Source organism: Pagrus major, chromosome 7 (genome assembly GCF_040436345.1).
Source record: "Pagrus major chromosome 7, Pma_NU_1.0".
In the NCBI taxonomy this organism is placed as follows: Eukaryota; Metazoa; Chordata; class Actinopteri; order Spariformes; family Sparidae; genus Pagrus; species Pagrus major.
In genome coordinates this window covers 29852806-29922650 of record NC_133221.1, presented here as the reverse complement: position 1 = coordinate 29922650, position 69845 = coordinate 29852806, and the positions used below count along the sequence as shown (strand labels likewise).

Here is a 69845-nt window from a genome sequence, read left to right as displayed (position 1 = left end):
CTTAGTGAAGGTTACAGAATACATGTGACAGGATTACATAATTTGGATACAAAAAGGTGTAGAAAAAAAGAAGTAATTAGATTACAGATACACTCAGTAAAAAGAAATGATACTAGTCTGTAACCATGCACATGTGGTGTGTGTACATTTGTGTAAAATCAAGTTTACATGAAAAAAATTCATAATATTAAAACCAATGTCTGAAATGTCAAATTACATCATTACTCTTTGCACCTGTGTGCCCCTGGGCATGTTGGTCTTAAAGCGAGGTGTGGTCAGGTGCGCTGATGGTGGATGGCTATCTTGAGGCAGCAGAAAGTGACTGCGCTACAGACCAACAAAAGGCTGGTCTGAAGTCAAAGGCACAGTCTGTTTCCTGATATTTAAAGGATGCATTAGATGCTCCTACACAGGCGGGTTCACACCATCCATACACTCTGATTTGATGATTTGACAGGCTGCTTTCAGTTATTTTAAACATTTTCATGAATGCAGTAATATCACTGTAACAAATATTGTGGCGCAGTTAAACATAAATCATAATTAATCATATAAATCAGCAAAACTAAAAGCTGTAACTCTCCAAAGGAAACAAGTTTTAAACAATCAATTAAGTTTATCAGCTGTTCCTCGTGCACAAATGCGCATGGTAATGTAGAGATACACAAATGTTTTCTGCTGCTGGAGGTAATGTCATTAATATTTTCCTCTTTAAGGACGTATTTCACGTTTGTTATTGATCAGAATGATCTTTTTATGACCCGTCCCGTCTGATCCACGGACTGAGATCTGCACACAGAGGGATGCAGCAGCACTTCTCCTCCTCCTCAGTTAACTATCAGTGTATTTTTTCATATGCAGTCAAACAGAGTTGTTGATGGGACAGATGATTGTGAAACGTATAGGGTCCAGCAGCTGAGGATCACACCCCTGTCTCTCAGTGAAGACGAGTGCCACTGTTTAATATGTGCAGGTTCTGGTGCACCTGGCTTTAAAAGAGAATGGGAGACAACACTCAGATTGGTTTGATTTATGTTCCGCCCGAAACACACACATGACTAATCAGAGTCATGACTCTAGACTTTAGATCAGAGTCTAAATCCCACCTCTGGGCACCGCTGTGTACTCAGATTATCCACTGTTTAACTAGCAAAGTGGACTTGGACAAGCCCTAAACGCACTAGCATGCTGCGCTTTAGACCGAGTGCTATAGACATCTAAATAGGGCCCTTAATGTTTTTAACCATTAGTGAGGTGGATGTTACCTTTCTTGAATCCAGCTGTAGTTATTACCATTAATTTTGTTTTCTTCTATGAACAGCACTGTGGCTTCCCCTCAATACTGCTCAAAGCAGACCTTAAAACAGCCTATGCAACATGTTATATATAGAAATGTTAAATAATGTAATGTATGTTAATTTATTTGCAGGAGAAAAAAAATCTCTTTAGTCTGCTTAAGTGAACTGTCTCAGTTCCATCCTCCATACATTGATCCAGAGTGACACATCACAAATCATGTCTCTATCATTTTTTCTATCTTTGAAAAGCAACTATCACCAGCATGGTGCTGAAGGGAGAGCAGATATTTACCTTTCTGTGTCCTGACTTCCCCTTAATTCTATGAGAATCTTCTAAAAAAACTTCTGCAGGCTTTAAAAAACAGTATGTATGTACATTATGTGTGTATGTGGCAGGCTCACTAACGTAATGTTGGCTGGCTGAGAAGCATGCATGATGCAAGAGTACTGAGATACTCCACACTGACTGAGAAAAACAAGCTGCTGCAGCAGGTACATCAAGCCCACAGTACTCCAGTGCTTTAAATGAAGAATGAAACTGCACACAAGACAGAGTTTGGCTAGTGACTCAATTCATAAATTACAATTAGGGCTCTAAAAATAACACTTTACTTCTATTCATTAATCAAAGAAAAACATAATGCATCAAAAAGAGTAAGGCATTCATCAATTGCTTGACTGGTACATCACTGAACACACACCTGTCAACAGAAGCTTTGTAAACATGACTGAAGCAGATGACACAACGTAGTTTGTCCGAGTGAATAGAAAATTTACATTTACAGCCCAAATTACAATATGATGCTCTTTAAAACACAAATGACCATTCTATAGGTAGAAATATGTAAAAGAGATTTAAGATTAATTCACAATCTAACCACATAGGTGACTAAGATAAATGCCAATAACAATAAACAGCTCAAACTGGTGTGATTGAGAGGAGGAGTGTATGAGCGGGGCTGTATAGGAGAGGGGAATAATGAGGGCTAGAGATGAAAAGGTAGCATGTGGTGCCTAGAGACCAACTTCATCTGTTTACCTGCTTCCTTTGATGAGGTCTCTTGTCTCACTGGAGGACGGGGTTTGTCTGAGCTGAATGTGGGCTGAGTGGATGAGTGGCCCGCGGGAGTTGTTGATGGACCACCGACCTCTTAAGCTTGTATATACATATTTTTTAAACATTTTAAAAAACATGAAAATCTAAAAGAATAAAAATGTTAAATATCAAAATGTGTGTGTAGAGCGGCCCCGAAAAATACTGTCTGCCTAGTGTGATCTCTCCATTTAATCTGGTCCTGCCCATGTGCATAGGAAGGCATAATACAAAACTAAATATATCAATTTATATGTAAGTCTCCAAAATCCCTTAGAGCATAAATTAACCATAAACTGCTAATATTAAGTGGTTAGTTTACCATAAAATTAATGTGTAAACCCCCAAAATGCTAAGATGCATTCTCTAAAAGGTATGTTCCCAAATATTGCACATATACTGGATGTCAGGCCTGGACTTAAAGGAGGACTCAGATGCAGAGGGTTATGCAGATCAAGCAGGTTTTATTTCTATGAATTGCTTCACGGCTCTTAAGAAACGAGTGATAAACAAACCGGCTATCAACTCTAACTTCTCTGGGTAAATGACAGGGAGAACAAAACAAAAAAATAACAGAAAATCACTCCGAAGAGGAAACAAAAAAGCTGAATAAACTAATCTACTCTATCGAGGATTCTTAGCTATGAAATCTTAAACAACATAAAGCGCTCCACACAAGGGAGGTTCAGGGATTACAAAACTTAGTCTACTCTATTTCTAGGAAACAAAAAATAAAAACTATGAACAAAAAACCACTCCAACAGAGGGAAAAGAAAAAGGCTATAAATCAAGACTATCTTAATACTGCTTTGGAAAAAACTACAACTCAAAATCACTCTTCTTAAGAGGAGGAAAGTAAAACAAGAATACCAACTTAGAATCTGTAGAAGAACACTTGACGTAGACATGGAACATGGGAGCTGGAGACACACGAACGAACATGATACTCTGGCACAAGACAACATGCAGACGCAGACTTTAAGCACAAGAGGATAATTGGGGACCAGGTGAAAACAATCAGGGATCAGGGGAGACGTCAGACCGGTGACACAAGAGGAAGGGCAAGTGACCTGAAACGAGAGGAGAGTTACTTTTCAAAATAAAACATGAAATTCACAAGACAAAATTCCCCAGACGAGACACCCCTCACCGCGGTGTGACACTGGATACATATGTATACATTTCTATTTCTCCACTGTGACATTATTAAGTGTGTCTCTTGCATGTCTACAACGCATGCAAGATGGTGCCAGCAAGATGGTGCCAGCACGGGGTGTGACGACCCCTGAGCTGGCCCCTCCCTCCTGGGGTCATCAGCTAGATTCAGCTCTCCTGTTCTGGCTGCCAGAGTCTATAAGCTGCTGGCCGTCAGCCCTTCATTTTCATCCTTCCTTACAGCTGGCATCCACCCGCCTTTGTGTTGTGGTTGCCTTATTTGTTTTGACCTTTGTTTAATAAATCATTTTATTTATGGACTCCCTCCTTGTCATAAACCTTGAGTCAGTTTGTGACAGGGGTGCATTGGAGCCACTTGGACCTGGCACACTGTCCCCCTCTGCCACCTCCTCACCTTCAATCACACCAATGACTGATAGCCAGAATCTGAAGGTGAACAAATGAATATGTATTAAATAATAAATCACTGTTAAAACCTCCCTGTGACTCAAATACCTTTTGTGTGAAACCAAATGTGAAATGTTTAGTTTTGGTGCACTGCACACAAAGCCTTGTGTTGTTTGCCTCACTTCAGCCATGTCTGTGTGTCCCTCACTCTCAGTTACACACCAGTAACTGATACTTCCCAGACAATTGAGGCAATTGCTCATCTATGGGAGAGAGGTCAGCTGTCGACCAGCCCCCACCAGTCGCAGTCATGTTCTGTCTATTAGATCTGCTTTTTGCGGTGACTCTGAGGTCTGACCACTTCTTGTTCACCTCTGACATGATTCAGCAGCATCGACGGCTGCTACCATATGTTGCCACTCCACAAATGTGCTTTTGTTTGTACGGCCAGGGCCATGGCTCCCAAATAAAACTCTTATCCTAGCCTCAATCTCCCCCACAAGTGTCTTTATTTCACAATCTGAGAAATGTCACTTCCTGCCTCTGCACTCCGCTATTTTTGCACAGACTAAGCCGATTATCATGGACATCTAAACACGTATCTATTCATTGCGGGCGTCTCTTTAACCTTTTCTGGTTAATTGTGGGAGTGAACTAGGTGGTGTCTTGGCGGCGTCCAAGTTGATTTGGGATTTATGAAAGGAAATTGAGCACTGGCAGGCGTACGGCAGGTTTTATCAATCAGAATATTTTTTGGCGTACGTACACAAAGATTTTGTGTGAATTCTCCAGAGTTTTACGAACGAGTCCCCTGGTTTCATGACCATATACATTTGACATGTTTTCTGTAAAATATTGGCTTTTTAAATGATGTGCCTTTGTTAATTATTTAGCCACTATAATAAAGGCATTTTAATATTTCCACCATCGTTCTTCTTGTACTGTATTTGGAGTGCCTGGATTGCCGCCCTGATTTTAAAGCTAAATAGCAGGGGATACAGTAGGTTAAACCATGCTGTCCTATGGGCCTAACAGGAATGAATCAAACTGGGCCTAATCTTTGATATCTTTTTACGTCTTCCATCAAATTTTGATCACAAATGAGATAAAGAGGAGCATTTGGCAGGAAATGGGAGATATAATGAACAACGGATGGAAGTGAAAAGGTTCAGAAGGACACATGGAGAGGGAAAGCTAAACTCTGCCAGGAATGCTGCCCGTCACACCACGCTCCATCTCAGCTTCTCTAATCTTATTACTGTCAGACGGAGAAGGGGATTAAGATTTTATCCTCTTGCCAAATCAAGGATGTCTGCTTGATGTTAAAATTTGCCATTTACTGTACTCCCTGCAGCGAAAGTTCATTCTTTAGCTTTTATCTCCTATCAAACGTGCTGAGCTCCACTGCTCTGAAGAATGCCTGCACTTGTTTCTGCAGTGAGCCAATGAGCCATATATATTACACTCCATACATATATTACAACACAAGTTAGAAAAGAACAACCACACTTGTGTCTTTATGTTGAAATGTATGTGTCTCTGTGGACTCATGTCATTTCATATTTGACATATTATAATGACAGCTAGTTAAAAAAAACTGCTGTTAGCACTTCATGGATTGGATTGACTACGATGTTTAACTATTTATAAGATGCTGTTGCCACACAGTCTGACTGGCTAAAGACTGTATAGTTTATATTCATGTTGAAAATACAAAACATTGCTTTGCTAAATGCTTATCAGGAACTTTCTCACCTTTAAGTCTACACTAACATTTCCTTTGAATGTTCAGAATACATTCTGCACTGCTTTACAGGCTCTTCAATAACTGTAATGTTACTTTGTCCTAACTATTAATGAGTTAACATCTTAGACGAGAGCTTTGTAATGATTGCCTTGTCTCTCTGGAGTACTGTACATTCCCTCCAGCAGTTTTCACTACACCTACATTTCATTACTCATTAGCCGTGTTAATGCTGCTTGCATTTTACACATCACTGCAATTGTTTTTTTAATTTTTTCTATTATCATGTAAATGATTGTAACACCTAATAAAGCCTCATTATGCATTCACTGGCTTGATGATTGATTGCAGTGACTCATCTGACCTCTCTAATCAAGTTTTATTCACCTTATGTCCATTTTCAGTTTAATGCCCTTGGATACATTGACAGGAATAAATATGAATGACTCAATCATTTCTTACATTAACTCGATCAACTTAAAGTCTGAGAAGACGTCATTGAGCAATGTCTAATATTTAATCTTATTAGCTGCTCAGACGCATGCATGTTGATCATCTTTACTGCAGAAACGTATTTAACCTTATAAGTCATGTAGAGCCTCAGACTGTATAATAAATAGTGAACGGAGCTACATCCAATGGTTTGTAGACGACCATATTAAAGCCTCGGGTTAAGTATAAGTAGCTGTTGCCATCTTGGTTTTTTGAAGCCAGAAGCCAGACCGTATTTGCATGAGAAGGTGTAGCTGGGCAGGATATCATGATTGGATCTGATTGAGAACCTGTAGACACACTGTGGTGGTAGGGACTTGTCAATCACAAGGTAGCAAAACGCCCTAAAGCATACCCTGTTTTATGGTCTATTTGAGACCATAATTTACAAAATGGACGTCATGCTGTGTTGAAGAAGACTGGAAACTAGTGATCCAGACCATAAACTCGTTAGGAAACTGTTTACTGAGGTAAAAACTCAAGTGAAAAGTAGCATTTTCTCACAAGGTAATATACAATCTCTCTTCCTTTTGTAACCAGCGGAGTCACCCCCTGCTGGCCATTGACAGAATGCAGGTTTAAGGGCTCGTGTCCACAGAGAAGTGCTGGCTGCAAATGCTTCTTGTCTCTGTGACAACAATATCATGACACCTGCTGCTCTATGATCGACACTGCCCCTTGACTGTTTACCATCTGTTTGTTTTTTATTTACTGTATATAGAGCAAGGAGGATGTGGTTGATGACATGATCCACACAAGACAGAAATACAGTGAATATTATCACCGAGGCCAAGAAAAAGAAAAAGAGCGATGGTGAGGTCACCTGCGCCTTTCTGAAAAGTTGAGAGATTTTCAACTCGAAGCATCGGAGCGGCCGCATTGCTCCTCAGTGGGAACGATTGAAAAAAGATGCTGGTGCTCTGAGAAAAAAAACCATGATGTGGACATGGGCCCTAAGGCTTCACTTTTTCAAACCCGGATGTGCCATCCACTGACTGTAATGTCCATGTGTTAAGGCAGTATTTCACTGTAGGTCAACAATCTGGAAATCCCAGATCCCAAATCAAATGATTGATGCAATGAAAGCACATGCTATTAAAAAATATAGACACTAAATAGTTTCACTAATCTTCATTTTCGCTGCAGTGAATTGTAGGTAATTGTTCTCTCAATCTGTGTTGACAAATACAGAACACACGCCGAAGAAGGGCGTGCCCAAAACATCCGTGTGGCAAAATCAAAACAATTTAATGGGAGTGATGTCCTTGATTTTTCCTTTTGTCTATTCACAGCAAGAAGGATTCAGCACCCCGCATCAATAATGAAGTTATTATGTGAGTCGAGAGCGTTGTATCTTATTTTTATAATCTGTGCTGACAACAAATTAGCAATTTTCACAGCGAACGGGAAATGTTTGTACCAAACAAATAACATCTACGTCTTGTAACTAATACTGTTAAACAAATACATTCATATCTAAACTCTGTAACTTCCATGTAGCAGACCCTCTCTGGTAGCTATGTGGCAGAAAAATCTCTCCTAGAATGCAACATGAACACGACTTCTGGTTATCCTTTCACTGCAGCAGTGTGTGTGAGTGTTAGCTGTGTGCTGCAGTGAATGTGTCTCCTTTTTCTTAAAAGGTTTTGCTAAACGAATGATGTGGAAACACAGCCTGTCACATCTAAAGGGAAGAGTAGGACTCTTTGGAAATAAGGATAATTTGCTCATTAATGGAAACTGTATCAAGTAATATCAAGTCTGACAATCAATTTCAAAAGGACTTAGACTGCTACATTGAAATCTGCACCTCCCACTGAGTTTGAAACTTATTTACAAGGGAAACTGCTGCTTATGAACTGAGTTTGATTCAGTGTGTATGTGTGTGAGCTGTGTCTCAGCCACAGTGAATACCAGAGAAAATGTGGTATGAGAAAATGTTGACTTTCTCCCTTTAAGGCAGCGGCTTCTGTCCACATAAACAAAAGATTTAACAGCTGAAAGCTATTATGTGGATGTCAGCTTTGGTGTACCTATTGTTGTTTTTCCTTGACAGAGCTTCAGGTTGATATATGGTACATCTTAATGGATTCATTGTATGTATGCTGCGAGCAGTCCCTATAGATCATAGTCACATTACTACTTTACAACATACAGTATGAGTGGGGGAGAGGGTTCAGGTGCAGGGTGTTTATGCTCTTATGTGTTTCATATTAGTGCGTCCACATACCTCAAGAACAGTGTGATTCCAGCTGAGATGCTGAGTATAAAACTTGTGCTTCAAGACCATATTGGTGAGAGAGGCCTTCTCTGTAGGTAAGGCATAAAATATATATATAAAATATGGAAGGCATGGTCCATGAGATCTCCATACAGAGGAAACCATATTACTTGCACACAAAATATATACAACTTTTTATATTTCCATCAATTCTGAACAGGCTTTGATCCACAATCATAGGATCAGCAGCATTTTATCCTTTTGGCTGACATCAGAAAAAGAGCAAGCTCAGCAAGTTGTTTTATCTTGTATTCTGTATTTTTCAAAGTTGTTTCATAATTATTTTTAATTAACTGCATTGGGAGATAATTTTACCAGTTAAAGAGAATTCAATTGGCAAGAGATAGTATTCTCATTTATGAAAAAAAAAATGATAGGACTGCAATGCACTTTACATAAAAATCTAATTATATTTTACATCCAATGAACCAAGTTTGACTGCGAGCTCAGCTTTTATGATGTAGACATTCTGTCTCAAACCGTACAGATGCTGCAGCAATTCAGTTTTAATGTGTAATTTAACAGGCAAGGTGAGGCAATTTCTTTATAAAGTTCATTTTACATGGTGACAGACCAGAGTTCGACAACATTAAAAAAACAGCTAGATAATAAGAAAATGATTAAATCAAAGCAGGGACAAAAGTTTATAGAATTTAGAGTAGAGAAGGTAATCAGCTAAAACAATTCCCTGTTAGAGAAAATGTATGTTTTACTTGTTACACAAGTATCATTCAAGTAAAGTCAAGACTTCAGGTTATTAATTTAAGTTATAAAAAAAACTTCTTCTGTAAATAGTTCTCATGCCCTGTGATTGTCAAGCTATCTGATTTATTCTGCCTCAGTATCTGCCCAAACTTGAAAAGAGGCCTAGATCACAACAGAGGATGCAGTGGACAACTCAGCTCCTTTTTTCAAATCTTCTTTTCTGCATTTATTTAAGTTTTCAGGTTTAGGTTTTCAGTTTTCAGTTTTCAGGTTCAGGTTGATAACCTTCAACACAAATCATAAAGAAACAGAGATACACAAGGTTACTAAATTAGTATGGTGAATCACATTTCATGAATGATAATCACAATTTTAATTAGTAATCAAGTAAATGATTAACACAAATACATTCTCAAACTCAGTCTAATTACACCAATCATGGGCCTACACAATCATAATAAATTGTAGTTAATTGCCACACAAAATCCATTGACAAAATTGATTATAAATGTATATACACAAATAAATAGACAACTTTCACTTTAAACAAAGGATTTTAACACTTTTGATTATCAGTCGTTTACATAATCAAACAGTCGATTGAGTAATCATTCATTAATTAAACTTTAAGTCCAAACAATTGACTGTGCGGCCTCACACAGCACCGCTCATTAATTATCAATGATTATAGTCTCAGCGCGTTTCAACCCAAATCAGCTGTGCAGGATAAACATAAAAAGACGCGTCTGTGCACATACTTCCATAATACAAAGCTTCCTTTGCATTGAAGCAGGATTTCTTTTCCAAGCCGGACGATCGCAGACTTGTGTCTCATTCATTCATTCATTCATTCATTCATTCATTCATTCATTCATTGTCATTCAAACGTTGGCAGCGTCTTTTTTTCTTCTTCACCTGGATGCGCCGGAAACTCAGGTATATCAGCACTGCTCAGCTCAGCACTGCCCTGTTGTGCCAAATGCGCAAGACACACACTTCTGTCTGAACAGTGATAAACAAAAACTGATCTGAAGCTCAATTCTGTGGCTGATCTATAAATACTTTTCAATTAAATGATCAATATAACATTTCTTTTTCGATGTGTTTAATTTGGTTGCCTATCGCTATAACTTCCAAGAGAGAGTCAGAGAGTGTTAAAGGAAGTCAGCGAACAAGCCAAAATGTAACATGAATAAAAATATAACATTATCTCTGTGTCAGAATTGGTGCCTGAGTCACGTAGACAGATATTTTATCAGCAAAGTGTTTCCTTACCCTAAACAGCCATGTTGCTTTATTGTATATTCGTCTTAAGCTACTGAGCAATGACACCCACTGATGGTTTGTATGTCTGTGTGTTTGAATTCAGGTCAACCTCTCGCTAAACTCAGCACTCATCAGAGACTGTTTTTTTCTCTTCTTCTCCCCACCTTGTCTCTGTAGCGTTATGTTTATAAAGTAAAGTACATTTCCCCTCCAGCTCCAGTCAGCAGTCAACATCACAGAACATAAACACCAGACAATGGAGGTCACCTCTGTGGATCACTGCTGCAGTCAGGTTGAAAAACAGGAAGTGAAGATAAATCTACTTTACAATCCCAAAAATTAAAAAGTCATCTCTGAGCTCTCCTCCCATTGGTAAACGGCTCTGGATCAGAGCAGAACCTGATGTGACTCCCGGTGTTTATTCCTCCAGAAGGTCTGGCTCTGCACCCGACTCTCATTTGATAGAGAGACCCCTTGCAGCTTAGAATTAGTCCCGCCCACTTCAGGTTCAAGCACCACCCATTTTTGGTTTAAGCCCAGTTTAGGGACACGGATACAGACAGTATACAGATTTAGTTGGTTGAACAGATAATGGTATACACTGTACTTGTGTACTTCTCATCCCTAATTAACTTTATTCCCATCCATCTCTTTTTATGCTTTTACAGAACAGAATCAAACCTTGAAATATCACACACACCTGTTTTTCTTCAAGTCAGTTTCAAGTAATTTTAACTTGGCTGCGGGAAAACAAGGTTGTGGTCAGACCAAAGTGTCCTAGAGAGGTCATTCGAACAGAGCATGTCAGAAGTATAATTTGTCCCGAGCCCAGCAAGTGATTTGTCGACCTGTAAAGCAGCAGTGATGTCTAATAATACCAGAATGACATCATGCATGAGTCAGTGTTCCCTCAAATGTCATTCAGGGACTAAAATTCATCAAAAAAGATTATTTATATTGATAAATTAATTTGGTTGCTGGAAGGTTAGATGTGATATGTTTCTGTCGATAAAAGATAAACCAAAGTTGGTTTTTAAAATCTGTCTAAAGGAATCTGTGTTTTCAGCGAATCAGAATCAACACTCACAAGGAAAATGTGTGGGAGTTGTTCTGGTGACACAAGCACACTTTGTTCAGGGACAGAAAGAACCTTGGCCTGTGGTGCAACATGTACCGTACAGACTGTTCTATAGTAAAGTTACTGTGAGTATTTACTGCTGCAGTAAACACTGTCATGTTTAACTACATGCATTCAGACAGTATGGGCTATAGTTGTAGAGTGATAGGTTGAGAATTCAAGACGAAGAATACAAGAAAAACAACTACTGATATATTTGGCTACATGTAGGAAGTTAATAAAATAATAATGAGGATAATGATAATGAGAATGATTCCCCATCAGGCAAAACAATATAAAAACTAGACTTAAAAGTGAAAAATGCCAACTGTGTTATTCAGCCACCTGAGGAAAGATTACAGTGCATAAAAATACACATGCAGGTCATTTGTCATGCTCCATACCCCACACCACAAACCCCCACACACAGACAGGCAGCCTTTTATTTGAAATTTTGTCGTAAGCTTTAGTGAGCGTTTATAAAACTGAAAAGTCATTGCTTGTCTTGCTATGTTTATCTCTCCAGACGTCCCAACAGACATTTGGAAACTTCACAGGTAGAGAGAATTGAATTATAACATAGCTAAAAGTGGCATGAACACAGACATAACTGTTGAGATTTAACCGGTCATATTGGCCATCAGACTTACCAGGACTTTCCTGGTGGACACCGGTTTTGAGAGAGAGGGAGAGAGAGAGCTGTGCCATTGTGATTGGCTCTGTAAAGTGTTCTGACAAGCCAATATGCTTCTAGGTGGCTGACATCCCCCCTCTCTCATCCAGCCCCCTGTCTCCCTCCACAGCCGATCCTGTTTGGTTACCTTGCTGGGCTCAGCCTGCAACACTCTGTCACCCAGAGCACTCGTCTTACATGACGGACAAGAATCAAGACCTTTAAAGGAACAGTTCAGTGTTGCAGCATTCTCTTATACAACTGAAGAAGATGGGGACTTCATGGAAAGACTCCATACGGCTCGTTCAACAGAATTCAAGTCTCCTGTGTCCTATCATAACAAGTCTCCAGAAGCCCCAAGATCCAAAAATGGATTTGAAAAGAAGATATTGTCATCTTTTTTAAAGCCTAAATCTACACTGTAGCTTCCAAGCTATAAGCATTAACTCGACCCCATGTTGATGGTGTAAATAATATCTTTTCAATCAATTTTGGGAGTCCTGGATTAGGCTGGACAAGCTGTATGAAGCCAATTTTTCTTTTTTGGTTGTTTTTTAACATTTTAAAACAAGCACCCAGCTACTTCAGTTGTTTAGGAGAATGCTGCAATGCTGTTTTGTTGTGAAGCTCCAGAAATGTTTTGTAGACCACAAAACTAAACCCGACTATCAAGCAACTTATCCTTTAAGGTGGGGCTAAAGAGCTCAGAGAAATGGAGGAAAAAAAACTCTCATTCACCAATTCATTCATTCGTTACACTCCAATAACATCGTCAGCCTCATGATTGACAGATTAAAACTGAATTGATGTGGCAGAAACAAATGCATTCTTTTTCCTTGCCAAAACCTGACATCTGCATTACGGAGGTCTGGAAATAGTTCTTCCTAACTCCACACCACCAGATTTTTTACATTTTTATATTTGCAGCTGTACTGTCATGTTTGAATTCCAGTCTTGCATTAATACAAGTAGTCAGCATATAGAGTGTAAATGGGAAAAACAAAAACTGTATAATGTAATATGATGCACGAATAACCTCCAGTGTCTAATGTCTAATTTTTGCTGATACTATTTTAGTTGTTTGTGTGTTATAGGTTTGTAGAGAATGTATTGTGTTGTGGTAGTAGGGCCTTTCCAAACAGAAAGCTTTGTACACATCTGTGACTCGCCCATCTCACTGAGCAGATTCACTGCCTTTTAATCAAATGCATCAATCCAATGAATCCACTGAGAGATACAGGACCCTCAGGTTTTTATATGCTTCAAGTCTATTTCATTTTTCTTAGGCACACTTACTGATGTAATCTTCACAGGCAGCTATTTGAATCACACAAATCTCCCATGTCATTAATAGTAACCGTTATGATTGGTCAAGGCCCTAGTTCTGCTATGAGCTCTGTGATGGGGGTTGTATCTCAGTATCAGATTAAGTGGCTTGTAGTACAATGTAGGGGAGTGTTGTGCATCATGATTTATGATATAAATGCATTATAAATCAACTACTTTCTGAACACATCTTAAATACTACAAAGATATCTGCTAATCATTAAACACACAGTATGTAATTTTCTCTCCATCAGAATAAAACAAAAGACATTTTCTGAGTGTCGTGTGGGGAGAGCTGGGCAGAATATAGCAGCATAGCTGCTACTTTGCTAGTCAGCACCAGCCAGCTCTGGAGGAGAGAGTTGGGGTGCAGAGCCAGACTTTCTGGAGGAATAAACACCTGCAGTCACATCAGGTTCTGCTCTGATCCAGAGCTGTTTACTGATAGGAGGAGAGCTCAGTGATTACTTTTTAACTTTTGGGATTATCTTCACTCCTGTTTATCAACCTGACTGCAGCAGTGATCCACAGAGGTGACCTCCATTGTCGGGTGTTTATGTTCTGGGATGTTGACTGCTGACTGGAGCTGGAGGGGAAATGTACTTTACTTTATGAACATAATATTACAGAGAGTAGAGGGAAAAAAGAAGAGACAGAACCGAAGTCTCTGATGAGTGCTGAGTTAAGTGATTGGCCTGAAGCATTATTTTATGACTTTTCACTTGTCACTTATCACTTCATCACATGTTGCATGTAAAAACACACAACAGTTCTCATGGTAAATTTAAGGAATCCATTTTGTCCCTCCTCCCCCTCTGTGGTGTTACTACTATCATGGTAAATTTAAGGAATCCATTTTGTCCCTCCTCCCCCTCTGTGGTGTTACTACTATAGCAAACAGCCTCTTACATACATCACAGATTGCAACATCCAGCATCATCATGCAATCAATACTTAGACGTAGTATTGGTTGTATTGATACTTAAGAGCAATCCCCTGACCACTACTACAATTATGATTTGAACATATTTCCCCTGGCCGCAACATTGACTCTGATCTGACCTAGTCCAACGAACAACAATAATACAACATTATATGAATATATTGTTCTCATTATTTGATATTGTACGTTATAAGTAATCAGATATCAAATCTTTATTTTGTGCTTAGTTCTTTTGTGACAGGGGCCATATCATTGGTGCAGTATCTCTCAATATGGCTTTTTGTGGGGCCACTCTGAGTGAAAAGGCCCAGGCTGATTTTTATTCCCACTCCACCCCTTGTTGAAAACCATGTTGATATGACATCTTTAAAGAAAGCTGTATTTCTGCAGCCTGGGATAATGTAACTGGACAAGAAGACAAGGTGGAGAATTGTAAGTAGCCCTGCTGACAGACTGATGGACAGAGAAAATAAACCGAGGTCCAAGGTGATGACAGATAAGACGTAAGAGAAATTGATAAAAGCAGTATTAAATACTGGGATATGAAAACCTCTCAATCTGTGAGGTTTGTTTAATGGGATATACAGACAGCAGCAAGATGAATGTTGGAGCTCCACATTTCTACTCAGCTGACACCTTCTGTCATCTGTCTGGATGAGGAGTGACTGTGAGTCAAAAGAGGAGCAGGGAGCACCTAAAGATTTTCAGTTTGCGGCTTTAAAACAACCCTCAAGCAAAGGGGCCAGACACAGAAACTGAACAGAGGGACAGCACTTGATATAGTCAACTCATATATCATTGCTAGAGCCCAGAGCTGTTCTACTGACAGATCCATGGAATAATTGATGCTCCTTTGTCTGATCTTCTGCCCCTGAGCTGACTAATATGAAGTGGGTAGAGAAAAATATAAAGCAGCTGTGCTTTGTCATGCCATCTATGTCTCCCCTGGATGTCCATATCTCCTTTAGTGTGTGTGTGTGTGTGTGTGTGTGTGTGTGTGTGTGTGTCCATGAGTATGATTAATAACTTGATGTCATTGGGCAATGTCATGACAGAGAACTCACACAATCACAGGCATTTCAATCTGTGATTGATCGGACCTAAAAACAAAAGACTAAACATGTCACTGTGTCTGCTAAACAGGCTGCAAATAAGGATGTTATTGCACAGGGATTGTTTTCTCACACCATGAGACAGAAGTTAACCCTTCATCAGAGTGATGGCCTGTGGGAACTGACTGTTCTCATGTCTGGTTTTGGTTTACAGTGCTCTGTAGCGCCTACCAGAGGGCAGAAGTTGGAACAGGCTGCGTCCAGGGTCAGATGAGTCTGCAGTGATGTTTCCTGACTGTTTCTTGGCTCTGGAGATTTATAAGTCCTTAATGGAGGACAGGTTGTCTCCAGTGATTTCTGTAAGTATTACCTTCTGTGTAACACTTGGCCCTTGACTTCCTAGCAGCTTTGTTATGATAGTCTTTGACTGCTTGTCAGCAGATCTATTGCATATTATCAACTTCCCAGACTGCCTTTCTTCCAGTGGCCTTCGAAGCTGTTACTGAAGAGAAAACTCTAGATGCTTGTAGCATCAATCACATTAAGTCCATATCCAACCTGATATTTGTAAGCAAAATAATTGAGAGATTGGTTTATCTTGAGCTATCAGACTTAATGGCTCCAGTTGTATTTTTGGAAAATTTAAATCCAGCATGCCAGACATATCATTGAGACAGCTCTCCTGAAAGACCGCAATAATTTTAGATAAGGTTTGTGTTGGAAAATCCGTAACACCAGAGGGGCAGAAGAAGGGGCAAGATATGAGTCACACAACTGCCATGTGTGACTCATATCTTGCCCCTTCCCCCCAAAAAACAGTTTGTCTTCTTTATCACAGCTGAGGAAACATATTAGCCAATTGTGTTTTTGCACTGACGCAAGCACATGGTTGAGATTCACAACAGTTTTAAGCAATTTGGTGTGGCTGCAGGTAGACTTCTTAAAGGCATGGAAGAGGAGGATATCACGCTAACCAAGATAACCAAGAAAGGTGGGGTTACTTATTACATTAAACATTCAATTCATACTTGTTTAAGAGCTCTGGTGTGATGAGTTGACCATGTCACATCGCAGCACTCTGTAATAAGCCGTAAATGAAGTTGCTCTCGTAAAACCATGTGCATGCCTGGTAGAAGTATGACCTGTGGGAAAAAGGCACTTATTTTGTGACAATTTTTTGTGCTTTTTGTGTTTTTTATCAGATTTGACTGGTGATTTTATACATGCAGTTTTAATTTCCGATGACCATTAAAGGTGAAGTTCTAGCTCTCCCCCCTCTTTTAGATAGGGTCTTGGTCTTTTTACCCCAAAATAACTGCCCAGTGGCGCTGCCAAGATGGCAACACTTGCCTAAAAAGATTAGCATGGGCTAGACCTAGTCCCCATTCTTTTCCTTCTGCACAAGATGCCATTGAAGATGCTGTAAATGATATATATATTTTTTTTTTTTATTAAAATAAGTATTTATTAGCTTTGTATTCTAACAGTAATCATTGAGTGTTTGGTCAATAACACAGGTCTCTCCTCCCCCTGCTCCTGCAGTGAAAAGGATAAGAAATATCCTGGTATCCCTGCCTAATGTATCCAATCAGGACAGAGAACTCCATAAAGAGGCGGCCCTGTCTGTCCTGTCGGGGAACACACAGAGAGCAGGATCCTTCTGTTCTGGTACATACACCAGCAAAGGTGGAAGAGGCAAAGCTGCTAACTCCAGCGCTCCTAGTGACAGCTTATACTACCAAATATGCCAAATGATGAAAAACGTGAAGAAAAGAAAGTGGGAAAGAGAGGCTGCCTAGAAAAATAGAAAGGAGTAGTGCAAGTGTGGTGACGTATTGAGGAGGGAATAGATTGCTAACTGCAAAACTGACAGGAAGTTAGCTTAAACGCCAACAACATTTACAGCAGCTTTAAGTTCTAATATCATCAAATATGGTTTTATGCTTTCCAGTGCTATGCAGATGACACACAACTCTACATCTCTGCTTCAACTGATGATCTGAGTCTTATTAACAATCTTGTAAATTGCATTTTCAGAAGATAGAGACCATATCGTAATGGAATCACACCAGCTGTGATGCGGTCAACATGTTGACCTCCAACCCATGACTACTTTGCATAATTGGCTCCTTGAGTTTTGATCTCAACTACACATCTTGAAAGTTTCATGACTGCATCTTGCAACGTTGTGACGCCATTAGGCTGACGAAATCTGTCCTTAGACAGACACACAGACATATAAACACCTGACAAATAGCTCAAAGCTGCTTCTGTGTTAGTTCATGCTACAATAAGTGTCTTTTCTCCTTTTCTCATTTCTCCTCCAAACATTCCTTTCTCTTTGACTTTCGGCCTCTCTTCCACCACCCTTTAATGAATTGTTGTCTCCTCCTTCGCCTCCTTTCCTATCTCTCTCCTCCTCCACTCTCCCAGCTTCCTGCTGCTGTTGTCCTTTACATTGGCTCCCTTCCCTCCTCTTCTCCTCCTCTCCCGGTCCCAGGGCTTGTTAAACAATGTCCACATTCACCTGTCATCTGCAGAGAGCAGTCTATAGGCCAGACAACAAAGCCTGACCTGATGTCAATGGCTATTGTTGAGCCTTCTTAGAGATTCTTTTTCTGCAACTTCTTTAATGATCACATCAGCATTCAGAGTGAGCTCTCTGTTGCCGTGAAAGCCTCCAGGTTATCTTGTTTTTAATTAACTTGAGCATTGAAAATGTCTATTTATGGGTGACCTGAGTGATAGACAGGGTAAGCAGAAATGCAAAACCAAGGGGATGAGAGGCAGCTGTCAACACATTGTGACCCCTGAGAATTCCATAGCAAAACTCCAGACATTCAACACAGGAGGAAAAGTTTTTCATCAGATATTGACCTCCTCTTTTTCATTCTCACCCTCCACTGATTCTGTCTCATTCTCTTCTAATGGGTACATTGTTGGTCTTAATCACACTGTAAATTCTCCATGGTGGCATTTTTGTTATTTTCAGGAGACATGTGCTGAGATCTTCAGACGCTGATTGTGGAAGTTGGTCGGGTTTAATATGGGAGAATTTTCGAGGGTCCAAGAGGCCTAGATCAGAATGTGACACGACTTTAGAAATCTTCTATGCATTGTCTCAATGGCTTGTGTCCATGATAGGATATGAACAGTGATCTCAAAAGTCTTATCTGGACTGACAGTCTCTACATGAGCCATTTCTCCAGCTTCTTCTTTCTCTGCTTTGGTGGCAATTTGACTTCCACTTCCAATTCCATCTCTACAGTTTCTCGTGTGCCCACAGGACAAATCTGTCTGCTGCTGCCTTAATGGAGACACATTCTCTTGATGTGCTTCTCAGATATTCCTGTGTAGTCTTAAGCACTCTATAAGCAGACAGTTTATCTTTTTTGTTTGCACATACATGGACAGTGGGTGCAGGGCCGGCCCTGGGCATAGGCAGTATAGGCGAATGCTAAGGGCACCGTCATCCACGGAGGGTGCCACAAACGGGGGGAGAAAAAAAATTACTATTTTTTACCAGTGCTATTACTAATAGTATTTCAAAATATTATATAAGCCCACAGCAACATAACTTCATAGCAAAGCCTATTAAATAATGGAGAGGCCTTTTTTCTGGGTTCCTGGCTGGCTTGTTGCACAGTACCTGCTCTCTGTGAGGGTGGGGGGCGGGGTCGAGAGGCAAGTTGCCTGAATCTGACCAGACCGTGACCCCAAGACCAAGAGAGACATTTATTGATACTGTAGCGGAACCACAATGTCCAAAAGACTGAAACCATCCGGCGCCCAGGGAAGGAAAAGAAGGAAAGAAGAGGAAGAAACACATGAAAAAGAAAGAGGTACAGTAACGTCAATGTGATGAAGTGAATGAAATTAATAGTTTATGATCGTAGTTACCATTGTTGGAGCAGAGTGTTAACTTGCTAGCTTACTTCGGACGCTAGTAGCATTGTTTAATGATCAGTAAATAGCTGAGTTGACGTAAGTTAATGTTACTCCACCTTAAATTCATCAGGGACATTTGGAAAGTTAACGTCAGGCCTGTTCAGGTGTTATTTTAACCTGTTGGCTGTGTTTTCCTGCTTGTATGTCAGTTAAAATGCTATTAGTTTTCCATCCCCTTTATAAGTAATAGGGCAGTTGTAAGTCTTTGGTTTATTGTGTCACAGTTTATGTTTGTTAAAGTTTCCATCAGTGTTAAAGTGCAGTTAAAGTGTATTACCGTTAATACACCATACCTTATATATACACATATATGTGTATATATGTGTGTGTATACATACATACACACACGTATATACACATATATATATATATATATATTAATTTCACTGCACTTTACTGCATTTTGCACTCTGGTTAGACTGAAGTGCATTGCAATGATGATAAAGTTGAATGAATCTCATCGTATTTTCATTATTAGTCTATATTTGTCTTATGTATAGCACACACCAAGCATCTGTTTTTTATTAAAATGTAACATCCAGTGGTCACATATACTTCTCTTCTCTCTTCAGATGAATTTTTCAAATATTTCACCCCCACCCCCAGTGACACAGCATCAGGTGCTCCTGTCCTCTACCTCAGCACAGCAGAGTGACAATATTCTTTAATATGTTTGTGCAATGCCTTATTTATATTGTATTTTTAATTTATCACTTGTTTCTTTCTTCAGTTTTTATTTGGTGTGATATTTTTGACTTTAAATAAATAAAATCTCGAATACTTACATGCAGTTTCTGTGTGAGTGTATGAAAATTGATTGACTGGGGGCGCCAGCTAAAATCTTGTCTAGGGCACCAAATTGGTCAGGGCCAGCACTGAGTGGGTGATATGTGGATATACAAAAGATCCAAACACTCCCCTAAGAGCAGCATCCTAATCTCACCACCATGTCTCTCCAAATGGAGAGAGGCGTCTGTGTTGCTGTTCCTAGGTCTACACACTCATCCAAGTATTACTCAGGAAGAAAAACAGCAAAAGCATTCAATAGGCAAATAATGATCCACTTTCAATGACTGAAAGTGTTGTGTCTGCAAGGACAAGGCTTAGCACATGGCCATAGCACCATACATGCACTGTATGAGAGTGGGAAGAAACCTCTGTAGTTTCCTTGTGTATTGGATGCACCGTCTGTGGCATGCCCAGTGCATGTGCCTAAATCCAATTTCAGGTTGTCAGGAACCTCTGAAAGCACATTGCAAAATACTGACCTGTGGATTCTCTGTATTTCACAGTAGTGGCACGCTTCTCATGAACTGTGTCTGTGACATATCTGTCCTGGGAAGTGATGTCCTGGGTGATGACAATTTGTACCAAGAACATCACAGCTCCTGTGATCTCTTCCACAATGCTCTCCTGAATTGTGCTGCTCCTCTAGACTATGCAAATGTTATCAGTCTGAATGGATCAAACTCTGATTGTGAAATGAACCATTTTGCTGGGGCTATGATGCTCAAGACAATTAAACACCATTTTACAGCCACAGTAGTCGCAACAGAAGGCTACAGCTGAGCCTATGATCATGTGTCAACACTGTTTTTGTAATTTGTCTCACTGCTAGAAAGGGGAGACAAAAGTTCCACACTGCAGGTTTAACTAACTAACTTGTGATTGGCCAGTAAGCACAGTCCCAGAACACGCTCTAATGGGCGCAATCGGGGTCGGACGGCTGGTAAAAACTTTATGGCTTTTTTGACTGTCCACTGGCCCACAGTGATTTGTCCTGGTATGCCAGATGGCCAGCTAAGCAGCCAGTTAGAGTTAACAATCTTGACCCAATCATACTATTATTATAACACTAATGGCTCTACACTGCAGTGAAAGCACAATGTTGCTCTGTTATTACTCAGGCAAAAAGTCAGCATCATCGCAAGCTAATGATCAATGTAGAGACTGAGCCTGTAGCTTTGGTCTTAGTCTCTTATCAAGATATCATGTATGTAGCCTTTGAGTACATATTTGGAACTTCTGTGGCACACCTGTGTTGTCCTAGAAGCCGGACCTTATATGTTAGCAGACCGCATTTCTAAACTAAACTGTTAGCTGTTAGCTACTGTTGCTCTCTGTTAGCAGAGCAGAGAAAGGCACTGAGACGAGGCTCTCAAGGATGTGCATAAAGTCACATCCTTTGGACTGTCACTTAAAATCCGACCTGAGTCCTTCACAAAGAAATCCACAGTCTAGCAGCATTAAAAAACTTCAACAGATCGTCCACAGGACCTCTGCCTTGTAAAGGCAACTGAGAGAGACGGGGCAAGTCTAATTTTCCACATCACATTACAATCTGCTCACTTATGGCAGATAAAAAAATGTATACGTGTAAAAACAAGTGAGCTGGAGTTTTAAACCAGCTGGCACTGTCTAGAAAAGTGAAGCCAACTTTTGACCACCTCTGTCTGAAATCCAGGACACAATGTTAGAACAATTATTGTTGAGAATTAAATGGTACATTTTCACCCATGTCACTGTTAACATCATATGTGCCGTGCAAAAGTACCAAGTTTGACAGACATAGCAACGGTAACTAAGGAGGTCTGGGCTTATTGAAAGACCAGTTGGTCTATCTTGGGTCCAATTACCCTGGGTCACTTATTTTGGTCTTTCTGACATATTATAGAAATAACAAGAACTGTCCTTGTATTATTGTCCATGATTACCCATCTCACTGTGGGAATGACATCACAGGACACATCAAAAGGCTTTTCTATTTCAAAGCCTCTGTCAACCGTCCTTTGTGTGCACTCTTCATCAATCTGTGGACACAAAAACACTTTGTGGTTTGCATTCAGTTCTATGTTTGTGCTCAGTTATTATCCTTTCCGTCTGCTCTCCACTTGTCAGAGTAGCAGTTCCATCAAGAAATCAATTTCAAGTTCAAATTGAAAGATTCAAGAAGAGAAAAACTTACTGGAAACATTCTTCTTGTGTTTTTTTTTTTTTTTCTGTAAAAGTTACAGAGGTGGCAAATGAAAGTGTGAGAAAATCGTGTTCTCAGTACGTCCAGGTGACAGAAATACCCAACAACATAGAGGCAGTGACGCACATGTCAAATGTGCTACCACACATACAGACACACACGCACACACACTCATACACCACTACCTAAAAACCTGAGACAAATGAACTTCTGTGCTGCCAAAGCAATTGAGAAGCTGGAGAAAAGAGCTGAAAAGAGTTGAGCGTTGAGGGTGATTATCACTTCACTGGGACAGTAAACATAAGCTGTTCTCCTGAATGAGGCCATTACGCTTACATGACCCCTCTGTTAAAGTCCACACACGCACACAGTATAAACACGCACCTGTTCAACATTAAGCTCCACTTTCACTTCTCGCTAGCCATTCAGTCCCATGTTTAGGTGTGTTCAGGGACACTAAGGGAAATTAAACTTTTCAGGGCGTTGCCATGGAAACTGAGAAAGTCCTCAGACCCTTGGATCAAAATGAACATGATTTTCTGTGACAAGACATCAAAGACGTAGAGGCAGTGAGAAGGCCACACATTGATCACAGTCATGTTGAAGGTTACTGCAGTTATCACATAAGGTTTCTATTTCAATTTGGATTGCATTTCCATTATATACTTTCTGTTGCATGACAGGAAGTTGTATTGCTGTCTTCATTTAAGAGTACTGATCACTCTGTTTAAATTAAGTGTTGTATAAATATATTTGAAAATGCCAGTCAAGGTTATGCTGATGTCATTTGGTAGGAAGCAATGAGGATGCATTTTCTTCCTAATTCTCTTTTCTTGAAGCATATTTTTGAGTGAAAAACATGTCAAAACCTTCATGTTAGTTGTACATTGATACTTATAGAGTGGGGTAAGGTGAAATATTTATTATCCTCAAGTGACTGAGAGATGGGCATTCGTGTTTTTAATATTTGGATGACATAATCTGTCTGGAGGCTGCTGTCATGTCCTCAATTTATAATTTCCTGCAGCAACATTTTTCACCAGACCTGTGGGTGCAGAGTGTATCCCATCAGCTGTAAGGACTTTCTCAGTTTCAAAATTAATTTTTGAACAGATTATATCAGGGCCCTTGGCAATATTAAAGTCTTTTGAATCTCTGTTGAGCTGGAAAGTGTTTTTTTTGTTGTTGTTGTTGTTGTTGTTGTTGTTTTCAAAAGTCTGCACTGTAAAGAAAATCATACCAGACTCTGGATTTGGCAACAACTGTATTCATGAACTGAGAGCAGTTAGATCTAAAACCTCACTTTATAGACGTGTTTTTCCTACCAACACTATTGTTGTTTGGTAGAGTCTTGGACTGTGCAGCTTGCTAACTGTAGTAACAGCTCTGTGGATAAAGGTGTCATTTGTACGAAATGGACAGAATTTGAAGATAGCTCCAAAACTGTAGGGTGCAGCATAACCGTTAACTGCTGCTCATTATAACAGTTGCTGTAGCTATCTCTGTCTGTAGCAACTAGCTGCCGTTAGTAAATTGCTCAGTTCGCTGTGGAGCTAAGTAGACCTCATGGGCAGCAGGCATGAAGCACCAGAGGAGAGAGAGAGTCGGACGCTCGCAGTTTGGTAAGTTTAGGTGAGAAAACTAGTTGGTTAAGTTTAGGAAAACAATAAAATAGTGTAATACCTTATGTAAATTCAGTTACAAACATACATAGGTTACATGCGTTACTTAAGTTATGTTATGTAAGTGATATAACTTAACTAGGTGAGAAAGTTGAAATAACTCAGTTTACTTTTGGTTTCACACACTAACAGCAGTCTCCTGGAGGAAAGAGTTTCCAGCAGCAGTAACTAAACACGACTCCTGAAACAGCTGATACTGAACATGACAAAACAGTAAAACACAGCAGGTGTTTGAAAGAACAAGCAGGTCGAGAGAAACTAAAGAGATTCAGTCATAAGCTACAAAAGTACTGAGAGCTGAACACCACGTCTTTCTCTCAGGTTTCCTGCACAGACATGAGTTGAGTATCATTTTGAGGGGGGGAGGGTGCTTATAGTGGGTTTGCTGCAGTCTTGAGACATCACTGCAGCCCGCATGGAGGTGGGGCGGGCCCAGCTTGGCCCTACTCTGGAGCAGGTCCATCGCAAGCACGGTTCGGCTCAGTTCAAAACTGGTGATTAAAAAGCAAATCAGCGTGGCAGATTTGACTCGGCGCGGCCAAAGGTGCGGGTGGAAAAACAGCATTTGTCTTTTTTTTATACTACTTCACCTGACTTCCCACTTTGCTGCCATAATAATTACTGCACCCACTAGAGGTCGTCACCTAACAAGAAATGTAAATATGGGTCATAATAAGCTGCTTTCCATTTGACCCATGTGGTCATTTTTCTGATCCTGTCGTGTTTATTGTAACAGTAGTTGTGGTGAAGTTCACAGGGATGTGATTTCAGACAGTCAATAGGCCTTCCGACTCATTGCATGTAGGTATGACTCTCTCAGTGCTGTAGGATGTGTCAGTCTGGCAGCAGAAACGGCTGAATACCCAAACACCTGAACAGAACAGGGTAATTGTTCATATCACTGACTGCACCTGTGCTTGTTCTGCTGTGATGAGTTAAATGTCTGCTGTGGGAAAAGGCTTATATCATCATCGTTCTTCCTTTGGTTGCTCTCCAGCTGACTAATGTACAAATTATTCTTTTTGTTCATAGAATACACAAAACAATCCTGTGGGATATTGTTTTGCACTGCAATTTCAAAATCTTCCTTCATGCAAAAAAAATTTTAAAAAATAAAAGTGCGATTGAAGTCCACAGCATTTCACACCTGTTCAATAGAAATGTAATGCGTTCTGACAATTTAAAGCTTTTTTATTATCTCCACCATCACATTCACACACATCTCTCTCTCTCTCTCTCTCTCTCTCTCTCTCTCTCTCTCTCTCTCTCTCTCTCTCTGCAAACACTGACTGGGGAGGACACATTGCATGTACAGAGAAAGGGGTCAGTCAATACCAACTATATTCATGGTAACTAAACATCAGCGTCTCACAGGCCATCTGGCTGCTTGCACAGTGCAGTGAACTTGCACCCTTTTCTGTCTCGGTGCTTGTTTATATTACACAGTCAATCATTTTCTTTTGACCATTAATTCTGTTGACAGTAGAGACTGCCACATGGAAAGACATTGCAAACATGATGAGAGATGGTTTCTGTTAGTGGCTCAGCCTCAGATTATACAATCTGAGGTATACTTTGCCCTGGTGGCATGTCCCCGTCCCCTTTTGGAAGAAAACATCCCCTCTAAAATGAGGGGAATAGCATATAATAAAAATACCATGTGGACTTTTATCTATCAGGTGCCCAAATCTGATGGCCAGACAGGCAAACAATTGTGTCATGTTGTAGTCGATCTACGTTCAGCGTCATTATGTAGGGAAAATGACAGAAATAGTGGATGATGAGTGTCCTTTCAGTCCCAGTCTCATCTCATCTAAGTAAGTGGATGTTCCTGACATAAACAACTACCTTATTATATGTACAGGTAATGTTTCTGTCATCTTTCATCCTTTCTGTCACTGAGTCATTTGCTGTTTTATAATCTGTACAGTTTGACTTTATACTAAACTAATTACATTGCTATAGTGAAGTGGAGCCGCTGTCTCTGTTTTGACAGTTGTTTGTGCTTAATTACACTCCGAGCTGAGAGGAGGTGAGAAGAGGTCTTTTTTACAAGATTCATTATTAGAAAGTAGGTCATCTCAAATTATGTATATCATTAACATTAAAAAACCTTCTGCTCCTGGTGGTTGTCCAGTGGACAGACTGGTAAACCAAACTCCATTCTAAAAGCAGGCATTTTATGCTCAGACCTTATTTGTACTTTTTTTCTTATAATTTTACAAATGCTCTTTTTAATTCACTTTGATCGATCGAGGCACAATCGGTACACATGACGTTTCCTCAGTAACATCATTGACTAACCTGTGATGAGGTGTTTGACACAGACGGACACCTATGGACTGGTCAGGTCAAAGGGTTTAACAATTTTATCCTCTCTGCGGACGCCACAGATCTCTCTTCTCTTCAGATCTCTTCTCTCGCTGTCCTTTGTTCTTTGAGGAAGTAAATGAAATCATGACCTTTGGGATATTTTATTGTTTGATGTGAACAATGCAGCACAGCAGCTTTTAGACATGGGGGCGTGGTCGTTCTACCAAGCTGCTGTATTTGACGAGTTGGGAATGAGAAAAGCTGAATATCTCAACAATGTCCTCATGGATCGGCACAAAATTCATGGTCCTGTTAACAGACATTTATGATTCCCAGGTGATGTATTCATCTGACTTTGGTGACTTTTCCTCTAGTGCCACAATGTCTTAAAGTTTGTGTTTAGTGCTAATCGGTACACAATAAATTAAAATGGAGAACATGGTGAACATTGTATTTGCTATACATCAGCATCACAATTCTAACCTTAGAATTTAGTTCAAAATAAGTACAGGCTCACAGAGCCACCAGCAGCGCTCAGGATACTCATTGACTATAAATGGAGCAAGCCAATGTTTACAATGTGTGGATAATCAGTTTCATCTCAATGCTTGTAGTGAAACGAAGAACATATATTTGGGTATAAAACTCATGTTTGTGCCAAATGAGCATTAGCGGAGGCTGTTGTTATTTACACTTACTAACAGGGAAATACCATCTGCTGTGAAATCAGTTCAAATGTACAAACCAATTTCATTCCTGAGTGAATAAAAGAGATAAACAATCAAAACATAAATGCCAGCATCTGAGGTATTCCCATAAAACACTGGCCAATGCTGAAACAAACTGGTATATGTTTGAACTTCATTGCCAGTGCCAGCATCAGAGGAGGACTGCAGTACTATAGAAGACTTACATTGACCAAATCTTCACTTTACTGCGAAGAATAGACCTGAATACTTCCCGTAAATTTTCTTCATGAAGGGCTCACATTTTGTCAGATAACATCGCATCAATAAATTATGCAGTTTTCTTCTATGAAGATATTCAGGTTCCCACTGACCTCTGGGCCAGTTTTGCTCAGAATAATATTGTATTATTTCTGTGTAGATCAGGGCCAATCTCATTTCTGTAAATGAGTCACTCTGAGTACGAAGGACTGTCATTTAACACAATGAATAACTGAGTTGTATTCTATTTTGCTGTTTATAAGAAAAGAGCCAGTGAGAACAAAAAAAGAGAAAAATGGAGAAAAAGGTTGAAAAAAGTGAAACTAGACATCGTGTTTCTTTCATGCCGCTGCAGCTCAGTCTCCTCAGGTGGCACCTTGAGGCCCCTAAGGAAGTTAATAGACACTTTCTGTGTCAATCTCTTGTAATGGTTTTGCCGTTGATAGCCACTTTAACCCCATACACAGAGGTATGATCATAGAGGTGTCCCTCAGATTCCAACACACCTCAGCCATGAAATTGAATACTGTCGGTGCTATCACATGGTGGGATGCATCTAAAGGGTGTGCATGTGTCAGACACACCAGCTTGAATGCACACATGTGTACACTGCTGTACTGATCAAATATTATGTCAATCAGAAAGAGGAAGAGGGAAGGTGCTGCAATGAAGACCTGTCAACAAGATGTGACTGAAACTGACCTTCAGTGGAAACACAGGAGTTTCCTTTGAGCCAAATGACTGCACTTTTCCCAACAGTGCAACCCAGTCTGACAGGAAAGTGTGTCAGTGTGACGGTTTGCCTGTGAAAAGTACACATGAGGATACAGTGCCAGCAGGGGGCGACAAGCACAGGATAAACTCTGTAGGAAGAACCAGAATAGAGTGGTGTAGGGATGACATGTTTCTGTAGGCTAACCCAGCAGTTAGCATCGCACTTGTTTCCCTCGACAAAACGCCAATGGGATTATTTGTGTTGGATTTTTAATAATGCTGAAAATAAGATCTATGTCAAACACAAGTTTATGATACTTACACGTTTGGTTCAGCAAGATAATCTTCACAGATGAACTCTACTTTTATGGGATTTTAGAAGCTTAAATTAAACGTTAGAAGTAAAAAGGTATTGTTAGGCTATAAACAGATTAAGCACAGATCTCATTTCAGCCATTTAACTGAAAACCAATTCAAAAAGCTCACAGACTTTGAGACGAGGGAACCGGATGGGCAAAAATGCAAACTGATTTCCGGGTTTTAGGCCTACAGACTACACTACTCTATAGGACCATGGTTTGAGTCCCCTGAGAAGCAAGTATTTAATAGTAACTGTTTTGAGAAAGTAGTTGTTATAAGCAAAACCGTGATGTGTTCATTAAAAGAGTTTAATCATCAGCTATTAAGAAAGGAAGCAGAAAACCTTGCTGTGGAGAGATGGTTTAGGGTGCAAGAGCTTATTTCATAGCCACAAGTGAAGGAATCCAAATAAAAAGGACGAGTCAAACAGAACACAAAATGATCTGCAATAAATAGATCCTCAGAAAAAAACAATATTTAAACCAAGAGTTAGGTCCAGAGTGTATACATGTTGAGTGATTTTAAAAGACTCCGTGATATTAAAGGTCATACTGACAACATTTTTATGTAGACCAATCATTTTAAAAGAAACAATACATCTACACAGCTTGTACAAAGGTGCAGATGAAAGTATCTCTTTTCCTCAAATACATTATTATGATTGTGAATGAAAAATTTTACATTTTTTGTCAGGTCCAAAATGATTGTTTATCTCCTGACAACAACAACAGAGCGGCTGTGTTAAAGGGATAGTTCGGATTTTTTGACATGAAGTTGTATGACATCCTCACCATCAGTGTCGTGCATCAGCAGTGACTTTTCCCCCACTGCGTCCTGTGAGCCGAGGTCTGTCCCGCTGTTGTTGCTGAAGAAAGTAGTTACGGCTAGTTTGCGGGGCCACTAAGATAAAGCGTTTTGCTTCAAAAAACAATATCCGTTCAAAAGAGTAAAACATTTGCATCACAAAATCGTTTACGACAAAAAAGTCAGACCTCACGATCACCTGGCACTATTTCCCCTCCCTTCGTATCACTGCGCGCTTCCGCCTGTTGACACACCGGACCGCTCCATCAGCTGTTTCACGGTGTTTACATGCTCGGATGTGCGAGAGAGCTAACGTGAGAGCTAACGTGAGTACTAGCGAGATTATTAGACAAGAGGATATATAAAAATGGTGCGGATTTGCGATTATCCGGGTTGCAACAACAAATATCACACCAAGTCGCCGTATATATTTCACCGCTTTCCTGTCACGGACATTGCTATTAGGCAACTTTGGCTTCTTGCCATAGGCTTGAACATTGAAGCGAGACTGCCAAGGGTGAAAAAGCTTCGTGTGTAGAGTACACTTCAGCAAGGACGATTGTGTTCCTACACGCCCAGGAAAGAGGAAGAAACATGTTTTGAAGAGCGCTGCTGTGCCACGACCCCAGGTAAGAACAACTATCTACAAGCTAAAGACAGTGCCTTTTTATATGATGGCTGTTATTATTATTGTCAGCAACTTGGACCGCTTCTCTGTCTCTCTCCTCTCTCTCTGCCCGTTCTAACTCCATTTGACGAAGCTCGGTGTCTGTGTATTCGGGTTCCTAAAGATATCCCTTTGGCTCTGTGGTAAAAGGAATGTCTTCATCACTCGTTTCGTAGTCAGACATATTTACGTTTCCCATCCGAGCATGTAAACACCGTGAAACAGCTGACGGAGCGGTGCCGTGTGTCAACAGGCGGAAGCGCGCAGTGATACGAAGGGAGGGGAAATAGTGCCAGGTGATCGTGAGGTCTGACTTTTTTGTCGTAAACGATTTTGTGATGCAAATGTTTTACTCCTTTGAACGGATATTGTTTTTTGAAGCAAAACGCTTTATCTTAGTGACCCCGCAAACTAGCCGTAACTACTTTCTTCAGCAACAACAGCGGGACAGACCTCGGCTCACAGGACGCAGTGGGGGAAAAGTCACTGCTGATGCACGACACTGATGGTGAGGATGTCATACAACTTCATATCAAAAAATCCGAACTATCCCTTTAACTGCTTGTGTAACTGATTAGTGTGTGGGAAGAGAATGAAAGGAGGATCATTTTTACATGTATATTACCTCTCCTACCATGAGTAAGACTCACACTGGGGACGGACAAGGCACACTGACAAACTGTAGTGAAGAAACGAGGGTTGAGAATCGTGATCAAAGCAGCAGTGCATGCATGGGGAGAGAATTACAGAAGAGAATCTTACAGACACATATTGAGAAAAGTCACCGTACTATAATAAGAACACACAGAAAAGGAGCAAAGCACAAGCAGGTGGCCTAATGAGTGAGAGTGAGAGCTTGTAAGGTTCAAAAGATCTGCTCACTGTCAGGACTGGTGACGTGTGAGCAGCAGTATGTCGGATGTGACTGCTGTGCACTGTAACACTCCGGCTACTGGCTGTTGATGGCAGTTATATTACTGATGTTTGAAATAGAAGCTTGAAAGCACACGTTCCTTTTAAGTGATCATTTCCTGACTTGTCACACAGAAGACATCCGTTCCTGTAGATCTGTGTTGATGAGTCTGACAGTAATCATAAAACCATCATACATCAGCAGGGGTTAAATCAATATAAAAAGTGTGTTTTAAAAAGAAATCAGAGCAGGCTTTTTATTCAGACATTCATTATTTTACAGTCTTAACTTAATACATTTACAATCTCATTTAAGCCCTTACGTAAGAGTCATATTAGTGTTTGGCTTAAAAGAAACTTTCCAATCTTGGTTGAGTGGTTCATTATAATTCATTGCAGGAAACTGGATACGTTTATCTTACAGTAATTAACTACAACTCAAGAATACAAATATAAATAAAGCTGGATTAAAGTAGGTTATGAATCCAGCATCCTAATAGTAATTGAAAGGCTTGCTGCCCATATTTTCAGTGGCACTTACTTGTCTGTAGCGCCTCCCTGAGGGTAAAAGCTCAAAGTGCAAGTGAGATCCCTAAAGCTTTACTCTTTTTACAGTATTTCATTTAGATTTCTCACTTGGTGAGAGCTTCACTATAATTTTACAAGCTATATTTACTGTTTTCTGCTAAGTGAGATTATTCTTCACATCTGAATTTCCACATCAAATAACCAGAGGAGTTTTCTTACCAATGGACAGTATGAGAAAGATAATCTGTTTTTGAGCATTCAAGCATGTAAACCTATTCTATTATAGGTCAACATTATAACATAAGTACCTTGAGATATTTTTGTGTGCAGGACGATCAACAGCACATGTTGATGTTATTAGCCCAAAATCATTTAATTGATTAGATCTGGATTATTTTATGAATGATTTATGATAAGCTATGATTATGTCAGTGCTACTGATTAACCCACATAAATTATCAAATCACAAAGTAGTATTTTTTTAACGTTTGTTTTTACTTTTAAGGGGTTTTAGCTTGTCTTCTTCTCATAATGACATCACTGCAGTGGACAGCATGCATCAATGGTAGAGAAAGTGATTCAGCAACAACTGTTAAATCATTTTATGCTCAGTAAAAAAAAAATAATAAAAAAAAGAGTCAGAGTTGATAGAATGGACATGATTTGGGGAAAGTTATGATTTAGTGACCTCTGCTGGTGAAGGTTTAGCATTACAGTCAATGGAATTGAAGAATTTGACATGACAGCACATGACGTCTCCATACTGTACAGCAGGTTATGTATCCCTGTAGTATGGAGATCAGGGTCAGGTAAGGGTTGGGGTATGGCTATCCAAAATGGAAGTCAATGTAAATGTCAATGTAAAGAAGTGTGTGTGTGTGTGTGTGTGTGTGTGTGTGTGTGTGTGTGTGTGTGTGTGTGGATGTCGCTGAAGGATGCAAGTCCCCTCTTGGCAATTTCTTTAAAAAAATTAAAAGATCACATTTGAAGTAATATGGTAAAATACCTTGAAAGAAGCTTTACTATTCTATTTTTATTTTTTCAAAATGACCAGAAATGTAGTGCCCAGGTAGCAATATTGACAGTGTGTGTGTGTGTGTGTGCGCGCGCGCGTGTGTGTGTGTGTGTGTGTGTGTGTGTGTGCTATCTACCTCCTCAGCCACACATATATACCACAAATGCTGTCTGATCCTGAGGATGAAGACCCATTGACCTCTACTTCTCCCCAGCAAGACTCTTCAGATGAGTTTGTGTGCACATATGTCAGTGCGTGTGTTTGTGCGCGTGTACGTGCGTTTGTTTGTGTGTGTGTGTGTGTGTGTGTGTGTGTGTGTGTGTGTGTGTGTGTGTGAATAATGTGTGTATACTAATGCCCTTGTGTTCTCCATTAAAAATGCCTGGAGCAGAATCGCCTACTGAGGATGAGACTCTGTCCACTGACCCTGCTAACTGGCCTTCAGTGCTGACTGAGAGAATTCGGATACAACTGGTTTCCAGGGAACCAAGTCAGGTATCATCTGACTTTGTATTCCCTAGAAACGACAGTGACAGAAGAAGTTGCCACCATCAATACTTCAGGAAGTCATTGGTTAGTGGGGAAAATATAACCAGAAGTTGGTTGGTGTATTCCTCAAAAAACAACAGCCTTTTCTGTTTCTGAGGAAAATTAATTTAATAAGTTTAGGACTGACAGACTGAAAGCATGCAAGCTCATTGCTCACATCACATGACAGCAGTTCAGAACACCAAAATTCTATGAAAATGTGGAAAGAGCTGGCAGTGACGATAAGAAAGGGGGAGACCATTGACAAGCAGGAGATGGCACTTCTGGAGGCTGAGAGGTTAAGATGGAGAGCGGTGCTGACACATCTCACTGCTATTGTGCAATCTCTGGCAGTTAGGAATTTGGCACTAAGGGGACATACAGAAAAAATTTTCTCACCGTCAAATGGCAATTTTCTGAAAGAAGTTGAACTGATGGCACAATTTGATCCCATAATGCAAGAGCACATTAACCGTGTCCAAAAAGGGACCTCCAGTTACACCAGCTACGTCGGCCGCTACATACAAAACAAACTCATTGATTTGTTGAGCAGCAACATAATTTCTGCAATGGTGAGCGACATCAAGCAGGCAAAGTTTTTTTCAATAATTCTTGATTGCACTCCAGATATCAGCCACACATAAAGGAACATTTCATGGGGTTTTGGAGGCAGAAGAGTCCACTGGTCAACATTTGGCATCCCTGATTCTGAAGAGACTGGAGGAACTAAAAGTTCCTTTCCAGGACTGCAGAGGACAATCATATGACAACAGGGCCAACATAAGGGGAAAAAACAAGGGTGTTCAAGCCAGGCTCCTAGAAATGAATCCCAGAGCTTTGTTTGTGCCATGTGGGGCTCATACTCTGAATTTGGTTGTGGCCGATGCTGCTAAGGTATCTATTGATGCCACAAGTTACTTTGGCTGCTTGCACAAGCTTTATAACTTGTTTTCAGCCTCCACACTGCGATGGGCCATCCTGAAAAAACATGTGGACATCACGTTGAAGATGTGGTCTGATACAAGGTGGGAAAGCAAGGTCAAGAGTGTGGAGCCCCTGAGATATCAGGCAGCTGCAGTGAGAGGCACTGATCGAGGTGAGGGACCACACCAAAGACCCTGTAATAAAGATCGAGGCTCAATCTCTGTCAGAGGAGGTGGGGTCATACTGCTTCACCATTTGTTCAGTGGTGTGATATGACCTGTTGTGGCAGATACAGCATGTGAGCAAGCAGATGCAGTCTCCTAGCTTGCATGTTGATGTTGCGGTCAATCTCCCCAACAAAACCGAGAGAGGTCTCTGCAATTACAGGGCGACAGGCTTTGTGGCTGCACAAATGGCAGCCACAGATATCTGTGACAAAATGAATGTGGAGGCTGTTTTAAAACAAAAACGGCTGAGGTCCACAAAGCAGCACTTCTCCTATGAAGCATTTGATGAGCCCTTGACTGATGCTCTGAAGAAACTGGAGGTGACATTTTACAATGTAGTTGTTGATGCTGCAACATCAGCCATTCAGGAAAGATTTTCCACATTGGAAAATGTGGGAGAAAAGTTTGGAGTGCTGACACATTTCCAAAGTCTCGCAGATGAGGAGCTGACAGAACAATGTGTGACCCTTAGTACTACGCTGCACTCTAAGGGACAATCTGACTTGGATGGCAGAGAGCTTGCACAGGAGCTGAAGAACTTGCCTGACTTGCCATCAAAGACCATGTCCTTGCTTGAGCTCATCAAAACCTACCTCAGGTAAATCATGTCACAGGAACGCCTTACTGGTCTGGCCATCATCAGTATCAATCATACAGTTGCTGAGCTGATTTCATATGATGATATAATTGATGACTTTGCATCAAGGAAGGCAAGAAGAGTCAGGCTTTAGATGGCAGTTGTGCTATTTATTTTATGTTTCTTGTTCAAAGTGTAGTAAAATACTTACACTCTTAAGTGTGTTATTCTATTTGTGTGAGGAAGGATTTGTGCAATTCAGAAATTTGATTCTCTATTTTATTTATATTTTATTCTATTATACTAGTTCTTACGATAGTTGTTACTTATTTGTATTTATGATTGTATATATATATTTTTATAGCTGTTACTGTGTGACATGCCTCCAGTATTTCCACTAGATCGCAGCATTGAGCAGGAAAAGAAAACATCCAGGCTGACGTCACACACTGGCACTATTAGTAAATGCACCATTCGCAATGCCTTTTAAAATCTTGTGTATATGCTAACTGTTTTTTTTTTATTGTTTGGTTTTAAGGCTGTGTCCAGCATGGTCAACTGTAGAGGTTATTATGGACTATTTTCTTCTAAACCATCACTGTGAGCTCCAACACAAGAATGATTTGATGTCTCATCTTTTGCCTCTACCAAACGTCTCAGATGTCCCTTTACAGAACAACATCTGCACAGTTTTGTATCTGTTAAAGCTGAATTAAAGACATGTTTACATAAAGAGGAGCTGTGATTGAAGCTGGAAGTAAATGCCAGGTATGTGATGACCATTATGAGGTTGACTTTCATCAGCCTCATTATACATCCACTCCTGTTTGAAAGAAACCTGTTCTCATAGAAATAAACATCCACATGTTGCTGCATCACCCAACAATCAACATGAACCATCTCCAGTAATGTTGTCAAGTCACAGTCAGATCAACACCCACTTTGTCTTTTTCACTTCACCATGTTAACTGTTCATGTTAAACATGTCTGTCATGTCTACCCCATAGTTTGTCAAGTGCACCTGCTGGATGTTTTTGGTTGTAGTGCACCATTATCTCCAGAGCTACACTCAAGCAAAAAGTAAATAATACTAATAACAACAGACAAAAACACAAGACATAATTTAAAAATACTAACATGTCACCCCATAGCTTGTAAATACAAAGACCTTTCTCGGGTCATGCAGCAACATGTCAATCTGTAAAGGCTGTAAAAACAGTTTTACTCTTCTCCAAGACCAGCTTCTGTTCTGCTTTCAGAGAAGCTGTTCTTCCTCTTCTATGTAATTTGATTCCAGTTTGGTAGTACCAAGATCTATTGTACTGACTTAATTTAATTTAATTTTATTTTTTGTTGTTGTTGATTCTGGCAGGCCCTGTGGACAAAAGCAAATGTCTTTCCTCTGACTCTTGTCAGAAAGATCTTGATCTGGTTAACATGTGCATTTGTTTTGGAAGTGAGTGAAAGAAAGATGCAACATATTTTATTACCTGTAATATGCCGATGGCAAACCAAATGTTTTAGTGCTGTTAATTATGAAGGTTATGAAATCCTACAGCTAACAGATTTGGTTGTTCATTGATTGTAAATTTGGTGAGAAAGCTGCATTTGTCAACATTCCTAAGTAATGTTATTATTTTTGTCATGAACCCGACCCAGTGGCAAGCAGTAAAGGACAAGTTCACCCAAAAATGAAAATTCAGTCATCATTTACTCACCCCCATTCTGATGGAAAGTCGGGTGAAGTTTTTGTAGTCAACAAAACATTTCAAGAGCTTCACAGTAAAACAGTGTTGCAGCATTCTCCTAAACAACTTGAAGACAATCGCTACATGTAAATGTAAAAAATGTAAAGTCTCTTCAAAAGCAATCCAAGGCACACTGTAGTACATGTCTGCTTTTATTTTTCATGGCAATATACACTGCTCAAAAAAATAAAGGGAACACTAAAATAACACATCCTAGATCTGAATAAATGAAATATTCTTATTAAATACTTTGTTCTTTACATAGTTGAATGTGCTGACAACAAAATCACACAAAAATTATCAATGGAAATCAAATTTATTAACCCACGGAGGTCTGGATTTGGAGTCACACTCAAAGTTAAAGTGGAAAAACACACTACAGGCTGATCCAACTTTGTTGTAATGTCCTTAAAACAAGTCAAAATGAGGCTCAGTAGTGTGTGTGGCCTCCACGTGCCTGTATGACCTCCCTACAACGCCTGGGCATGCTCCTGATGAGGTGGCGGATGGTCTCCTGGGGGATCTCCTCCCAGACCTGGACTAAAGCATCCGCCAACTCCTGGACAGTCTGTGGTGCAACGTGGCGTTGGTGGATGGAGCGAGACATGATGTCCCAGATGTGCTCAATTGGTTTCAGGTCTGGGGAACGGGCGGGCCAGTCCATAGCATCAATGCCTTCTTCTTGCAGGAACTGCTGACACACTCCAGCCACATGAGGTCTAGCATTGTCTTGCATTAGGAGGAACCCAGGGCCAACCGCACCAGCATATGGTCTCACAAGGGGTCTGAGGATCTCATCTCGGTACCTAATGGCAGTCAGGCTACCTCTGGCGAGCACATGGAGGGCTGTGCGGCCCCCCAAAGAAATGCCACCCCACACCATCACTGACCCACTGCCAAACCGGTCATGCTGGAGGATGTTGCAGGCAGCAGAACGTTCTCCACGGCGTCTCCAGACTCTGTCACGTCTGTCGCATGTGCTCAGTGTGAACCTGCTTCCATCTGTGAAGAGCACAGGGCGCCAGTGGCGAATTTGCCAATTTTGGTGTTCTCTGGCAAATGCCAAACGTCGTGCACGGTGTTGGGCTGTAAGCACAACCCCCACCTGTGGACATCGGGCCCTCATACCACCCTCATGGAGTCTGTTTCTGACCGTTTGAGCAGACACATGCACATTTGTAGCCTGCTGGAGGTCATTTTGCAGGGCTCTGGCAGTGCTCCTCCTGTTCCTCCTTGCACAAAGGAGGAGGTAGCTGTCCTGCTGCTGGATTGTTGCCCTCCTACGGCCTCCTCCACGTCTCCTGATCTACTGGCCTGTCTCCTGATAGCGCCTCCATGCTCTGGACACTACGCTGACAGACACAGCAAACCTTCTTGCCACAGCTTGCATTGATATGCCATCCTGGATGAGCTTCACTACCTGAGCCACTTGTGTGGGTTGTAGACTCCGTCTCATGCTACCACTAGAGTGAAAGTACCGCCAGCATTCAAAAGTGACCAAAACATCAGCCAGAAAGCATAGGAACTGAGAAGTGGTCTGTGGTCACCATCTGCAGAACCACTCCTTTATTGGGGGTGTCTTGCTAATTGCCTATAATTTCCACCTGTTGTCTATTCCATTTGCACAACAGCATGTGAAATTGATTGTCAATCAGTGTTGCTTCCTAAGTGGACAGTTTGATTTCACAGAAGTGTGATTGACTTGGAGTTACATTGTGTTGTTTAAGTGTTCCCTTTATTTTTTTGAGCAGTGTATATTAAAATGACCAACATGTTGTGACCAACATAGGTCTTCATCAGGGTCTTTGTCAGCAGCCTACACACCTAGATTGTATTGCACTAATGACTTTAGTGGGACGGTGGCTCCCTCTCAATGTGCAAGCCTATTGGTCAAAAAACAAGGAAGTGACGCAGGGAGAGAGAAGGGGAGGGAAGGGGGATTGAAGGAAGGAGAGAGGAGAGCTGGGTGAAGGAGATCAGTGATTATAAAGAATACACCTGATACAATCGATTAATTAGTCCACATTTTGTATTCCTGACTACAAACAAATGTTTCCTCCAAACACATTATCTTCATCCATCAACAGTTACATAATTAAATAAATTTTTTACAGCTCTTTGAGGTGATATTTCAAGAGAATGGAGAAAAGTCTCTCTCATTGTTGAGGCCTGGATATTTAAGTTGTACAATCCAAAAGGCCTCTTTTTCTGCAGTCTCCTCCTCTAATGTCCTTTCCAACAACTTCCAAAACAATGACTTTCACCTTGTTGAGATTGCCATGTCCTGTTTGCATGTGGCATAATGCAATGGTATAAGCAGCATTCTTTTTACCAATAGCATCTTTATGTTCTGCAAGTCAGTCTTTCAGACTTCTTTTTGTTTGTCCCACATAGAAACATCCACAGAGGCACTCCAGTCTATAAACAACATGTGTGGTGTTGCAATTTGCAGTGTCTCATTTAATATGTGCGAGATGTGTTCACGTCATGGAAGTAATTGATTTTCATGACCTAATCACATTGATTGATAGTTGGCAACTTGTTTCAAAATGTAAAAAAAACAACAACAACAAAAAAAAACAGAACAAAACAAAACACAAAATGGTTCTGTACAGCTCTTCTGGCGTAATCCAAGTCTTCTAAAGCCCAGAGATCCCAAATTGATTAGAAAGATGTGATTTACTCTTCAGTTGTTCACCAATTTCAGACGGGGTGCACACTAACACTTATAGCAGCTTACAGCCCTTTACAGGAGTAAATACCATCTATTTCAAATCAATTTGGGACCTCAGGGCTTCCAAAAACTTGGATTACACCGGACAAGCTGTATGGAGCCATCTTTTTGCCAATTGTTTTTTCTTCTGTGGTTTTCTACATTTTACAACAAGTCCCCATCTACTTCAGTTGTTTAGGAGAATGCTACAACACTGTTTCGTTGTGAAGCTCCAGAAATGTTTTGTGGACTATGAAACTTCACCTGACTTTCCATCAGCATGGGGGTGAGTAGATAATGACTGAATTGTTTATTTATGGGTGAACTGTTCCTTTAACAATAAGTAGAAGAGTTATGTTGAAATAGCCAATCTTCTGGCTGATGGTCTCCTTTGCTAAATATAAGTCACTGGCATCAGACTGTTTCATAAACAGTAAAGAACTCCTTGTAGTACGTTTAAGTTAATGAGCAATTCATTTTAGTCTACATACTGAATCATCATCATCATTTTCTTGACCGCTTTATCCGTGAGGGTCGCGGGGATGAACATACTGAATTGATTCAGGTTAATTAGTCCTGACTCAGCACTTCATCCCTACACTGACAGCAGAGAAAACGAACATGACAGCAGGGCCCTGTGGTTCTGAGCTGCACCGAATGAGCCGTCTTCAACAAATTCAGTGGTGTTTCCCTTTAAAGCAAATCCGACGTAACGTGACGCAGATGCTTCCATCCATGTACCCTTGTGCGTATCGTCGCGCGGCAGCCACCCAGCGCACCTCCTGCATCCCCCGGCCCAGCCCCTCCTTTCCTCTCCTCTCCTCTCCTCTCCTCCCCTCCTCCCCGGTGTGTGAGCCAGGATCACCGCTCCATCCAGCGGAGCTCTTGGCGAAGAACCCGAGAGGACAACAATGAAATCGGAGGCGATGGAACCGCGGAAGGAGTAACGGCGCGACGGGAAAGGGGGGCACAGGTAAGCGAGGCCCGAGTTTGTCATTGACATCATCAGAGCCACTGGCCGCGGCGGAGCTGTCATTTTGCGGACGATGCGCCTCTGTAGTGGAGAGAGTGCGCTGTGCATCAAGGATCGATGATGTATGAATGGAGTAACCGTGCAGGAAATGCGTGGAGCTTAGTGTTTATTTGGAGCCTTCCGCAAGGCTCGCGCTATTTCCTGTCAGTGTATTTTGGCGCAGCTGATGGATGCTGCGCAGTGCGCTCGGGCAGATGTTTGCGCGTCTTGTCATCCTGTGCGCCCATTTCTGAGCGTGGACCTCCCCGGGGATCGCGGGGCGTCAGATGCATGTTGTCCGCCGGTGTCAGCGTCATAGCAGGCTACATATCTAATCGTACTTCTACTGGGGAATAGAAACGCCCCTGACTGCTCCCCCGGCCCTGCATGGAGAAATAGCTCACTGTGTCTCAGAGCCAAAGTAAGTGACATCCATGTTTGCAGGAAGCAAAGTCGTGACAGGTTGCCTGGCGCTGCAGTTTGACCTTGCAGCATTTCTGTATTTCAGGAACGCACGTCCCACCTGAGAGAGAACAGAGGCACAGCTCTTCTTGTTGTGGCTTTCAGATATTGCAACTGATTCTCTAATGATATCAAAGCCTTATCCAATTTGCACGAGGCTGGATGTGGTTAACTCTGAGTTTATTGAATTTGCTGCCATTACTCTAACACATTTGTGATATAAAAGCCTGTTTCTGAATGTAACAACCCACCACACAGCCAGAAATGAATGGACGTACCGTAGTATAGGGTAGTGTAGTCTTTGGTTTGAGATTCTCAGATCTTCCTCAAAAACATTGGCACAAACCACATGATGTATTTCGACAACTAATACTGACTGATGTGTACTACATACAGGCAATCTTAAATAAATACATATGAACATGGAAGGATTATAGGACAATGGACCCTGGGTACAGACCCACCCCACACCCTGATTTAAACAGACACTTTGAGTCCTTTGTAGTCTCTCTGTGGTTACTTAGTTTCTCTTTGTAGTTGTTTTGAGTCTCTTTGTAGTCATTTATGTCTCTTTGTAGTCGTTTTGAGTCTCTTTGTAGTTACTTATTTTCTCTTTGTAGTTGTTTTTGAGTCTCTTTGTAGTCATTTATGTCTCTTTGTAGTCATTTTGAGTCTCTTTGTAGTTACTTATTTTCTCTTTGTAGTTGTTTTTGAGTCTCTTTGTAGTCATTTATGTCTCTTTGTAGTTGTTTTGAGTCTCTTTGTAGACATTTATGTATCTTTGTTGTTGTTTTGAGTCCCTTTGTAGATACCTTGTTTCTCTTTGTAGTTGTTTTGTTTCTCTTTGTAGTCATTATGTTATCGTTATGTTATCGTTATGTCGTTTTGACACCTTTGGTCCCTTGGCCTGTGACCTATACTCCTGTTCAGTAAACTTTCCGTGCATATGGTCCTTTATTTATTCATGAGGCAACATACAGTCTGCACAGTGTTTGAAATGCAGGAGTGAGTGGAGCAGAAACACAACACGCCTCGACTGAAGAGGAAGCTCTGTGTTATTTACTGTCCTTTAGTACAGGTCACTTTAGCCCTTTGCAGCATGGCCATCTTGTCAGCCGCAGGCTCCTCCCTCCTGTTCCTCAGTATTCTCAGCCAATGGCAGCTCTCCTCCTGCTCACGTTCCACACAAGTGGTGGACTGAACGTCGCCATGGTGACTTGGCAGTCATTTTCACAGCAGGGTGTTCGCTCAGATGCGCCTGTGATGGGAGAATCTCTAATTCTGCCTTCTACTCCATTGACAGTTATAACCATAAAGGTCTCACATGACTATATACAACAGATCATTTCAGTTCTTTATTTTGGCAAAATCTCTGTTGTCCTTTTCATTGTTTTTCATTCCTCTTTCATGCAGAGCATGTATCTATTCTTCTCCTCTGGACTGTAGTTGCAAAACTAATCACACCATTTAACTCCATGGCTACTCTTGCTGCAGGGGGAGGAAGAGCATTTTCATCTAAGTGGGTTTCAGCCTGTATGAGTGTCAAAACACGTCACTTTAGATCTCAGTTGATTGCACTATACATTCATTGAATATGGTGTTACTAATAGCTGAGTTGCTGTGAGGGAAAAAAGGACAAGTTTGTCGTCTCCTGCTAAGGGGCTGCAGATGTAACTTAGCTAAAGCTAGGAGGTGTGGAATGTCCCTGTCAAATAAATAAAAAAGATATTTGGAAATGGCAGTGAGCTTAATGAGATGGTTTAGTTATTCTTTATGGTACATGACAGTGGTTCGAAAGTTTTTGGCTTGTTACCTTATTAAGCAGTGCTGCCTAAGGAGGGCCTATAAGGTTCATTTTGGCCCACCCGATGTTTCTAGCAAAATAAGCAAAACACATGAAGCTCGTATGTAAGTATTTTAGTTCATTACATTAAAAAAATTAACCAAAATTATCAAGAAAAACAATTTCGAGGTTTTTTCAAAGATGTGTATTTATTGTGTTGAAGAGATATCTACTGAAGTTAGCATGCTAACCAGCTAGCCCCACACCTGAAAACCTGTTTTCAGGTGTGGGGCAATCCATATCTTTGGGGCAATCCATATCTGCAATCCATATCTCCTGTGCTAGCGGTGTAAATACCAACACTCCCCTGATAGTCCGGCTAGCTGCACGGCTAACTGAAGTTACAAGCTAACAGTAGCTACAGTCATGGATGTATAAACAGAAAACAGTCAGCAGTAGTGAGCAGTTACTCTGGTGATATGCTGCCCCTTTTTGTTGGGAGTATGAAGTCAAGGTGGCCAATTCTTACGTATTACACCTGTAATTTTAAATGAATACATAGTAATGTTTATGCTTTAAAAAAAAATTCTATGAAATCAAAATGCTCTTTAAATATCTATGATCCATAATTGTTTAGAATTTTTCATAATCTGATCATGGCAGGCAGAGTGACACTTTACACAGGAAGTCAGTCAATAAAGGAAACTTACCAATGCAATAAAATACAATAAGTGCTTGCTTTTGGCATGTGACCACCTTTAAGTTTCAGTTTCCATATATCTGACAATGTATACATCGATAATGATTTATCTCCAATATATCTGCCAGAGGCTAATATCAGCAAAAATTGACTGTCAAAGTTATTGACAGTCTGATGATCGCAGTGGCCAGCCTGTAGCTGACATATTTTGGGTTGGTGGAGACCAAAACAGACCATAAAGAAAGTGAATGCTGGACCTCTCTTCATCCAATGGCCAGAAACACTTTAAACTTTAAATGCTAATGTTGCTCTGTGACTGCTGGATGTGTGAACAGGCAACCGTTCGCCATATCATATTTACCGAGAGGATATTGTACTATTTTAAAGAGAAGGATAAAAAAGATTTACTGTCTTCCTCTTATAAGTGCGATGATGAATAACGCCTGATGCTGACAGAGAATGAAGAGATTAATAATCTCCAGTCTCCTCCCACATGGTATTAATGTGATTGTGAATATTGATTTCATGTTGTTATCACTGCTCTTGGCTTGTCTTGCCTCTGAGAAAAATAGTTCACATAGACTATTAGCGTGATCACTTAGGCAGCAGCACTCTGGCATGCTTTTAATCGCTGCAGCTTGGCTCACTAATGACAAACCCATGGAGAAAGATATTTTGAGCTTTCGACCTGATTTAGATTACGAGGTTCATCTCTGATAAGAGAGCTGTGTAAACTGCCTCACTAGTCAAATTAACGGCATTTGCATTTCACCCAGAACTTGCAGCCAAATGAGGCTAAATCGTGTCAAAATCCAGTGAGACTATGATGTAAGAAAGTTAATTGGCTTTATTTTAAGCCAGTAAACAAGTTTTAGGGAAATTTGCTTTATCTTCCCCTCCCTTCGTTTCCCCTTTCGCCCTCTGTTCCTATTGTTGTGGTGATTGATGGCCCTGTAAGGGCAGTGCTGTAGCTTTATCGCTGTGCTCTGCTGGATCTTAGCTACGCCAGTCTGCATCTGCTGCAGCAGCAGGGTGACTCTGCAGGATTGGCCTGACCTGTGTACACTGTGAAAACCAAGAGTCACTGTTTGTGCTCTTTTCTGCCTGTGTTTACTGAGGAGAGATCTGATGAATGCGTGAGTATGTGCTTGACGCTCTCTCCTCTCCAGCAACATGCTGCTTTACACTAATGCACTTTCACTCTTGGACAAGCATGTCAGTAGAGCAATAGAGGCTTGGAGGAAAGTGGAGCTGCTAATGGTTACAGTCCAGTATGCTCATGTGGTTTATATTTTCCATTAAACATGTAGTCAATTTGGTGACTTTAGCAATTAGCAGAGTAATTCCACAGCTCAGTCAGCCTTCTATGTAGTGTCTACTAGTTGTGTCACAATTCTCCAAATAGGATAAGGTCGCAGTTAAAAGTTGAAACTGAAAGTTAGGCCATTGTTAGACTGTCACATCTGGATTTGTAAAGATCAGTGGATCATAGGTTTTTTGCCCTGGCAACTGTCATTTACAGATATTTCATAACAACAGTTTGACTTTATACTAGTGTATACTAGTATACTAGTTCAAGTAATACTCACCAATAAAAACGATTCAACAAAAAATCCAACCTTCAGGGATTCAACCATGAACAATAAGAGATCAGATTCAGTTTGTTACAAAGATTCGTTTCTCAAAAATGTCCTGAGTAAACCCTCTTCCCAAACAAATCAATAAAGGATCTTTGAAAAAGAAAATAAACACAACATCTCCAACACTGTCAGAGTCACCTCTGGTACCAGTCACTTGATCCTCTTCGTGCATACAGGATACGTGTCTGGAAGTGCAGCAGAAGGCTACCAGTATGCTAGCTGTGTCGTCTTTGAAGTGTTGAGGTGTTGTGATTGAAATGTATTTGAATAATTTTTGTTTAAAGGTGCACTTTGTAGTTTTGGGGAGGACATTCTAATCAGAAAAAGAAATATCCTCATTGACTGATTTTTTAAGCCTAAATAAACAAACTCCCTTTGTTATCATGACTGAATAAACACACTGACCTTAAAGGACAACACAATTTCATTCAGTTTTACTTTGTTTATATGTGGCGGACCCTGCCACCTTTCTAGCTTCAAACAGTATTATGGAGACCTTTTCCTCTAAGAACAGATTGCTTGTTATCGAAAAAAATATATATTTCTGAGTTTGTATTATGACCTCATGAATATTGTAAATATTCAATTCTGAGTTTGAAACTACATAGTGCCCCTTTAACAATCGAAATAGTGACACCTCTCGTGTCTACACCAGCAAGCACTGCACATGAACTGCTCAAAACCAAATAGAGTGGTTTATGGTTTATGTGCCTTAGCATTTCTTTAGCATGCTTCCAGTGATTCAAGTTTTGCTTGCTTGACAATTGTGCAAACACAACATGCGTACATACATGGCAATATCACAAGTCACAAATTTGCCCTGCCTGGTAGCTCTCTAGAAGCTAGTAGCTCACAAGGAAACACTCCACCAAAAACTTGTAAGAGGGGAAAAATGGAAGAAGCAACCGAGATGTTGTTTTTACAGAATAGACCAGCGTAGTAAAATTACAACAGGAGGACTTCGAGCAACTTCTGGTGTAACTGAAAAGACCTGAGTCACATGATCTCCTCTCCACTGTGGACACCTGGAAGAGGACAGACTATACAAACACACAATAGCAGTGTTATCTCTCTCTTTCTCTCTTTCCAGTTTGTTTTTAATTATCTTTGAAGAAAGTTTCAAGCCCTCACTTGTCAAACAAATGAGCACAGTGAATGTCCACAGGGAAAAAACACAGAAATGAATGACTGAATGTGCAGCTGGAGCTCAAATACTACCAGCCAGCACCACCTGGTAGTCCTGTTTATGTCATCCTGGCAGGGGACAGCACTATAAAGACGCAGTGCCAGGCAGACAACATTATCTTATCCGGGCCATAAGAGACAGCAGTGAAAAGACATGTCACAGCAGGAAAAGTAAGTGTGTAAGTAATAAAACTAATGACGTTTGAATTCCATTTAGCTGCCTCAGTTTTAAGGGTACTTCAGGGTATTGTGTACTGGGAACAGAGCCCTTCTTAATATTATTAACACCTGTGCTGTTACTATTGCAACAAGTCAAAATGACTACAGGGAAAAGGACCTGTAATATGTTTGTTTTATCTGGAAATGAACAGCATTAATGGAGCATGAACTCACTAGATTTCGGTTGTTGTTGTTGTTTTTTTGTAGTTTCTTAAAACACCTTTGTGTTTAATATGAAAGCCACAGAGGAGTCCGTTGTGTCTTGCTTTTTTTTTAACTGCTGTGGATTTCAGGGCCCAAACCTGGCTACAGCTAATAAACAACCATGGTTACCAGCAAGTTTTTCCATTCATATTAACAAACTAACATCACCTAAACTATTCTAACCTTACCGTAGGAAACTAGATCTTTTATTAAAGACGAAGATCTAGTCAGATAGAGAGAGATTTATTATCAGATGAAAGCTTCACAACTTATGGAGTTTGGGAGATTGAGTACAGGAATAGAAACACTTGTTTGTTTGTAGTAGCAGCCTTTCTTAGACCAGGGGGGCACAAGTCAGACGTCACTACTTAAAGATTATTATTTGTGAAATTAATGAAACAAAAATTACAATCCCAAAAATGTACTTTTAGCAGGTGGACATTTAGTCAACTCTCATGTTGTATTGAATCACAGATAAAGAAGTTATCAGGACTCACTGTTGTTGAAGCGAGAGACTGGCTTGGCTTGTTGCCACAACAGTCAGACTTGTTTACTTTTTATAATTTCTAAATCCAATCTGTAATCCTTTTTTCAAGTTGGTGATGTGCAGTTTTAACAGACTTTTTGTTCCTTTGGACAGAGCCACCCTAGCTGTTTCATCCCTGCAGTCTTTGGCCCAATCGCAGTACACAGCTCCCCCCTGCCCCTCCCTTTTTTGTGCGTTCTCGCCTCAGTGTACAGCGTTCCGAATCCCGATTCTTGTTGGGATTCTGTAGGGCAAATTGTAAGGGCTACATGGACCTCCAAATAGATGTTTTTCAGAGGCACACTTCATACAGAGGGACTATATGACCTTGCTTTCATTTCAATGTATTGTGGTCTTTACTTTGTTACAGACTAAAACAATAGCTTGTAGCCTCGGTAGCTAATTGGCGGCTGTGGCTCAGGGGTAGAGCCAGCGTCTTGTTATCGGAAGGTCACTGGTTTGTTTCCGCTGGTCTGCATGTCAAAGTGTCCTTGGGCAAGATACTGAACCCCAAACTGCTCCTGATGTGCTGGTTGGCACCGCCATCAGTGTATGAATGTATGTATAAATTACTGTAAGTCGCTTTGCAGAAAAGCGTCTGCTAAATGCCCTAAATGTTAATGTGATTAGCTAGCTAACTAACATTACATTGTTATTCTCTTATTTTAAGGGCTCTATGTAACTATTTGTAGCAATTTTCATGTCTAAATACTTTTTTAGTGTTGATTTGTGACTGAATTGTAACCTGACGTGAAAAATGAGACCTTCCCCGTCTCTCTCTCGGACAATTTGTTGAAGTTGTTCAATGCTGCTGGACTGTGGATTTCTTTGTGAACGACTCGGGTTGGATTTTCCGCGCCAGTCCAGGATATGACTTTATGCATGTTCTCGAGTACCTCGTCTCAGTGCCTCTAACAGTAGCTAACGTTAGTTTAGAAATGGCCTTGCTAAAATTGACAAATGACTGGCTTCCAGCACAACACAGAAGTTCCACAGAGCCCCTGTATTGACATGATTGCTAGCGTGAAGTTGAGAGCAAATTTCGAGTGTCCATGCTTTTCTGTCTCCTTCAGATGAATGGCAAATGGCATTGTAATAACACCAGGATTACCACGGTAACGCAAGCTGAAGACGTCTTATTGGAAATATCCAGTCGTGTGTATTTAAATAGACCAGTACTCCTTGTAACTCTGCTCTGAGGGGCAAGAGGGCACTTTGTTTGCTCTTTGCATATTTTCTAAAATGTCAAACTATTTTATAGAATTCTGACAGAAAATGCTTAATGGTTGATATCTGTAATGTTATTTTCTGCATCATCAATTGTAATTTAAAAACACTAGAAAAAATGACATTATGTATCATCTTACGTTACAGCCCTGCTGATTAGGTTTATTGTAATAGAATAGTAGAGTTCTTGAGTGACCTTTCTAAATGACATTTCTTAAAATTTCTTATGACATGTCTGTTACAGTAAACAATGAACGGTGACAGCAAATGGTCAGCGAGGTACACGATGACAGGTTGCTGATGTACAGCATTCCACATCCCCCTGACTAAGCACAGTGTTGACCTCTGCATGATATAACATAACACAGAGGGAGAACAGAGAATACACACAGAAGGTAATGACTGCCTCGCACTGATCAGTGTCCAAACACCAGACAGAAAAAAGTGCTGAAAAGGACCAGCGGGGCTTTGGATGAGCAACACTCACCCAAACACATCCATGAGTGTTGAATGGAGTCCCTGGATTAACAGCAGTGACTCAGTGTTGTTAACCCTGGGGCTGCTAACAGTCTTTAATCTCTGTTTGTCAGATGGGAATGCGCAAGGAGACTTTCAGCTTGTGTGAGTCATGCTTTCTCATACACACCCCCTCCTCCCCCACCCTGCCCAACCAATGGGGTTCAAGTCGTGAGTTGCTTTACCACTGCAGTCTGCTCGGTCTGGATGAGGAGGGGGGCTTTACTACCTCCTTGCATCTCTGCATCTAAACTCCTTCCTTGCATTATGTTGTGTTGTAACCATTAGCTGTGCTCTCAAGTCACAGTTGTATACAACATCTGGACTTTCACACACAAACATGCACGCTCTAACTCTGCAGAACATTTGGTTTTTTTATCTCCAGGGATTAGTCAAGGTCATATCATCCTAGATAGCAAGGACACACTGTCTTTCAGAAGAGAAACCACAGTGTCTCCTCTGCAGCATTCACAGAGGGGGATGAACAATGACTGTGTGTGTCTAATCGTGCTTTTCCACAGCTCTGTGTGTGTCCGGATAATCACACTTCACAAAAGAGTGCTGTCCATCCTCCATCTATCAGCATCCCTTCCTCATCTACTCCTACTCCTCTTGTCTGTCTCCACTTTCTCACCTTCCTCATGCGCATCTTCCTTTCACCTCATTGGCTTACCTTTCTCTTCTCCTTCCCTCCATCCAACCCTCTTTCTCCCCCCTCGCCCCCTATCACATCTCTTCTCTCTACCTGCTCAGTGTTTCTGTCTTGTCAGCATATATGCTGCTTGCGTGTCGTCCTCACTGTCTGTCTGTGGCTGCGGATGGTGTTACATAACAGGCCTAACTTAATAAATCCTGTATGATGTGCTGTGATGTGGTTTGATCCGTTGTGACAGCAGCCAGGGAACATGCTGCCTTTCAAAGCCTACGTCACACTGCGTACAGTAAAATTGTGAAAACCAATATTATATTAACTGTGTTACACAATAAACAATACATTTGTATATGCTTCTTATCCGTGCCCGTGTGTGTGCATGTATTTTCATGTGTGTTCTCATTCTTAATCGTCACTAAGCTTTGATCTAAAAACTCCCACCAGCCAATCAAATTGGAGCACTGGCTGCGGGTTTGTTCTAATTCATCTCCCCTGCTCGCTGTTTCATCTTCATCTCTTTGATTCATTCAGTCATTGATCATGACAATTCATTATAATGTTGCATAACCTTATTATAGACTAAGCAGACTGATAATTGATTGAAACTGAAGGACACATAATTGAACAGGATTTGGAGGCATTAGGCCTGTTTACTCTAGATTTAATGAGGCAGATAAATAAGTGAAGCACTCAAAGCTGTCTGACTTCTGTGTGTTCATGCACACATTCGTAGTGTTTCCCATTAATTACCTAGACTGTGGCGGGCCAGCAAGGTCTGATTTGTCCACCGTTTCGTAGTGATCCGAAAATATTTCTCACTTCTCATGATAGCAGTAAAGATCTTTAATGTTTTGTGCCGTTGCTTCAGCAAAGCGTCCGCCACTCTGGTTGGAGGCCCTGCGAATTACACCGCCACCCCCTCATGTCAAAATGGGTGTCAGTGTTTACAACTTCAGTGAAGCTGAACTATCTAAAATGTCTAAAAATGACTTTAGCTCTGTTCTATATTTTGTTGAGTTATGTACTTCATACATACACATCATATACATACACATCATACATACATTACATCCCAGGGTCATTCAAGGTAACGGAGCGTTTTATTTGGTCGTCTGTCGCTATAACCTCCAGGAAAGTCAGAGAGTGAGGAAGGAAGTCTGCTAACGAGACTAAATGTCGAATGAATACAACTTCAAAACACTACCTCGTCTGTGAACATTTGTGCCTGAGTCACATCAGGTAGTGACTCAGTGTTTATTCGCACTGAACAGCCAGATTACTTTGCTGTACATTAGCCGTAAGATAGCAAGCAAAGGCACGCACTGAGGGTGTGTGTGTCTGTGTGTTTGAATTCATGTCAACCTCGTAATGAACTCAGCACTTACCAAGATTCTGGTTCTCTCTCTTCTCTCTGTGACATTACGTTCATGAAGTAAAGTAGATTTCCCCTCCAGCTCCAGTCAGCAGTCAACATCACAGATCATAAACACCTGACAATAGAGGTCACCTCCAGTAATTCCTGCAGTCAGGTTGATAAACAGGAGTGAAGATAAATCTACTTTTTAGTGCCCAAAAGTTAAGAAGTGATTTCTGAGTTTTCCTCCCATTGTAAACGGTTCTGGATCAGATCAGAATCTGATACGACTCCAGATGTTTATTCCTCCAGAGGGTCTGACTTGACTCTGCCCGACTGTCCCCACACAACAATCAGCAAATGTAATGTGTTATGTTTGTTGTTGTTTTTTTTTTTGTTGGAGAGACCTCTAGCTGTAGAAATTACATATAATGCATTCAATGCAAAGGGCCCATACGCTATTTCTTCTTTGTAATATCGGGGTGGAGATGGTGTAACAGAACAAGCAGGAGACCCAGTGAAACATCTGCATTGTCACATCAAATGTAAATAACTTTTAATCTTGCTTTAGTCATGGCTGAAGTAGTATTCCAACTTTAATTTGTTAGAATTAATGGATTCATGTTTTTATGTAATTGCTGTATTGTTACACTGGTCTGGGGTTGATATTGTTTTTGAATTAAAACGACTCCATTAGTATTTGGATTGTTCACAGTGAGTCTAGACACTGATGGGGACTTCAATGGTAGTATAATATAAAGCAGCAGGTACCAACTGTAGTGCCCAGAGCTTTGATCCTTTTAAGGATAGATCTAAATATGGGAAGCTATCAAGAGAAATGAGACCACCTGTGTGTGTGTGTGTGTGTGTGTGTGTGTGTGTGTGTGTGTGTGTGTGTGTGTGTTTCTGGGTTGTGGAAGCAGCAAATAAAAAGCAACTGATGTGTACTGTACCACAGCCGCTGCCCAATGTTGCTAGTGATGTTGTACAAACTATAAATATTGGATAATTAATACCTCTAAATGCCACCATGTATAATTTATGTTGTGTTAGCTACTTGGTACGTGTGGCTGATGTAGATCTACTCTGCCTGAAAGTGGCACTGGACACCCATCAGAGGGTATTTTGCAAACTGCTCCAAAACCTCTGGATCCTACACTTCACATAATGCAATTCAGTTACCCCACGATCCCAGTTTGTAAAACATTTTGTTGAAGATAATCTAGTCTCCAATCTCAGTGTGAGATCACTCAAATTACATCATTTGTTATTTTCACTTTCACTTTCTTCATTAGCATTAGTGTTCTTTCCCTTTAAACACGCACTGTGAATGAGAGCTAGCATATACATGTAGACACACACACACACACACACAAGTAGGAACCATACGAGATAAATTAGAGCTCACATGTGGATAATGTTATAGGATTTGAATAAATAATCTGCTACTGAAGTGACACAGCAGAAAGAAAACAGTATAAGGCTTTATTTCCATTAGTCCACCGCCTGTATGTGAGTGTATGAAAAAGGACAGAACAGAGTTATTTGAGTCACTCCTGGTTGGCTGAGACACAACACAGCATGTAAAGGTGATACACCAGGAAGGTGACTTACAGCAGGTGTCTTTCATTTACACAGGCTACAAACAGAACCTGGCCTTGGCTTTGTCCTTGGTTTAACTGTCATATGCTCTATAACAGAAAAAACAAACTTGTGTGTGGCTGGAGGAGGAGGCATATTATGACACATATTATGCTCATTTTCAGGTTCATAATTGTATTTTTGGTTACTACTAGAATAGGTTTACATGCTTTGGTACTCAAAAAACACATCAGCTTTATCATACTGTCCAGTGCAACAGCACTGTATTCCCCCGCCTCCTGAATACCCAGTCTCCTCTAATTGGTCAGTTAACACACACCTGAGCCAGCACCACTAACAACAACAGAGAAGCTGTGCTCAATCAATTCTTACATGCCAAACTAGCTGCTAGGCATAAATGATGCAACTGTGTGAACTCTGTGATGCAGTGTGATGTCACAGTATTAAAGGCGGGACTACTGATGAGGCGTTTCAGGAGCAGTGTTTTCTGTGGGAGAGAGGAGCTTCTCTTGGTGTGGACTTTTACCTTTTTAACTTTCAAGATCTTTAATAAGTGCAAGAACATCAATAAAATACTGAAGCAAAGAAAAAATCAAAAAAGCATGATAAGTCACCGTTAAATTCCCTGTTTGGATAGTACTACCCCTGGACAATAATGTCCCCTGGAACTTAATTCAGATGCTGGTCCCTGTGGTTGAAATGCACTGAGTTCCTCCAAAGGTTCCTAGTCCCTGGGGACAGTTCCTGAGAAGGAAATGCAGCTATTGAGGCGAATAATCCCTCTTTCTTCCCCTTTATGTGCTTTTTTCCTTCTCTCTATGTCTCTCACTCTCCACATGTCTCTCTATCATACTGTACAGTTTACATTTAGCCTCTCCAGCAGTGTAAAGCCTGGGTGAGCTTTGGTAGGTCACTGATGTGGGTAATGATTAAATGTTTATGAGATGCTGTGTCCTCATCTCCCTGCATCCACACAGCCACGTGTGTGTGTGTGAGTACTCACAGAGGCACATGGGAGCACTCACATAAGGTCACACACATGAAGAAACACACTTTACCAAACACACAGATGCAGATGCAAATGTCACTTAGTTAGTTCTCCCAAATGTCTGGGAGGTGATTGGCTGCTGAACCCTTAGATTTTGTCTTTGCCAGCTCAGTGTCAGCTTGAGTCAGCAGCAACATGCTGCATACTGCGGCATCCTGACTCTAACGCAGGGCCAGTCAGCGCATCTCATTCCTTATCAGTGTGTGTGTGTGTGTGTGTGTGTGTGTGTGTGTGTGTGTAACCTCAATAGTTTTTGTGTTATTCTGCTTTTGTTGACCACTCTCTGCATGCATGTGTCACTCACTGGTCATGTCTGTGTTTTCCTCCAGGCTCTCAGTGCTGAGCTGAAGGACAGAGACAGAGTGAGGACAGAAGACGCTAACGGTTTCGCAAGAGGCTGTCTGGCCCCATGTCTGCCCCCGCTCCAGCCAATCGGAGGTCTGGGTTAGGCTCTCGCCGGTAGGTAGCAAATGACCACCTGTTACCCGTTTTTGATGTCAGTGTCAGGGTATTTAGTGCAATTCACTGTAGCCACAATTGGAAATAATGTAGGGGACATGTAGCTTGAGTGTAAAATAGTTTTAATGTCATTATTACTTCAGTGCTATGGCTTCTGTTTATTAAGTGTCTCAGCAGGAAATCAGATGTGATGTCTTATATTGAGGATTGAAACTGTTTAATCAAATGTCATAACTTTAAAAATGGCTCGTATCTCTGATGATATTTTGGATTTAACATGGAGTCAGATATATGTGAGGAGGAGAGACATCAACTTGTGACTGACCTTGAGGATTCAAGAGAGACATGACAAGAGGTCCTCCCAGAATTAAAGCAGTGGTGATCACTGATGATCTTCTGTAACAACAACAAAGGCAGTTATAAAGCAAAATTTTATAGCTTTTACAGAGCCTCCGATAATGCAGATTCATATTCAACTATATTTTTCATATTCGTACAGAAATAACTAAATATTCCTTCCTATAAGGACACATCATATAAAAGGCAGTCTGCTTTGACCTCGCATTAATATACATCTTGTGTGATCCAATCACAAGTGGACAGCTGTAAATACAAGTGTAAATGACCACCATGATACGATCACTTAGACCAGTTGTCAAGGTGGTTTGTGACGCACTTGAACACATATGGTGACAGGACGCCAGTGTGAGTCCTTGGCCACACTGATGGACTACAGACTACAGAGCAGCTTCTCTCCTCAGACTGCTGAACTCATCTTCAACAGTCTATAAAATAGTTTGTTTTTGTTGTTTCTGTGATGTAGAATGAAGGGAGTCAAACTCAGTTTCATTTTGCAACCCTGGTGTTGTAGAGTGATAAATAAATGTACCTCGATTTAGTTCACTGTAATTCTAAGTTTTGGCTCTCCTACGTGCCAATGTTAGCAGCAGATGTCTGTGAACACACAATTTGGCATTTAATACAAAGCTTTAAGTTGTTAAAATATCACTCAATTTTGTGAGTGTTGAGTTAGGTGCAACATTATAAAATTTGTGAAACGCTGTCTCTGACAAATTCTGGTAAATTCTACAAATATTGTACATTAAAGGAGCATTATGTAGTTTTGGGGAAGACATTTTAATCAGAAGAGAAAGATCTTCATTGAGTGTTTTTTTTCTGCCTAAACAAACTAAATAAACAAACTCTGAAAAGTTTATAAAGTTTTATTTTGTTTATATGTGGCAGACCCTGCCACCTTTCTAGCTTCAAACAGTGTTCTGGGACCTTATTTTCCTCTGAGAACAGCTTGTTTATTCACTTATGGGAATAATATTTCTGAGTTTGTATTATTACCTCATATTATTACCAAATATAAAAATTTCTGTTTTCATTTATTTTCCAAAACGTCATCATGCACCTTTAAGTTCTTTCTTTCTTTATGTAAAAAAACAAAACAACATTTTCTCAGTTTGTCTCAGTGATGTACATGTTTTTTTGCATATAGAGCGAGGAGGTGAGATCTGATCACAAGTGGTCACTTGAGGCACATGTTAAGACGCATTTTAATGCCAGGTGTGAATTGACGGACTTGGAGCTGTCCACTTGTAATTGGATCACCCAAGTCACATTTTAACGCCTGGTAAAAACAGGCAAGGAGTGTTGTTGAAAGGGGGATTGGACAGTGGAAGACAGGATTCCATGTTCTCCATGTTCTCTATGCTCCACAGCCACCAGAGTCTTTGCAACATCAGGGGTTATGTGTAATACTGCATAATATATGCAAGAGGCAGCTTTATTTTAGGCATCATGAAATACATGAGGATATGTCAGGCAGCTAAGTCAAGTCAATTACTATTTATGAGTGCATGTGGATGTGTTTTTCTCAGCACCACTTCTGGCTTGTAAATATTTACTTACAGGCTGCAATGCAAACTGCTTATTGGTAAATATCATTGACAGATCATATTTTTGAATACATAACTGAAATAACTTAGCAATATTTCCCTTTACATATAATGCTATTTATGCATTTCTAATTGTACCACTGTCTAATATCTCAAACCTTTTTGCTGCTGAGTTCATCATAAAACAGCGATGTCTTCAGAGTAGTCCTACTGCTCACTGTGAGTCATAAATTACTCTCAAATCTCACTCTCAAGTAGGAGTGTTTATAGTCTGAGGTTAACTTTCAGTGGGATTCTGAGACACTTGATTAATACAAGCCCAGATGGAGCTGCAATGATGACACAAAGTGTATTGATTCATCCAGCTTATTCACATTTCTGCGTTTTCTTCTCCTTCCTCAGCCTTTTTTGAGCGTCTCTCATTTTGTTACTCAGTTGAGCTGCTCCTTGCCAGAAACCCTGTCACATGACCTTTTTAGCACCAGAAATATTTTGTGTGTAAAAGCATACTCTGTGTGTGTGTGCGTGTGTGTGTGTGTGTGTGTGTGTGTGTGTGTGTGTGTGTGTGTGTGTGTGTGTGTGTGTGTGTGTGCAGCTTGATAATTTCTAAACTTAACACTTCCTGAGCCACAATGCAAACAGCTGTTATCACTTTCTAATCAGGGGCCTGTTATAAAGATTTTATGAGTTGTAACCAATGGTTTTATTAATGGTTAACAAATCATTTACTAAAGCTTCACAGATCAGTTACTATTCATTTCTTTGGGTTGCCAGTTTGTGTAAACGTTTCTGTGGCTGGTGTTTATCCTCCTTTATCAGGAAACTTTCTTTGTTTTTCTTTAACCTTTTTAGTTTCGTCAGGCAGACTGCTCCAGTGGACAGTCTGACCTCTAACCTTCTGGAAAAGTGCTGCAGAGCAAATCAAAATTAATTAACAACTCCTTTGACAATTACAGACAAAAATAACAAACAATGCTTCTAAAATAACTTATCAACCCCTAGCTTTAAGATCTATCACTGCAGACTTCTTGGCTTAATAGGAAGTGAGGTACTCCATTTATATTTATAACTTTATTAATGACTTCACTATAAATGACTTCAACAGATTTAGATTTGGCTTATAACTCAATGAACTAATAAAGCATTAATAAATCACTTTTTAAACATTAGTAAAATGATGATTTACAACTTAAAAACCCTCTATAAATGGCACCCTCAGCTCTTACTCAGCACTCTCCTCCTCTTCCCTCTCTGCTGCAGTGTTCTGCATGCTTCTGTCAGCATTTTGCCCCAATTTGTTTCTGTACTTTTTTCAGTTAGCTCTAATGATCCTGATGGAGGAGCCGTGGTCCTACTGACAAGAAGATGGACTTAAAATAAACTAGATGCAGTCCGCCACCTCCTACACACTGACCAATGAACAGCAAGTTTACTGTAACCCGAGCACAGTCTATCAAGGAAATTGATGTGTTTCTCTTACAGCTACTGGACTCCATTGGCCTGCTAACCGGATAAGACCATGTTATTGAGGTTTTCTTGTCCAGAGGGACCACTGATGACTTTTCCCCCATCCATCAAGCTGCATAGGCTCAGACTTTAATGTGCAAAGGCTCCAATAGTTTTATATACAGAATGTATGTGTGTGTGTATCTAATGAATACAATGTGATTGTTGGACTTTGGTTTATATCTGTGGTCCAGTTTTAAGAAGTCACTACTTTAATTCTTTGGAAAGCCTGTTTGGCATTGATATTGTCTGATGGGCTGAAGAAGTTCTACTGCATACTGCCAAAAATCCACTTATGCGTCAAGTGATTTAAAGTGTTTTAATCAGTTGTCTCGTCTCATCATGTTTGGGTCACAGACAGATAGATGTGGTCCTAAACTGAAGCCAAGACGTCTGGTTAGTGGTTGTAGTGGTTTTATTGGTGTGGTAATATGTAGCTACAGACAGTCCAATCTGTAGCTGTGGTGTCCTCTCTCTCGTGTCTTTTCCTCAGATTCAACCCTCTGAAGGCGCTGCAGCCCAAACGCCGATTGCAGCAAATCTTGGCATCCTCGCCCGTCCCGGTACCCAAGCCGGCGTCGGTGTCAGGGACAGGGACAGGGACAGGGACGGGGACGGTTGTACCAGGGGCCACAGCGCCGGTGGCCATTCCTGTGCCCGCGCCCCCTGCGTGAGACTCACTTCAGTTACAGTCTCAGACAGCATGCTCAGTAGCTGTAGCTTTAGCTCCAGCATGCAATGTAGCCACTAAAACAAGACCAACAACAGCACACAGGCAACATTTATACCTACCTGTGTTACGGCTTACATGGTTTTCCCTCAATAGACCATATTTACACAGCAGCCATTTTCTTCTGATGTCACACTCAAGGTGGGAAGCTCAAATGCTGGTATCTAATGTCGTATGCCACAGCTTCCTAATCAGCAACTGAAAAGACAATGGATTGTGACAATCAATTAGCATATGTTAGCTAGCGTTAAATTAGTCCAAGATGCATGTATATCTTTTAATTATTAATTTAAGACTTTCTTAACATATCATGTAACACTATCGAATGGTAGTGGTTAAATGCTAATGTTAGCTATTGTTTAACGGTAGCTAATGGTTTATTAAATATGTTGTTTTACCTCGAATTATGGCCCCAAGTCCCTCTGAATTTTCATTATACAGTACATTGTCTTTTTACTTGGTTATCAGTGGAGAAGCTGTGAACTGATAATCATTTGTCACATTTTTATACAAGTTGAAACCTGCAATACAGCAGTACGACATTTGAGCTTCTCACCCTGAGCACGACGTCAGAGGAAAATGGCCGCCATGTGAATATGGTCTATTCACCAGTTGTCCTTTTGCTAAGCTCCGCCCCTTCAGTTACTGTTGCTATACTTGTCAAGCTTTCCAATTTACGTTAAACATACGTCTTTTTACAATGAAAACATGGCGGACTTACCACTAAAATACGTTCTTGTCTAGCTAGTTAATCAAACATTAATTCCATTATTTGGTTTAGACACTTTCTCAGGCTGAGTTCATGCTAACAAATTGAGGCTAAAGCAACACGTCCCAGGCAAGAAGTTATTAAGCGTCCTCTCAGGATGATGATGATCCATGTAGAAGACGTAGAGATAAAGAAGAAACATTTTCTTGTATGGCACTGTACAGTTATTTAGTCCTAGTATGCTGAGGAAAAATGTAAAACTGTTATTTTGTTCCAACAGAACCCTGTTAAGATGCTAGGCTTACATACTTGGGTTGATTTTTTTAACCTGTAACCCCATATACTGTTGTGGCCTAGGTAACTAATGAAATGCTTCTTGACCTTTGAGTTTTGCTCTTGTGTTTTTGGAAAGACTAAACAAAACTACTAACCTGTAAATGCCCCATATGCAACACTTCAGCATGTGGAGAAATCCAAAGCTTGACAGGCCTACCATGCCTTCTTACAGTTGCTAAGCTATGATTGGCGGGGTTTAGTGAACGGATAATTGCTGCAGTGCCGACCTGCCAAATTGATTTACTGAGATTGAAATGTTGCAAATATCTTTCATATCCTATAAATACGGTGAAAATAACACTGGGATGCTCACCGGAGCTCCTAGTTTTCTTATAACAGCAAACAGCACAGCACTGTGTGTGTGTGCGCGCTGTGTCACGTCACCTCTGATCTATGGTGTCCTGGCAGGACAAAACAAGGGAAACCAAGATGTACAGGTGTGCACTTGCACTGACATACTTTAGTAGAGTCACAAGATAAATTTGTACACTAGAATTGGAGGATTTGTGACACCATTCGGTCCTGGTTCCATGTAACATTTTGTAGCATGAAGTTGTGTTTAGCGGCTACATGCACAGTAGAAATATTGCCATCGTTGTGCTGTGGAAGCATACTGTGATCACAAGTGATCACTGGTTCACCACAGTGAATCACAGTCAGCACCATGTTTTTCACATACACTAACCAGTTCAACAGCAGAGAGTTGGTGGGATATCGACATTGCCGATCATCTCTGTCTCTACCATAAAATCTTTTTAAAAAACACTGCATAAAGCAATATTTCATTGCTGCACCCACTAACACTGACCAACACCTGTCTCCTGGGCAACACTCAGCTCCTACAGCCTACCTGTGACTACCTCCACCAGACTGTCACTCACCACCCACAGTCCAGACACAGGTTCTATCCCAGCACACGGTTGGGATAGACTGTCACGCCTGAACACTGTTGTACTGTGTGTTCTGTCCCTCTCCAGGCTCACTGCTTCAGCTGCTTCCCTCTGCCTCTTTCTGTTTTGTCTTGGCTTTTGTCATATATTGATCTTCAAAGAAACTTATAAGCAGTCAATATCTGGCCTCCTCCCTCTTTGTATCACACGGGACACGTTTCCTTAGCACAACCTTAGCTAGAAACTTGGAGAAGTTGTGGTTGCACAAATAAAATGTAACAGTACAGTGTAGGTTTGCACAAAGAAGTGAGAATAACACATCATTGTGATGGTGTGTAATAAAAGCTGTCTCCAGTGAATTATGAAACATGCCTGGTTTGACCACATGTTGCATCCATATACGACCTCAGAATTACAGGTGCAAAATGTAAGAATTGGCCACCTGTCACATTCATACTTAAAGCAAACAGGGGGCAGCCTATCACCAGGGTAGCCGCCAACTGCTGTAGCTGCAGTTAACCAGTTAGCATGGTTAGCTGTTCATCTAGCCATCTTAACTGGGAGCTCGGATCACCAGGGGAGTGTTGGTGTTTACACTGCTAGCACAAGAGCTTTGGACAGGGACGGGCTGGGGCTAACTGGTTAGCATGCTAACATCAGCAGATATCCCTGCAACACAACATAGACATCATAACTGTAATTTTTAATGTTTTCAAAGAAATTTCTTACATATTGCACCTTTCAAATTTCTCCATATAACTCCTGAAAAAATGTACTCAGTAATGTCCCTTATACTCTTATATCAAGCAGAATTTTGCTAGCTTTAGCTAACATTAGCCACCATATGCTACTGGTCATACCAGGCCATGTGAGGCTGTAGCAGCAAAACCCCTGAGTGTATTTAATCAAACAACAGTGCATTTTATTGTTAATGAATTTATCTTTTCATTTGTAAGATTGATTTTTTTTTTTCAGTAGTTACAGTTAGGAAATTTTGGTTCCCTTGTGTCTGTTGGACATGAGACAGCTTGCTGGGTGAAGTCACTGAGTTGGGTCCATGATTTGGATCTCACTGCAGCGGCGTAAAGTTATCGTGTCCTGTGTGAAAATCCCTCATGGCTGCTCTGATTGGTCCTGCTTGTCCCCCCCTCTCTCTTTTGAGGCCAGTGACTGGGCAACAGTCATGTCCTTTTAAAGTAACAGGTCATTACAACATTTGGTATGAATTTTTCAATATCACTGATTATAAAACATTACATTATTTTTTATAAGCAAAGAAAGTCGTGACAGAAGTTGCCCATCACAGATCACCCTTCCTTTTCCTGGCTACCACTGATATAACTATGTACTATGTGCTGTGATACTCAACAACTTTATTTTCCTTAGCAGGATAATAGCAATGGTTAAAGGTGAAAATTCGCGTTTATTTAAATTTTTTTCTCAACTGTTATTTAAATGATATGTGTGGTTTTACATGGTCTTTACGATGATTTTTTTTGCAATTGTGTCATTGTCTGACATGAATAGTTCAAAGGGATAGTTCAGTATTTTGAGAAATATGTTTATTCACTTTCTTGCCAATAGTTAGATTGATACCACTCTCATTTTGTTTCAACCAAGTATGAAGCTAAAGTCAGCAAGCACTTCACTTAGCTTAGTTTCATTTAGGAGAAACAGCTAGCCTGGCTAACTCAATAGCTTTTTCTCATGTGCCACATGTTAGTAATTCATTCACCAATAAAAAATTTGGAAGTTCTGGAACTATAGCGAGACAAAGTCCTGACATCATGTCTGGGCTAGCCTCCACGTCACTAGCTTCTGTAACTCAGGCGAACTGGAAACCATGAAAGTATTATTTAGACTTCAGTATGGTGGTCCAGAAAGCATTTTCCCTGTTGACCTCCATTATGAAAAGAGACATTTGTAAAACCGTTTACAGGACACCTCAAATGACAAACATCATCATTTATGACTTTTTCTGTAATGTATGTTTGATCCATGGTGGTTTTATATTTGTAAAACTCTCCTCAAGCTGAGAAAAGTGATTTAAAAATCTGTGATGTCATCACAATGTGAAACCTATAGGCCGAGTGAAAACTGGGTGGGCGGGGCCAGCACCACTACAGCACTACACTACTGAAGATGGACAACTTTTCTGGTATGTGCCAGGTCATTAGTTCTCATTGGACAGAATAGGTGCCTGCATGCCATTTTTGCATTCGGTATCTTCTTCTTAATCTATGCTAGAAACCAATACAGTACTTTATTAGAAGTTGTAACCTTTATGATTTTTACAAAGCTAAACAATGATTTCTTTGTAAGCATTCAAAATACAACAGCTCCATTTCCATAATTTCCCCCAACAACGTTTTAGCTGGGATTTCAAAATGTCACTTCGGAGTGAGTCAAGCTAGCTGTGTACTCCTGTTTCTGTTCTTTATGCTAAGCTAAGCTAATCGCCTCGTGGCTCTAGCTTCAAATTTAACAAACAGACATGAGAGTGGCAGAGATCTTTTCATCTCTTAACAAAAGCTAATAGGCATATTTACCAAAATGTTGTTGTTGAGAAAAACGTGGTTAAGCAGTTAATAACTGTAATCTGCCCTCATAGTGCAGGATGAGGATTTTTATGTTATGGTCTGAGAAGGGAGCAGAGAGCTACTTCATAGTTACTTTCAGCAGTGGTTACTCTACATGTTTTTTGGCAGTGTGCGTAGAGAAAAATGAGCATGTGATGTTAGATAGTCCAAGGGGTTGTGCTGGTCTTTACGGTTTCATATCTGGCTAAATCCACATCATTCTTCAATTTGAATGCACTTGTGTGTCCTTTAGTAGTCTATGCAGATTTTAGCATGTAAATAACTTGTCCTGATAAGAGATGCTGTGCTGTTACGCTCTGACAATCTTTTGGGTTGTATCAGATGTGTCAAAGGTTGAATTAATGTTTGATTTGAAGCTTGTGTGGAGTGAAATACTCTGAATGGTGCGGCTCTTATGAATAAATGCTCATACTGTTGCTGCCACTCCCCTGCTTTTAGAGTCTCAGAACATTTTACCACTTGTGAATTGTGTTTCAGGTTGCAGATTATTAGCTCCTGTTCTGAGCCAGTAAAGGCCTCATAGCAGTAAATGGCTTCACATAGACGTTTCTCATGGAAGCGGAAGGGAGTCGTCTCACTGCTCCTTTTGTAAAGCTTTTAGTGAGCCACCTCTCTTGGGCCCCTTCAGTGTTTGAGTGCTTGTTGATATCTAGCATCTGCTGCCTGCAGCTTGGGCTCTGAATGAACATGTTATAAGCTAGACAGCTTTGTCTCACCTCAACAGTATGGTGTGCATACACTTGTAGCACGCACATTGTATGTTTCTGGTGTGGTCCTCTGCTGTCCTCTGTGATTTAACACCCTGTTGTCTCTGCCTGGTCAGGTTTGACTACTGCAGGTTCATAGAGCTAGACTACGTTCCCATGGAGACAGGCTATATGGTCTCAATGCGTCCGACTAAAGGCTATACATCGACCAAGTCGCCAACTAAAGGATATGCTTCCAACAAGTCTCCAGATCGCCACAGCCGTACAACAAACTCTCCCTCCACCCCTCGCTCTCGGTCTGTCCTGAGTCCCTCTTCTTTCCTCCCCATCAGTGTTGACTATCTAAAGCATGGGAATGATGAGACCCTTTGCACTGTTGTGAATGTTTCATGATGTGATATTGTGGAACAAGTGTTGCAATATCATCATGTCTAGTCTGACCTGCTCCCCCTTCTTCTTTTCTTTTTGTTTGTTCTCATTTCTTTTGTTCATACTCTTAAGTGAAAGCTATCCTCACTTGTTTTTGCTTTGGGTAATGCTTTTTGGTTTGGTTTTCATTTTTGCAGATCACGTTCTCTTTTTGAATAACTACAACATCACTGTTCGCTCCCAAAGGACTGTGTGTCCTTGTTTCTGAGGCAGAACTGTTGTCTGTTATCAGTGACTTTGGCCTCTGTATTTGCAATGTGTTTGTGTATAGTTGTGCATTTATGTGTTGTGTTGGCATGTCATAGGACCTGGATTGACATTTACTCCATTCATGTTCACTATTTTCAGTGTCACAGTGGTTTCGCTCAACAGCTCAAAGAGTTCACAGTCACCTCGTTGTCTGGAATAAGTTTTCATGGTGTGTTACCAGGAACAGATTAAAATGTCTCCCCTTACTTTCGACCAGGCGAACACCGGCCGCACCCAGTAATAGAGATCCCTATGGCAACGCCTCCATCAGCAGTGGCAGCAACTCAGGCTCTTGTAAAGGCAGCGACTGCAGCCCCACCAAAGGGTAAGGCACTGGAAACTGCACGGCTGGTTCAGTAATGGAGATGAAAAGCTTCTCTGACTAGCTCCTGTCTAACATACTCCCTAGAATGATTGAGTGCACTCATTTCAAACCAAATATGAAAGTTTTGAATAAAAACTGAATTTTTTTATGACTTCCGCCCCTCAGTGAAAATCAGAACTCAATATTCCATGAACATATATAGATGGCTAAGTTGCATTGTGGGTATTGTATGAACCAGGTTTTGAAAAGCCACTGGTCTAGGATTGCTGTCCTTGACACTGTTGGACTCATTATGGACAGTTTAAAAACAAGTGATCAAAATCAATACAGCAGAACCAGAGATATCAGAAGAACTTGGGAAAACACTTTTCATATGCTTGTGTCCTAGACGTCATCAGAAGTACACGTCATGTACGGACAACCATGGCATCCGGCCCCCTCCACCAGAGCAGTACCTCACACCCCTGCAACAGAAAGAGGTGTGTATCCGACACCTGCGGGCCAGGTTAAAGGAAACGATCAACACTCTGCAAGACAGGTGAGATACTGAGATAGAAGAGTTTTTACATTGTCTGACTTGTTCTTAAGTATGTCTTCCAGGCTCTTATTCTACCCTTATCCTAAGCCTATTTTCTTTTTCCATCTAATCCTCTTATTCTCTCCCCTTCTCTTTTGTTCTTTCTCCCTTTTCTCTATTTTGTCCCTCCCAGGGACACAGAGATAGACGAGCTGAGAGGCCAGCTTTACAGGATGCAGGAGGACTGGGTTGAGGAGGAATGTCACCGTGTGGAGGCTCAGCTGGCACTAAAGGAGGCGCGTCAGGAGATCCAGCAGCTCAAACAGGCTGTGGACACTGTTCGTGCCAGGTTGAGTGATGCTGGAGGACTCAGTGGGGATATAGGGGTCCAGAAGTACTTCCAGGACATCAACACTCAGAATCACAAGCTTGAGAACCTTTTGCTCAACATGGAGCTAGCCCAGGCCGGATTAGCCAAAGAGGGGGAAGCCATGCAAGGCTGTCGGTCCCGTGTTGGGGGTTCGGCACCAGCATCTGTATCAGGGGAAAGTCCAGGTGGAATACCAAAACCTGCAGTAGGAGGTAGGGGTTCCTGCTCTTGTGACGGTTCCCCAGCCCGTTCTCTGACTCGGAGCTCGACCTACACTAAGCTAAGCGATCAGGCACTGGCTGACCGGAACGGCAATGGCCCAGACTTTCCTTGCCTGTCAGGTGACGGCACACAGGACAGTGGCTTTGTGTGCGGTGAGGATAGTAGCATCCCCAGCCGGGCTGACCTGCTGCTGGAAGCCGCCTTCCTCTCTGAGGAAACAGCATCTTTACTCAACTCCTACACGCAGACCTTTTCCCACACTTTGCCCCACTCTCTGCCTCACCCTCTACCCCACTCTCTACCCAACTCTTTGACCCACTCTCTACCAAACTCTCTGCCTCACACATACTCCCATACCTTACCTCATTCTTTCCCCCATATGTCCCACTCTGTGCCCCACACTATGCCGCACTCCTCCACCTATGAGAAGCTGTGTACAGGTGAGCGACTGTCACCCTTTCGTTGCGGCCTAGGTGGAGCGGGCTGTATGAGCCATCCATGCCTGTCCCACCATCACCTCTACCTGCACCCCTTGCGGGAGACAGGCATTCAGACCGAAAGTTGCCCCATCCCTGCAACAGCAGGTTACCCATCTGATCTGGATACCATTGCAGAGCAACGCACTTTCCGCTCCCAGGCCTGCAGCCCCACCTCCACCTGGATGTCTGATGAGGGGGAGGAAGAGCTAGACTCCATCACCACCACAACTTCAGTAACCACAGCAACGGTAATGAGTACGGCCACAGAGCCGATTCCGGTCTCCAAAACACCGCTGGTCCCTCCCTTGCCCCGCTCCGCTACTGTGGCATGTTCTATGGAAAGTCCTCTGTGTGGGGGCAAAGAGGGAGTGGAGGAAGTAGAAAAGGAGGAGAATGACAACAAAGAGAATGAAGCTGTGGCAACAGAGAAGCCTGAGGAAACAACAGTGATAAAATTGTCAGAAGAAGGGCAGGAGATGCAGATGGGCTCAGTGGGAGGAATCGAAGTGGAAGTTCAGGGTGCAGCGGAGGAGGCAACTCCAGGAAAACTGTGTGATTCAGCGGAGACATCAGCAGGGATGCCAGGTGAGCTTACATTTGGAGGATGCTGTGGAGAAGGCAGACAGGGTGGGATGACAGTGGAGAACCTCAGGGTTGAAAACAGACAACAAGAAGTTGGTCTATCAGCAGGATCAACCCAGGTAGAGGAGACAGAGCAGAGTCCAAGTTGCCCAGGATTATCACCTGCCGTAGAACAGCCTCACACCTCCCAGCCAAGGAGATCTACCTCCAGTGAGGAAATAGCTGGTGTTACTGTAGTGGAGGTCCATGATGAGGATGATGAAGATGACACTAAAGAACAAGGTGCCACAGGGGGTGCCACGGCAGAGGAGGAAGATCCATCTGGCTCTGGTAGAATTCAGAAAAGCTACTGGAGCCGCCACTTCCTGGTCGATCTGCTAGCAGTGGCCATCCCTGTGGTGCCAACAGTGGCTTGGCTTTGCCGCGGTCCAGTTCGTGGTGGACAGCCCATGTATCATATAGGTTCACTGCTGCGTGGCTGTTGCACTGTGGCGCTGCACTCGCTGCGCAGGGGAGGTGGGTTGAGGCATTACCCCGCAGGCGGGGGAGACCTGGGTGGATCGATGATATGAGAGGAGAATCTGTTCAGCGCCTCTGTAGTCCTAGAGTCTAACTACGATCTCTCCTGTATGGGTCTGGGTCCTTAGCTTGTTTGAAGATACCTGTAGTGTGAGGCTGGAAAAAGAAAAATCTTCCTGTCCTCCATTTCTGATCAAGCTTGATAGCTGAGGGGAGCATCAGGAACAGGAAATGTGCATTCATGACTAAGATCTCTGACAGCTAAACTCTGTTTGGTCCTGCTCCTTATTGTCTCTTACCCACTGGTCCTTGCTGTTGCTACCAAGATGTCTGCTAACACTACTGACTTGTGCAAAACTGAATGAGCTGATTGAAATGAATGATCTATGCTTGGATGTTTAAAGCTGATTGTTTTATTTTTAAGTGCAGGGAAATGTTAAAGGTTCATTGATCTGTCAGCCTACCAATCTGAGTCAATCCTGACACGTTTGAATTATAGTGTTGGTGAGTGTGTTCATGAAATATGGTATGTGGATGTGTAACAACGCATACATGTATAACCAAATGGTTCCATTGTCTGCATTAGACAAGCCACTGCAGTGAGTGAGGGCAAATCCACCCTAATTCAGAATCCAATCATGTCCAATGACTGGAGACAGTTTGGGCTTTTCTTTGAGTCTTCACCATCTTTAAGACTTCAACATGGAGCGTATTTATTATCAAGAAACAGAACTCAGGTTGATTCTAAGGGTAGAAACACACCGAAAAACACCACCACCAAGAACCATAAACTTCCCAAACTAAGCTGTTGGAGGGCAGCTCAGTCGTTCTGTCTGTCAAACACAGTTTACTGCTGCTTTAACTGTTTTTTCTGTTCACGCCATGAAGACACTGTGCAAATTAAGCTAGTCTTTAACTCCAAATTGGTCGCTCATTAGATTGGATGTCGTTTGATGTTTAGTCTGAGGGGCTCACAACACCATAAAGTGGGCATTCAGACCGATCACCATTCTGCATTAAAACAAATGAAGGGGCTGTGTTGGTAAGTGTGTGTTGTCTCAGATGCTAGTTAGACATGAACTACAAACCAGGAAATCTGGGTTGAGTAACAGATCCACAAGTTTGAGTGTCTGAAAAACACTGGCTTTCCATGGTCCTCAGAGACAGGATTCTGGAAAGTTGGCATCAGTTATTTAATCTTATGTCATGGCAATCACAAGGTAAACAGTAGAAATACAGAATTTCGCTCACAAAATAATCTATTGCATTTATGTGAGAATGGAATGGGTTTTTGTTTGTTTGTTTTCTGAGCCCTTTGCGTTAGCACCCTGGCTTCGTCGCTGGACTGGTCTCATTAAAATGAATGACAATAAACTATCTGGATGTTAGACGATTAGAGGGATTTCTAGGTTAAATAATAATTTTTTTTCTCCTTTCTTTAAAGTTGTCTTTGGAATAGAATCTGCTCCTTCATTCCCCTCAACCCCAGCATGCCCAGTAACCCAAGATAGCCTGGTTTCGCTGCCCATCTTTCCGATTCTAAACCGAAAGGTCTCAATCTCAAATGTTAATAAGGGGGAGATTTGTTGCTTCTCATGGAAAATGAATGGTAGCTGGTCGCTCCATCCAGCTCGCTGTGGTCTGTGTGTTTCTATCCTGAGAGTATGTGATTACATCTATAGACACCAAACAAAGCTGATTCAGATGTAAAAGCTCTGGTTTAGTGAATCTACAAAGTTGGTCTCCAGTTAATTATCCTGCAAATCTACAGATTTATTCAGCTCACAAAAAATGCAACATACATTATGACTGTAACCAAACCTCACAATGTTGTTCCCTTTTATCTTCTCTACGCAGACCATCCCTGTGGGTTTTACTGTGCAGTCACAGCCACAGCCTACACGTTTTCTACTCCTTCAATGTCTCTCTCAGTCATAAATGGAGTAGTTTAACATTTTGTGAAATATGCTCTTTTGTTTTCGTGCAGAGAGTTAAGTGGAAGATCGGTACCCCTCTTATATCCATACACTATCTATGAAACTATATGCTTGGTTTAACATAAAGACACAGATAGCCTGGCTCTGTCTACTAGCAAATAAAAGCTCATTAAAACTAAATATAATTTGTTTAAACAGGCAATTAGCAAGATATGGCCATATTTTAGTTTAAAAACATTTTTAAATTAACTAATTGACAAAATGTGAAAAAACAACAATGTTGACAGTAAGACGTCATAAGTAGCCTACTGTGTTGCAGAGATGTCTACTGAAGTTAGCATGCTTACCAGCTAGCCTGGGCCCATCCTGTATTGTAATACCACTTTGCACTCATCAGATCAGATAGCCCCAGTAGTTTCAGCTGGGGGTGGTGAATTGACTACTTAACAAATTAACTCATAAAATGTTTTAAAAACTCTTTTCCTTACTTAACAGAAAAATGCAGCAGTACACTGTCGGAATTAAAGTTTCCCTCTCTTACCTTTTAGCTTATTGCCTTGCTAAGAACAAAACAAACTTAACATGAACAAAATAAAACTCACCAAAACTGCTGAAACCCTGTTGCCTGCGTTGAGTTCCCCCCGAGATCAGAGGTTGCAGAGCAGGTAGACTCTTGTCAGCTAATAGAGCGACTTAGCTCCACAGCTAACTGGCTAACTGAGCTAGTTGCTAACAACAGCAAGTAACTACCAAGCCCTAAGGAAGAGCGCCAGGCCTTGAAGGCAGTTTTCGTAGTGGCCAAACTGTGTAACTACATCGCCACATGATGCACTGCGATCTTTCCATAAGCTAACATGATGAAAGAAGCATCTGTAAAATGGTGGATACATTTTTTGAGCGTTGCAAACCCACGTGAAATGATTCGTATCACTGTCACAACTGGAGCGATCCAGTCCAATAAAATTTGAAAAGTCTAGAAGGGCTGCATGATTAAATTATTTTATTCCCATTCAAGTTAGCCGGGTGCTAAACCAGAAGTTAGCCTGCTCGGTCAGCGGTAGTCTCTAGTGCCCACGCTCTATGGGCCACACAACACGGAAGATCTGAGTAT

At 41.1% G+C, this 69845-nt stretch overlaps 1 protein-coding gene across 1 annotated transcript; it reads left to right on the top strand.

The window, feature by feature from the left end:
- Positions 1–37328: 37328 nt before the first annotated feature.
- On the top strand, positions 37329–66850 carry snphb (syntaphilin b). Its single transcript, XM_073470241.1, has 7 exons — positions 37329–37561; positions 57627–57803; positions 63222–63347; positions 64001–64108; positions 64497–64646; positions 64819–65464; positions 65621–66850. Exons 1-7 carry the CDS (start codon positions 37329–37331, stop codon positions 66848–66850), a joined length of 2670 nt encoding a protein of 889 aa, XP_073326342.1.
- Positions 66851–69845: the final 2995 nt, after the last annotated feature.

What these genes read in the sequence shown, in the direction of transcription:
- snphb (XM_073470241.1), top strand. Translation starts at nt 37,329, where the DNA reads ATGCTGGAGGATGTTGCAGGCAGCAGAACGTTCTCCACGGCGTCTCCA. An exon ending in CCTCATACCACCCTCATGGA is followed by an intron (nt 37,562 to 57,626) that starts GTCTGTTTCTGA and finishes TCTTTTCCTCAG; the next exon opens with ATTCAACCCTCTGAAGGCGC. An exon ending in GACTGCAGCCCCACCAAAGG is followed by an intron (nt 64,109 to 64,496) that starts GTAAGGCACTGG and finishes CTTGTGTCCTAG; the next exon opens with ACGTCATCAGAAGTACACGT.